The sequence below is a fragment of the Haematobia irritans genome, chromosome 5 (genome assembly GCF_050003625.1).
Source record: "Haematobia irritans isolate KBUSLIRL chromosome 5, ASM5000362v1, whole genome shotgun sequence".
Lineage (NCBI taxonomy): Eukaryota > Metazoa > Arthropoda > Insecta > Diptera > Muscidae > Haematobia > Haematobia irritans.
Window position 1 is genome coordinate 100773834 of NC_134401.1, and position 72089 is coordinate 100845922.

General features: G+C 35.1%; 1 protein-coding gene across 1 annotated transcript; it reads right to left on the bottom strand.

Moving 5' to 3' along the window:
* Positions 1-2668: 2668 nt before the first annotated feature.
* On the bottom strand, positions 2669-51996 carry LOC142239950 (uncharacterized). Its single transcript, XM_075311681.1, has 9 exons — positions 50048-51996; positions 49842-49990; positions 27532-27585; positions 27349-27488; positions 12483-12577; positions 11913-12200; positions 11725-11848; positions 3264-4972; positions 2669-3198 (listed from the first exon to the last, which is right to left on the bottom strand). Exons 1-9 carry the CDS (start codon positions 51994-51996, stop codon positions 2883-2885), a joined length of 4824 nt encoding a protein of 1607 aa, XP_075167796.1. The 3' UTR covers positions 2669-2882.
* Between the last annotated feature and the right edge of the window lie 20093 nt (positions 51997-72089).

A 72089-nucleotide genomic window follows, 5' to 3' on the forward strand; every position in this document is an offset into this window, starting at 1 on the left:
TTCGGCCTGGCCGAACTAACGGCCGTATATACTTGCTTTTCACTATTTTTGCGCTATGCTTCGGATCACCATCCTATTGAAATACGACTTCATCTTCAGGATAGGCACTGTTGTCAACAAATTTGGGAAGATGAGTCTGCAGTATGGCGAGGTAGTCTTCCTTCTTCATTATACCATCAATTTTCTGCAATGGTCCAATGTGCCACCAAGTGAAGCAGCCCCAAACCATTATGCTTCCACCACCATGCTTCACAGTTTGTTTAACATGGTGGCGTTGAATGATATCACCAGGCCAAAGATTTCATCTCTTTAAAATCTAAATCTAAAAAAAGTTTTTTTCCTTGTCCAAAATTCGATAAACTTTTCAATAAAGTCGTATTATCCTTCTACTCGTAAATAAGTGATTTCACTTAAAAATTGGTATCATAACATGAAAGACAAAATGTTTGGGCTAAGGTCAACTTGAATTTAATAATAAAGAAAAATTCTTAAAATTTAATGAAATTGTCCTTAAATTTGTTATCTTTTTGCATCTTCACTACAAAGCAAAAAATCGTACAAATATAGGACATGTTTTTCAACACTTTATTTTAAAGATGTTTTTACTTGAAATATAGCATAATTTGTACTGAAAATTAAAATTAAAATTTGCTTCCTAGAAGCAAATACATAAAACCCAAATTTAAAAGAGAGTTGTGTCTTAAAAGTATTCTTACTTGTATTCTCCGCTTCTTTGGCTCGGAATCAATATCAAAATTTTTAAAGACAAAATCTTTGGAACCTGGCATGCCTTTTTTCAGTGTAGAATTGAAGAAGGAATAAAGGAAAACTAAAATTATTTTGGATTTCTTTATTGCTGATTTTTTATTCGTTTAAAATTGAAAAAAAAAAATTAATTATGTACTTATTTCTGGGCGCCACTGTATGTTGTTCTATTTGAATCACATTTAAGATATATTTTTATACCCTCCACCATAGGATGGGGGGTATATAAACTTTGTCATTCCGTTTCTAACACATCGAAATATTGATCTAAGACCCAATAAAGTGTATATATATATATATATATATATATATATATATATATATATATATATATATATATATATATATATATATATATATATATATATATATATATATATATATATATATATATATATATATATATATATATATATATATATATATATATATATATATATATATATATATATATATATATATATATATATATATATATATATATATATATATATATATATATATATATATATATATATATATATATATATATATATATATATATATATATATATATATATATATATATATATATATATATATATATATATATATATATATATATATATATATTCTGGGTCGTGATGAAATTCTGAGTCGATCTAAGCATGTCCGTCCGTCTGTTGAAATCACGCTAACTTCCGAACGAAACAAGCTATCGACTTGAAACTTGGCACAAGTAGTTGTTATTGATGTAGGTCGGATGGTATTGCAAATGGGCCATATCGGTCCACTTTTACGTATAGCTCCCATATAAACGGACCCTCAGATTTGGCTTGCGGACCCTCTAAGAGAAGCATATTTCATCCGATACGGCTGAAATTTGGTACAAGGTGTTGGTGCATGGTCTCTAACAACCATGCAAAAATTGGTTCACATCGGTTCATAATTATATATAGCCCCCATATAAACCGATCCCAGATTTGGCTTGCGGAGCCACTAAGAGAAGCAAATTTCATCCGATCCGGTCGAAATTTGGAACATGGTGTTAGTAGTATATGGTCTCTAACAACCGTGCCAGAATTTGTCCATATCGATCCATAATTATGTATAGCCCCTATATAAACCGCTCTCCAGATTTGACCTCCGAAGCCTCTTGGAGGAGCAAAATTCATCCGATCCGGTTCAAATTTGGAACGCGGTGTTTTTATATGGCCGCTAACAACCATACCAAATATAGTTATATATATATATAGTCCATATAGTTATATATAGCCGATCCCCAATCACACAAAAATTGGTCCATATCGGTTCATAATCATGGTTGCCACTCGAGCCAAAAATATTCTACCAAAATTTTATTTATATAGAAAATTTTGTCAAAATTTTATTTTTATAGAAAATTTTGTTAAAATTTCATTCCTATAGAAAGTTTTGTCAAAACTTTATTTCTATAGAAAATTTTGTCAATAATTTATTTCTATAGAAAATTTTGTCAAAATTTTATTTCTATGGAAAATTTGTCTTAATTTAATATATACCACGTATGAACTTACTTACAATTTAGAAGACGGTGTTAGGAGGTTTTACAACCCAAGTAATTCGATTGTGGATGGCAGTTTTTAGAAGAAGTTTCTACTCAATCCATGGTGGAGGGTACATAAGATTCGGCCTGGCCGAACTTACGGCCGTGTATACTTGTTTTTTATTTTTTCGGTCGTTTTCATCATCCAACCATCGATCATTAAGGATATCTCCTCTACTAAAAGTCAGTATTATATCAAACACTTCTCGTCCCTTTTCTTCTACTTGGGAAATACTTTAAACTACTAATAAAATTAAGTATCCATCGTCTAGTGTGGTCTAAGTTTGCCCATTATCCCAGGAGTTTAAGAACAATTTCTTAAAATAATACCCAAAGGAATTTTAGTTACTCCATTTACTCCTTTCCTATCCTTTGAAAGCCCTTATTTAGCCTTAACCTAAAATATTTTGGAAGGAAGTATAATGACAAATTATTCATTTTTGAGATACATATAATATTTAGATTTTAGAATAAGTCAGTATGAATTAAATTTGTAATTATATATTTGATAAGCGAGACCATAGAAAATGGCCACAGCTTATGTCTTCACTCTTCACATATTCTTGGAGAAACGATTCATTACAACAGTTGGACTATCGGATAAATTGGAATTACGTTTTGGCAAAGGTGGCGGAGATCTGGGACTCATACCATAATTATTAGGTACACTACGCTGTTCCAAGCTATATTCATTCTCACAAGATCTGGGAGTTTCATAGTTTTCTTCTTTCCAAAGAGCACCATCCGAAAAGGGACAATCAAAGTTAAATGCCGATGACAAGCGCTCCAAATTTTGTACAGACATTTGAAATGAAGGTGGAGGAGTTTCTTCCACATGATTGTCACATGGCACAGGGGGTAAAGGTAATCTGCAAAAATAAAATAAATTTATTTCTTGTTTTCTAGGTAAATTTTCCTATAATTTAAATCATACTTAACAGAAGTCTGCTTCATGAGTGATTCCTTTTTACATTCATTCGAAGCACTCGGTTTACGTTTCTTCAGTGAAGCCTGTTTAATATATTCCGTTTCTGATATGGTGGCCACATAACAAGATGGATCCAATTTCTTCACCACAAGGACATTCTTGGAACCCTCCAAGAGATCCGGATACGTTTTAATGCCAAAATAGGCTACCAAAGCTCCCATAATAGTGGATACCAAAAATATCAAACACAACATGCCAATGGTGAATTGCTTGTAATCCTGGGAGATCCAAACATTATCTTCTCTTTTGAGGGGAACATGCAGAGGTAAACAATTAAATGGTGATATAGCATTCTGCAGGGGAGGTACCAAACAAAATGTATAGGTAGTATTCTCCACTAATGGGCCCACCATTAACTGAGGCCTGGCATAACGCATGCATTCATAGTCCACCGTACGATTATTGCAGCTAACAAAATCTGCTTCATGTTGCTCACTGAACCACATGACTACTAGATTTTCCGGATTATCCACAACAACTATGACCGTATTATTCTCAGCTATGAGTTGAAGATCAAACTCATGGGAAGGTGGTGGTAATTTGAAGTAATCCGAATCACTTTGGAGATCCAAATTACGTTCCATAGTCTCGGAAGATCTCGAAGAAGAGTCTGGCAAAGATGACGATGACGATGATTTAGACTCTCCATCCGAGTCCACGTTTACGCAACGCATTTTGAATGATTCCTCCGAGGATGGTACTTCCATGGAGTCAAGATCATCCAAATCAATTGGTGGTGCTGTATTAAAATACAGTCTAGTTGTACTCGTACTCGTGGTGGTGGTCACAGGGTAATCTTCTTTTTCCTCTATGGGTCCTTGGGCCGTCACAGTTGTGGTTGTAAGAACTTCACAACCCGCCAAGAGTTGATAGTCAACTTCATCTATAGATCTTCCATAAACGCTGTGCGGCGATGAGCAATATACGGCATCCATGAATTTATTCCGATACTTCTGATAGATCAGCGACAGTTTCTGCATTTCACAATCACACAACCAATTATTCCGACTCAAGCTTATCATTGCCCCCACATTATTACGAAGTATTGGCTCAATTATATCCGCATCCAAAGTGATTAACTTATTCTTGGATAAATTGAGAAATATTAACTTATCCACCAAATGTTGAAAGGTATTACTTTCTATATGCCGCAATTTACAATCCACCATAATTAGATATTTTAGATTTGGTGTGGAACTAAACATCCAACGATCCATTGGTCCACTTATATTGTTCGAACTCAAATCCAAATATTCCAATTTATCCATAAAACTCATACCAAATAAATTGCGATTTCCCATCACTTGCAGATGGGCATTCAACTTCAAATGTGTCAGAGTTTTCTGAACTGGTCTGAAGAATCCCGATTCCAATTTATCCACATGACTGTCTATGGTCAGATATTTCAGATTATTTAAACCCACAAGAGCATCATTTTCCAGCTTTTCTATTTTCAAACTTAGCAATGACATTAGCAAAGTATTATGGTAAATTGGAGTATCGAATGCTTTACTCTTGATAATGGATAAATTACTGGCGCTTATTACAATCTCATGTACGGAAATATTCACAGGTAGCCAAGAATTGTCGAGTGTGTTGTTGGGGAAATCCTGATCGTCCAATAGTAAAACATCGATTGAAGGACAGGAAGTGATCTAACGAGATGAAATGAAAATAAATCTTGAAAAATATCAATACGCAATCTAATCCAATAAGATTAAGAATTAAAAATTTAATTCGCATTGGGAATTGATATCATCAGTTCCGTGATTGAAGCAATTTCAATTCAAAATTAATTGGTCCAATTATTTTCGTGATGAAAGAAAAAACCTAAATATATATTTCTTTTTTGGGGTTTTTGATTTTGGTGGATAGTTGAATCAAATATGTTCAGCAACGAAACTCATTTTTGGCTCAATGGTTTTCAAGTGAAAAACATCCAGAAGCATTGCAAAATTATCCAGTGCATTCAGAATACCAATACAAAAATCCTTAAGGGAAGGACAAAACAGGGTGGATAAAGTTGACATTTTTGTGTTTTTTTTTTTTTTTTGATACATTTCGACTGCCAAAAGCACCGTGACACGACCGCGAGCCATTTGGTACTTTTTCATCACAATTACCCTATATATAGAGTTATTCTGCCCTAAATGTGAACGTTTCTCAGATATCAACTCAACTCTAAAAATTATAAATAGCGGACATTGAAGAAATAAACATATTCCAAAATGAGGATATTTTAGTTTTTATACCCTAAACCACATAGTGGTCAGGGTATAATAAGTTTGATCGGCCAAAAAATGTGCCTACCACAAATATTGATTTTAGACCCCATAAAATATATACCGATCGACTCAGAATCACCTCCTGAGTCGATCTAGCGCTTGGTGTCCGTCCGTCCGTCTGTCCATGTATTTGTTGTTCACAGGATTCCGGTCGCAATTATTAACCGATTTTGATGAAATTTGGTACAGGGAGTTTTTTGGGCATAAGGACGAACGCTATTGAATTTGGAAGAAATCGGATCAAATTTAGATATAGCTCCCATATATATGTATCGCCCGATTTCGACAAATGGGGTCACGTTGCGCGTTTTTTCACACGGATCGTCACCAAATTTGGCAAAAGGTAATTTTTTCCATCGCCTTTCAAGTCTGAAAAATCTCATCCAAATCGGTTCAGATTTAGATATAGCTCTCATATATGTGTATCGCCCGATTTTCCCAAATTTGTTCACAAAACCTTTATTTATCAACCGATCTTACTCAAAGTTGGCTAAATATAATCTTCTATAGCACTAACTGTATGTGCAAAAAATCATCGAAATCGGTTCAGATTTAGCTATAGCTCCCATATATATGTACCGCCCGATTTTTGAAAAATTCGCCCTTATAACCTTATGTTTGACCATACAGGCCTCATTTCGTAACTGATCTTACTCAAATCTTGCACAAGGTAACCTTTTGTGGTATTAATCAAACCCTCAAAATATTATGCAAATTGGTTCAGATTTAGATATAGCTTCCATATATATGCATCGCTCGATTTTCCCAAATTTGGCCATAATACTCTTATTTATTAACCAATGTTACTCAAATTTCAAATTTTGATGTACTATTGCTCTTACATATACGTACTTGTAGCTCTTACAGAAGAATATTGCTCGATTTTTACAAATTTGTATTTATTACCCACACTAATTTAACGATTTTCTCTTTTTTAATAATGGGCTCAATATTAGTGGCATACTAGCTCCGTAGGCGCAATATCAACACAGCCAGTGTTGCTAGAAGTAGGGGAAATTCCCTATATGTAGGGTTTTTCTAATATTTAGCGTCTTGTAGGGACGTAGGGCCACAATGTAGGACATTTTCACTCAACACTATTTGTAATAATTTTTACATTTTGGTGGCTCTAGAGGAGGAAATTAGAAGCCGGCAAGGCTTGTTCTTTAACAATGTGTGGTAAACTTTATTCCTGTAGAAAATTTTGTCAACATTTTATTTCTATAGAACATTTTGTCAAAATTGTATTACTATAGAAATTTTTCAAAATATTATTTCTATAAAAAATTTTCTCAAAATTTTATTTCTGTGGAATTTTTTCTCAAAATTTTATTTCTATAGAATTTATTGTCAAAATTTTATTTTGACAGCTATAGTCTATAGTCAGATTGACACAAAGCACCCATAGACATGTACCCCCTAATTTTCTTAAATATGCAACTGCGGTTTATCTCCCAGACCTATATGTTACCCCACAAATGCTTATGAGTACTAATTCTGTAATGGTGGTTTAGGGTATGATATTGTCGGCCCCGCCCGACTTTCTACTTTACTTACTTGTTATTACAGGATTTTAACATTTTTGAGAGGAATATTGTCTGTGCCTATAAACACATGGCGTCTTTAGCAATAATGCTTTTAGTCGGCCCCTGAGCCGGTTGCCGCAGTTGGGAGAATACTACAAAAAATGGTATTTTTTACTGTTTTGTAGATTGGTAGAATTCTTGAATTTGGTAGATTTTGCAAAGAGGTACTTCTTCATAAATTTTCCATTGAAATAAACTTTTCACAAAATTTTCTATAGAAATAAAATTTTAACAAAATTTTCTATAGTAATAAAATTTTGACAAAATATTTTATGGAAATAAAATTTTGACAAAATTTTCTATAGAAATAAAATTTTGACAAAATTTTCTATAGCAATAAAATTTTGACAAAATTTTCTATAGAAATAAAATTTTGACAAAATTTTCTATAGAAATAAAATTTTGACAAAATTTTCTATAGAAATAAAAATTTAACAAAATTTTCTATAGTTATAAAATTTTGACAAAATTGTCTGTAGAATTAAAATTTTGACGAAATTTTATATAGAAATAAACTGTTGACAAAATTATCTATAAGAATTAAATTTTTCCTATTGAAATAAAATTTTGATAAAATTTCCTATAGAATAAAAATTGGACAAAATTTTCTATGGAAATAAAATTTTAACAAAATTCCTTATAGAAATAAATTGTTGACAAAATTTTCCATAAAAATAAAATTTTTAAAAAATTTTCTATGGAAATATATTTATTTAAAATTTTTCTATGGAAATATAATTTTGATAAAATTTTCTATGGAAATAAAATTTTGACAAAATTTTCTATAGAAATAAAATTTTGACAAAATTTTCTATAGAAATAAAATTTTGACAAAATTTTCTATGGAAATAAAATTTTGAAAAAATTTTCTATGGAAATAAAATTTCTATAGAAATAATATTTTGAAAAAATGTCCTATTGAAACAAAATTTTGACAAAATTTTTTATACAAATAAAATTTGTAAAAAACTTTCGCAGAAATAAAATTTTTACAAAATTTTATGCAGAAATAAAATTTTGACAAAATTTGCTATAGAAATAAAATTTTGCAAAATAAGATTTTTTTTTAGAAAATCTGAAAAAAATCCAAATCAGTCTATATATAAATATACGTTTACTTTTACAATAGTTTTTAAATTTGATATTATGTAATTTTAGCACCTTTTGGCTTTGAAGAGTAAATTTTTAATACATTTTTTGTACTTTTTTAGTACTTTCTCGTCAACATCATTTATTATCCCTGGGACAAAATCTTTGGAATGCTTTTAGATTATTTTTGTGGGGTTATGTTAAAGCTCATGTCTATAAAGACAATTCCGCTTCAATTGACGCATTGGCAGCATGGTTGCCACTCGTGTCAAAAATGATCTACCAAAATTGGAAGAAAATTTTACCAAAAATGTATCAAATTTAAAAAGTCTTATTTCGAATTTTTTGATCAAATTTTTGTGGTTAACGGTTGGCTGATAAGTCCCCGGTCTGACACATAGATGGCGTTGCTAGTATTAAATGCATATTATTTTTATATAGTACCAACCTTCAAATGATTCGTGTCAAAATTTGACGTCTGTAAGTCAATTAGTTTGTGAGATAGAGCGTCTTTTGTGAAGCAACTTTTGTTATTGTGAAAAAAAATGAAAAAAAAGGAATTTCGTGTTTTGATAAAATACTGTTTTCTGAAGGGCAAAAATACGGTGGAAGCAAACACTTGGCTTGATAATGAGTTTCCGGACTCTGCCCCAGGGAAATCAACAATAATTGATTGGTATGCAAAATTCAAGCGTGGTCAAATGAGTACGGAGGACGGTGAACTCAGTGGACGCCCGAAAGAGGTGGTTACCGACGAAAACATAAAAAAAAAATCCACAAAATGATTTTGAATGACCGTAAAATGAAGTTGATCGAGAGAGCAGAGCGCTTAAAGATATCAAAGGCACGTGTTGGTCATATCATTCATCAATTTTTGGTTATGCGGAAGCTCTGTGCAAAATGGGTGCCGCGCAAGCTCACATTTGACCAAAAACAACAACGTGTTGATGATTCTGAGCGGTGTTTGCAGCTGTTAACTCGTAATACACCCGAGTTTTTCCATCGATATGTGACAATGGATGAAACATGGCTCCATCACTACACTCCTGAGTCCAATCGACAGTCGGCTGAGTGGACAGCGACCGGAGAACCGTCTCCGAAGCGTGGAAAGACTCAAAAGTCCGCTGGCAAAGTAATGACCTCTGTTTTTTGGGATGCGCATGGAATAATTTTTATCGATTATCTTGAGAAGGGAAAAACCATCGACAGTGCCTATTATATGGCGTTATTGGAGCGTTTGAAGGTCGAAATCGCGGCAAAACGGCCCCATTTGAAGAAGAAAAAAGTGTTGTTCCACCAAGACAACGCACTGTGCCACAAGTCATTGAGAACGATGGCAAAAATTCATGAATTGGGCTGCGAATTGCTTCCCCATACACCGTATTCTCCAGATCTGGCCCCAGTGACTTTTTCTTGTTCTCAGATCTCAAAAGGATGCTCGCAGGGAAAAAATTTGGATGCAATGAAGAGGTGATCGCCGAAACTGAGGCCTATTTTGAGGCAAAACCGAAGGAGTACTACCAAAATGGTATCAAAAAATTGGAAGGTCGTTATAATCGTTCTATCGCTCTTGAAGTGAACTATGTTGAATAATAAAAACGAATTTTGACAAAAAAATGTGCTTTTCTTTATTAGACCGGGGACTTATCAGCCAGCCTGTTATAAAGGGTGATTCTTTTGAGGTTAGGATTTTCATGCATTAGTATTTGACAGATCACGTGGGATTTCAGACATGGTGTCAAAGAGAAAGATGCTCAGTATGCTTTGACATTTCATCATGAATAGACTTACTAACGAGCAACGCTTGCAAATCATTGAATTTTATTACCAAAATCAGTGTTCGGTTCGAAATGTGTTTCGCGCTTTACGTCCGATTTATGGTCTACATAATCGACCAAGTGAGCAAACAATTAATGCGATTGTGACCAAGTTTCGCACTCAGTTTACTTTATTGGACATTAAACCAACCACACGAATGCGTACAGTGCGTACAGAAGAGAATATTGCGTCTGTTTCTGAGAGTGTTGCTGAAGACCGTGAAATGTCGATTCGTCGCCGTTCGCAGCAATTGGGTTTGTGTTATTCGACCACATGGAAGATTTTACGCAAAGATCTTGGCGTAAAACCGTATAAAATACAGCTCGTGCAAGAACTGAAGCCGAACGATCTGCCACAACGTCGAATTTTCAGTGAATGGGCCCTAGAAAAGTTGGCAGAAAATCCGCTTTTTTATCGACAAATTTTGTTCAGCAATGAGGCTCATTTCTGGTTGAATGGCTACGTAAATAAGCAAAATTGCCGCATTTGGAGTGAAGAGCAACCAGAAGCCGTTCAAGAACTGCCCATGCATCCCGAAAAATGCACTGTTTGGTGTGGTTTGTACGCTGGTGGAATCATTGGACCGTATTTTTTCAAAGATGCTGTTGGACGCAACGTTACGGTGAATGGCGATCGCTATCGTTCGATGCTAACAAACTTTTTGTTGCCAAAAATGGAAGAACTGAACTTGGTTGACATGTGGTTTCAACAAGATGGCGCTACATGCCACACAGCTCGCGATTCTATGGCCATTTTGAGGGAAAACTTCGGAGAACAATTCATCTCAAGAAATGGACCGGTAAGTTGGCCACCAAGATCATGCGATTTGACGCCTTTAGACTATTTTTTGTGGGGCTACGTCAAGTCTAAAGTCTACAGAAATAAGCCAGCAACTATTCCAGCTTTGGAAGACAACATTTCCGAAGAAATTCGGGCTATTCCGGCCGAAATGCTCGAAAAAGTTGCCCAAAATTGGACTTTACGAATGGACCACCTAAGACGCAGCCGCGGTCAACATTTAAATGAAATTATCTTCAAAAAGTAAATGAGAGATTGCAAATTTTATGCGTTTTTTTTAAAAAAAAAGTTATCAAGCTCTTAACAAATCACCCTTTATATGATATTTAACAGCCATGCCAAAAGTGGTCCATATCAGTCCATAATCATATATAGCCCCCATATAAAACGATCCCGCGATTTGGTTTTGGAGCCTCTTGGAGGAGCAAATTTCATCCGAGTAGTTGAAATTTGATACATTGTGCTAGTATATGGCCGTTAACAACCATGCCTAACTAGGTCCATATCGGTCTATGGTTATATGTAGCCCTCAGATAAATCGATCCCCAATCACACAAAAATTGGTCCATATCACGTTCATAATTGTATATAGCACCCATATAAGCGAGTCCCATATTTCAATTCTGGCTCTCTACCACGTATGGACTAACTCACAATTTAGAAAACGGTGCTAAGAAGTTTTAAGATACCACAACCCAAGTAATTCGATTGTGGATGACAGTCTTTCGTAGAAGTTTCCACGCAATCTATGGTGGAGGGTACATAACATTCGGCCTGGCCGAACTTACGGCCGTAAATACTTGTTTCTCTTTCAATCACTGTTTTACTTACCATCATTATAGCAAAGAGCGACGTGAAGACATGGCTATCATGAGAACAGGCAATTTTACAAAGTTTTTCTTGGCATCCCATCAAATTTCTAGAAATTCCTCCAAAAATATTTTCTATAATAAGACTGAAATAAAAATTCAATCTTTGTCTCCAGACTTTTCCAAAAATCTATTGTCATTTCATCATACCGACTGTTTTGTGGCGAATCTAACCATCCATCCATATGGAAATCATTTGATGCATTTCCCTCCAACTCACCATCTTTTGATGGAGCATAGACACCAATAACAGTTAAATCCGCATTATCATCGTCCACAGAACCTTCATGTTCAACATTATAATTTCTAGAATCATTGTTGGACTGTTTTTGATGTAAGGCCAAATAGAAGGTAACAATAAGAATGCATAGACCTATGGTCAATAGAATCCAAGCGCAGGCTTGTACATAATGCTCCTTTTGCCAAAATTGCAATGTCCTAAATGGGAAAAGAAAGAGACAAATGGTGTAAAAACTATATCTCGTAATTGAAGTTAATTCGGTTATATCCTCTGCTAGATTTTATATGAAAAATTCCCTAAATTTTCCATGAATTTCGAAATTTTCTAGGCGTAATTAAAGTTAATTCGGTTATATCCTCTGCTAGATTTTATATGAAAAATTCCCTAAATTTGCCATGAATTTCGAAATTTTTTAGACGATAGAACTAGAATTTTCCCAAATCTATCTAGGCTATCTTATCATAGTTCACTTGACATACTTGTTATTTTCCAAATTTTTATTTTCACCACTGACTTTCTTTTTATCTTTATCCGATTGTACGAACGTCATGGCCCATGGACCTATTATCCTCAACTAACTAAATTGCATATAATGTCAGAAACATAAATGCTTATTTCCGAGGATATGTCTATGGATTCATGTTCATTCCTTATCGTATTCACCAAAGCTTATCACCATTTTTAGCAGGGTTTTCATGTTGATATCTTTTGATAATGCATTATCGAATTTAATCTTATCATTGGAAGTGAAATGATTCTCTTTTAGGGTGTTAATAATAATATGAGCTTTATTGTACATCGATTATATTTTAATGAATTTGCATATGAATTGCGATTATTTTTGTCTATTCAACCGAAATTGTTTTTGTCAGTTAGTCTGTATGTTATACCATTGCCCAGGGTTACTACTTAGTTCGTTTCTACGAAAACCATCTGAATATCAGTATATTTCATCGTGAATAGGGTCCCATTTAGTTGTGCGAAAACTGGGTTTAAAAACGAAAACGTTTGAAAAGATTTCCTTCAACATTTCCGAAAAGGTTGAGGAGGGCCCAGGGCCACAAATTCGGGGTTACCGTAATGCAATAATAAGCATATATTTCAAGTCCTTAAAATCAGGGATGGCAACTTACGACGTAATACGTATGTCGCAAAAATCATAAACATAATGTAGAAAACCCACAGCGACGCACATAGAGGTGTGCACGTGACACGAAATTGTCGTGACTCACGAACATTTTCGTGATTCGTGCGTGAGTCGTGAGTCACGCTCATGACAAAAGCGTGAGTGTGCGTGAGCGTGATTAACAAACCAAAATGTCGTGCGTGAGCGTGAGTCACGAAAATAATAACGAATTACACTCACGAAAATATTCCTGCTCACCAACATAAAACGCTTAAGAGTTAAATTCAATTACAATTTTAGTGACACCTGGGATGTTAAGAGTTTAATAACACTCTCGATTTTAATAATGCTCATGTTTTCAGACACTTCGGTAAATAATTAATCATAAAATTATTCGTGAGTCACGATATTTTTCGTGAGTCACGGTATTTTTCGTGAGTCACGACTTTTCGTGCGTGAGTGTGCATGAGTACAAATTTTCTTTTCGTTAGTGTGCGTGAGCGTGAGTCCTACCAAACAATATCGTGCGTGAGTATGATTTTTCAGTCGTGAGTGTGCGTGAGTGTGAGTAAACTATTACTCACGTGCACACCTCTAGACGCACATAAGTATTGGCATCCCAAACAATTTTGTTTAAAAACCACATGTCAAATGTGATATTAAGCTATTTTAAATTAAACAAGTAAGTAAAGTCTAAATTCGGGCGGGGCCGACTATATTATACCCTTCACCCCTATGTAGGCCAAAATTTAGGTTACCATCTCAACTACTTCACATTTGCTGGAAGCTATATAAAGGAGACAATTTTTTTACTTCTACAAAATCTCTAGAATTAAAATTTAAATCGGCTAACGCTATCCAGTTAATTGGAGGAAATTTCCATTGAAAATGGGTCTAAAATGTGTAACAGTCTACCATATTTCCCCAACTCTGATCAATTGCCCAAGGAAAAATAAAATGTTAATTTTGTAATAACAAGCAACAACCACCAACTTAATTCAATATCGCTCCCTGTTAAATAGCGCTCCAAGCTACTAAACACATATATGTTTATAGGCTATTTCTAAATTAATATATGTTTGCATCCAAGCATATTATATTTACAAACATTTTATGTCCCAAACATAATATGTTCTAACATATTAACATATATGTCCCAAACATGTTATGCTAGTTTTTGAACATTATATGCTTGCACTCAAAAATATTGTGTTTAAAAATTTGTGTTCCAAACATATAATGTTTATAGCCAAACATATGAAAAACAGTCTTTTTCATCCGTGTAGTTAGAATAATAATTATGCTATCTATGCGAAATTTCACCGATTTCAACCAAATTTGGCACAATTACCGATACTACTAAACGTACTCCTTGTGCGAAATTTGAAGCAAATCACGGCAAAACCCTGGATTTTGAGGCCATATAAGATCAAATCGGATGAAAGATATATATGGGAGCTATATCTAAATCTGAAACGATTTTGACCATATTTGGCACATACAATAGTATCGTTAAAAGTACCGCTTGTGCAAAATTTGAAGTAAGTCAGGGAAAAACTCTGGCTTTTGAGACCATATAAGTCCAAATCGGGCGAAAGATATATATGTGAGCTATATCTAAATCTGAACCAATTTCAACAAAATTTGACACACTTAACGATACTATTAAACGTACCCCTTGAGCAAAATTTGAAGCAAATCACGGCAAAACTCTGGCTTTTGTGTCCATAGAAGTTCAAATCGGACGAATGATATATATGGGAGCTATATCTAAATTTCAACCGATTTCAATCAAATTAACCAAGTGTTGGTAGAATGTCAATTCTACCCTCTGTGCAAAATTTCACGAAGATCGGTAGTAAACTTTGGCCTCTGTGGTCATATGAGTCTAAATCGGACGAAAGATATATATCTAAATCTGATATTTTGCAAGATTTTCGAGATTCATAAAATATTTGGATGTACGGTATTTCAAGAAAATCGGTTGATAAACACGCTAACTATGACCAAATCGGGGATAAATATATATGACAGCTATATCTAAATCTGAACCGATTTTTTCCAAAACCAATAGCGATTGTCTCTGTCCCAAGAAACGGCCCTATGCCAAATTTGAGGACGATCGGACTTAAATTGCGAGCTGTACTTTGTGCACAAAATTACATATACAGACAGACGGACGGACAGACAGACAGACAGACAGACAGACAGACAGACGGACGGACAGACAGACAGACGGACATCGCTAAATCGACTCAGAATTTAATTCTAAGCCGATCGGTATACTAAAAGATGGGTCTATGATCACTATTTCTTGGCGTTACATACAAATGCACAAACTTATTATACCCTGTACCACAGTAGTGGTGAAGGGTATAAAAAATTTGCTAGGATGAAAAATTTGCTAGGATGTAAAATCCACGGTTACCACTCAAGCCAAAAATAATATTCCAAAATTTTGCCAAATATTTATTTCTATTGAAAATTTCAACAAAATTTTATTTCTATAGAAAATTTCGTCAAAATTTTATTTCTATAGAAAATTTTGTTAAAATTTTATTTCTATAGAAAATTTTGTCAAAATTTTATTTCTATAGAAAATTTTGTCAAAATTTTATTTCGATCGAAAATTTTGGCAAAATTTTGTTTCTATAGATAATTTGGTCAAAATTTTATTTCGATAGATAATTAGGTCAAAATTTTATTTCTATAGAAAATTTTGGAAAAATTTTATTTCTATAGATAATTAGGTCAAAATTTTATTTCTATAGATAATTTGGCCAAAATTTATTTCTATAAAAAAAATTTTGTCAAACTTTTATTTATACCCTTCACCACTACTGTGGTACAGGGTATAATAAGTTTGTGCATTTGTATGTAACGCAAAGAAATAGTGGTCATAGACCCATCTTTTAGTATAACGATCGGCTTAGAATTAGATTCTGAGTCGATTTAGCGATGTCCGTCTGTTTGTCTATCCGTCTGTGTGTATATGTAATTTTGTGCACAAAGTACAGCTCGCAATTTAAGTTCGATCGTCCTCAAATTTGGCATAGGGCCGTTTCTTGGGACAGAGACAATCGCTATTGGTTGTGGGAAAAATCGGTTCAGATTTAGATATAGCTGCCATATATATTTATCCCCGATTTGGTCATAGTTAGCGTGTTTATCAACCGATTTTCTTGAAATACCGTACATCCAAATATTTTATGAATCTCGAAAATCTTGCAAAATATCAGCCAAATTGGTTCAGATTTAGATATAGCTTCCATATATATCGTCCGTTTTAGACTCATATGACCACAGAAGCCAAAGTTTACTACCAATCTTTGTGAAATTTAGCACAGAGGGTAGAATTGACATTCTACCAATGCTTGGTAAATTTGATTGAAATCGGTTCAAATTTAGATATAGCTCCCATATATATCTTTCGTCCGATTTGAACTTATATGGCCACAAAAGCCAGAGTTTTGCCGTGATTTGCTTCAAATTTTGCACAAGGGGTACGTTTAATAGTATCGTTAAGTGTGTCAAAAATCGGTTCAGATTTAGATATAGCTCACATATATATCTTTCGCCCGATTTGGACTTATATGGCCTCAAAAGCCAGAGTTTTGCCCTGACTTACTTCAAATTTTGCACAAGCGGTACTTTTAACGATACTATTGTATGTGCCAAATATTGTCAAAATCGATTCAGATTTAGATATAGCTCCCGTATATATCTTTCGTCCGATTTGAACTTATATGTCCTCAAAATACAGGTTTTTGCCTTGATTTGCTTCAAATTTCGCACAAGGAGTACGTTTAGTACTATCGGTAATTGTGCCAAATTTTTTGAAGTCGGTTCAGATTTAGATATGGCTCTCATATATATCTTCCATCCGATTTGCACTCATATGACCAGGGGGGCCAAGTTATACTCCCATTTACGTGAAATTTCGCATAGATAGCAGAATTATCATTCTAACTATACATGTCAAATTTAGTCAAAATCGGTTCAGATTATATATAGCTCCCATATATACGTACACCGGAGTTGGGGAAATATGGTAAACTGATACACATTTTAGACCCATTTTCAATGGAAGTTTCCTTCAATTAACTGGATAGCGTTAGCCGATTTAAATTTTAATTCTAGAGATTTTGTAGAAGTAAAAAAATTGTCTCCTTTATATAGCTTCCAGCAAATGTGAAGTAGTTGAGATGGTAACCCAAATTTTGGCCTACATAGGGGTGAAGGATATAATATAGTCGGCCCCGTCCGAATGTAGACTTTACTTACTTGTTGTATAGAAAATTTTGTCAAAATTTTATTTCTATAGAAAGTTTCGTAAAAATGTTATTTCTATAGAAAATTTTGTCAACATTTTAATTCTGTCGAAAATTTTGTCAAAATGTTATTTCTATAGAAAATTTTGTCAAAATTTTATTTCTATAAAAAATTTTATTTCAATATATATCCCTATATATACATGGATCTGATGTTAGATCTCGTCATATGTGGAATTATATCTAATTCTGTCTCATCATATCTAGGTAAATCTTCTTAGATCTAAAGTGGCTAATTTTGAAATCTAATCATATCTAATTAGATTCCCCAATTTTTACACGGGTACATAAGTCCCTAAAGAAAGGGAATCAATACCAAAATCCTTAATGGAAGGTCAACATCTTTGGATCCAAGTAAATTTTTTTTGAGTGCTTATTTTTCTAATGAAATACTCCATTTCTCCTATAAAAGCTTTATCGTGTATTTATGCAATAGTTATAACAATTTTGTTCTACACCCACTTCGATGAAATTAAGTCCTAGTAGCATAATAATCCAATGACAATTTGGACAACGATATGATATTGATAAGATAATTTAATTAAAATCATATGCGCAATTGGCTATCAGTTAATTAGCATATCAAGAATGAGAAAAATTTTGTATTTTCATTTGATTGACTACGTATCAATCAATGGGAGTAAATCAGTCATTATATACTCTCGGAATCGTATGGAACTAAAACCAATTGGAATATCAGTGAAAGTCTAGTATAAAGAAAAATGTTTGTAAAACACGAATCCTTTGATATATCCAAACCAAGAAATTCGCAGAAATATGAAAACAATGAAAAGCTCTACGAAAATAGGAATTGCCCGTAAGTCACCCGTTAATTTGTCTTGAAATCGTAGGTGAATATTTCAGAACCCAGCAAAAAAAAATTGGAAGTTCTTCCTATGTCAGCGTTTTTGGATGTACATTAAAATACATCAAAAATTCTCTTCTAGAAATTAATTTAATTTCCACTTCGCAAGAAGTTCCTTTGAAGTGATGTATAATAAAAAATTTTGTTTTACGTGGTTTGGCAATAAATTTAAATTTTCTGAATCTTACTGGGTATAAAACACAGTAAGGACAAATAAAATAATGGAAACAAAGTTATTTGGAAATATCGATTTTTCGTCTAATGTGAAATATGAGCTAGTTTTATTAAAATCAAATCGGAAATATTCATTTGCAGCGGATGCTTAAAAAGATGGCTTCCACTCCCATAAAAAACTTTTTGCTTTAGATCCAATTTTGCACTACTTCCGAATCCAAAATGAAAATGTTCACCACATTTTTTCCGGGAAACCGAATACACTTTGGATAGATACGCATTTTTGTACACCGTACAAGTCTTTATTGTACCCACTCAAAAAAAAAACAAAAAACAAGTACTCATATATACGGCCGTAAGTTAGGTTAGGTTAGGTTAAAGTGGCAGCCCGATTAAGATTCAGGCTCACTTAGACTATTCAGTCCATTGTGATACCACATTAACTAAAAGTACCTATTACATATGGGCACTTCTAGTTTTAACCGCTGAATTAATTCAGCCAATTCGCTACCTCTCTTATTGCTAATATTTCAGCCTGAAAAACACTACAGTGATTAGGTAATCTTTTCGCTATTCGAAGTTCCAGATCATTAGAATATACTCCGAACCCCACTTGTCCATCCAATTTGGAGCCATCAGTGTAGAAATCTATATATTCTTTATTCCCCGGGGTCTGTGTGCACCATGCCTCACTCTTGGGGATTAGAGTCTCAAACTTTTTGTCGAAAAGTGGACTCGCCAAAGTGTAATCCACTACGTTAGGCACATCTGGCATTATTTTGAGGACCGAACTGTGACCGTAACTTTTTTCCGACCACAGCGATAGCTCGCGCAACCGCACAGCCGTTGTTGCTGCTGACTGTTTGGCTAAAATGTCTAAAGGCAATAGATGCAATATGACATTAAGGGAATTTGTTCCTGTCTTGCTGAATGCGCCTGAAATACACAAACACGCCATACGCTGAACTTTATCTAAACAAGTCGGTTTCTGAAGGGCCGGCCACCCGACTACAACACCATATAGCATTATAGGTCTAACCACTGCCGTGTATAGCCAATGCACAATGCCGTAAGTTCGGCCAGGCCGAATCTTATGTACCCTCCACCAAGGATTGCGTAGAAACTTCTACTATAGACGGTCATCCACACGTAAATTACTTGGGTTGCGGCCGATGACAAGGCATCTTAAAACTTCTTAACACCCATCTTCTAAATTGTAAGTTAGTCCATGCGGGATATATATTAGGCAAAACAAGTCCGACTAAACACGTATATATTCAGTTCTTGGCCGCTATATATAGGGAAGAAATAATTACGAATAGATATGAACTTTTGCGCGGTAATTACAAAGCCAGAATTGAAATATGGGGGTCGATTTATATGGGGGCTATATACAATTATGAACACGATTCTACCAAAAATGACAGATTTTGATGTTTTGGAAGATTTTGAAAAATATTCCTCTCCAACTAAGAAGTGTTTCATAAATATTCTATAGAAATAAAATTTAGACAAAATTTTCTACAGAAATTCAATTCTGAAAAAAATTTTCTATAGAAATAAAATGTTGACAAAATTTTCTATAGAAATATAAAATGTTGACAAAATTGTCTATGGCAATAACATTTTGTTAGATTATTTTTGGCTCGAGTGGCAATCGTAATTATGAACCGAAAAGGGCCAATTTTTCTGTGATTGGGGATCGGTTTATCTCGGGGTTATATATAACTATAGATCGATACGTTCCAATTTTGACATGGTTGTTATCGGTCATATACTAGCGCAATGTATCAAATTTTAACCGGATCGATTGAAATTTGCTCCTTCAAGAGACTCCGGAGGTCAAATCTGGAGATCGATTTATATGGGCGCTATATAAAATTATGGACCGATATGGACCAATTCTGAAATAGTTGTTAGAGACTATATACTAACACCATGTACCAAATTTAACCGGATCGGATGAATTTTGCTCCTTCAAGAGGCTCCGGAGGGCAAATCTGGGGGTCGATTTATATGGGGGCTATATATAATTGTGAACTGATATGGACCAATTTTTTTGTGTGATTGGGGATCGGTTTATCTGAGGGCTATATATAATTATAGACCGATAATTACAAGTTTGACCTAGTTGGCATAGATCCGGAAGTCAAATCTGAGGATCGGTTTATATGGGGGCTATATACCATATAATTATGGACCGAAATGGACCAATATAAGCATGGTTGTTAGAGACCACATACTAACACCACGTACAAAATTTCAACCGGATCGGATGAATTTTACTCCTCCAAGAGGCTCCGGAGGCCAAATGTGGGATATATAGGCTTTATATATAGGCTATATTTATCCCTTTCACTACCAAAAATAAGATTAAGGGACTTGTAAGTTATATGAAAAGATGATGTACAGTGGGAGAAAAGATGATTCAATATGTAAGAGGAAATTTCCCAATAAAACGTTCTCCATATAAAACGTTCTCCAGATTTGACCTCCGGAGCCTCTTGAAGGAGCAAAATTCATCCGATCCTGTTCAAATTTGGAACGTGGTGTTAGTATATGGTCGCTAACAACCATACCAAAATTGGTCCAATCACACAAAAATTGGTCCATATCGGTTCATAATCATGGTTGCCACTAGAGCCAAAAATAATCTACCAAAATTTTATTTCTATAGAAAATTTTGTCAAAATTTTATTTCTATAGTTTTGTCAACATTTTATTTCTAGAGAAAATTTTGTTAAAATTTTATTCGGATCATAATAAAATTTTCATCATTTTCAAAATTTTATTTCTATAGAAAATTTTGTCAACATTTTATTTCTATAGAAAATTTTGTTCAAATTTTATTCGGTTCATAATCATGGTTGCCACTCGAGCCACAAATAATCTACCAAGATTTTATTTCTATAGAAAATTTTGTCAAAAGTTTACTTCTATAGAAAATTTTGTTAAAATTTTATTTGTGTAGAAATTTTTGTCAAAATTTTCTTTCTATAGAATGTTTTGTCAAAATTTTTATTTCTATAGAAAATTTTGTGAAAATTTTGTTTCTATAGAAAATTTTGTTAAAATTTTATTTCTGTAGAAAATTTTGTCAAAATTATATGTCTACTTTGTCAAACTGAATTATATACGTATTGGATCGATCTTTTTTGATTTAATATATACCACGTATGGACTTACATACAATTTAGAAGATGGTGTTAGGAGGTTTTAAGATACCTTGCCATCGGCAAGCGTTACCGCAACTTAAGTAATTCGATTCTGGATGGCAGTGTTTAGAAGAAGTTTCTACGCAATCCATGATGGAGGGTACATAAGCTTCGGCCTGGCCGAACTTACGGCCGTATATACTTGTTACCAAATTGTTTTTTTATACCCTCCACCATAGGATGGGGGTATATTAACTTTGTCATTCCGTTTGTAACACATCGAAATATTGCTCTAAGACCCCATAAAGTATATATATTCTGGGTCGTGGTGAAATTCTGAGTCGATCTGAGCATGTCCGTCCGTCTGTTGAAATCACGCTAACTTCCGAACGAAACAAGCTATCGACTTGAAACTTGGCACAAGTAGTTGTTATTGATGTAGGTCGGATGGTATTGCAAATGGGCCATATCGGTCCACTTTTACGTATAGCCCCCATATAAACGGACCCCCAAATTTGGCTTGCGATTGCTCTAAGAGAAGCAAATTTCATCCGATCCGGCTGAAATTTGGTACATGGTGTTAGTATATGGAAATTTTATTTTGTGAAAATTTTATGTCTATAGAAACTTTTGGCAAAATTTTGTTTCTATAGGAAATTTTGTCAAAATTTTATTTTTATAGAAAATTTTGTCAAAATTCTATTTCTATAAAAAAATTTGTCAAAATGTTATTTCTATAGAAAAATTTGTCAAAATTTTATTCCTACAGAAAATTTTGCCAACATTTTATTTCTATAGAAAATTTTGTCAACATTTTATTTCTATATATAATTTTGTCAAAATTTTATTTTTATGAAAATTTTGTCAAAATTTTATTTCTATAGAAAATTTTGTCAAAATTTTATTTCTATAGAAAATTTTGTCAAAATTGTATTTCTACAGAAAATTTTGCCAACATTTTATTTCTATAGAAAATGTTGTCAAAATTTTATTTCTATATATAATTTTTTCAAAATTTTATTTTTATGAAAATTTTGTCAAAATTTTATTTCTATAGAAAATTTTGTCAAAATTTTATTTCTATAGAAAATTTTATTCCTATAGAACATTTTGGCAAAATTTTCATTCTTGCTCGGCAAGCCAAATCTAGGATCATTTTATATGGGGGATCTTAAAGTGGTCCGAAATGGCCCATTTATAATACCATCCGACCTACATCAATATAACTATAATACAACTATGTTAATTGTGTCAGTTTTCAAGTGGATAGCTTGTTTCGTTCGGAAGTTAGCATGATTTCAACAGACCGACATCGCTAGATCGACCCAGATTTTCACCACGGCACAGAATATATATACTTTATAGGGTCTGAGACCAATATTTCGATGTGTTTGTAACAGAATGACAAAGTTAATGTAACCCAAGCTATAAAAATTAAAAGACGATCCCGCGCAGTTCTTAAAATGTTTGTGGAACAACTTCCAATTGTTTTGCTGGGTGATACACATATTTGTTGTTTGTCAAATTATTATATATGTAGGTACGAAGAAAATTCAATTAAAACGATATTGTTTCATTGACATAACCTAAATTGGATTGTTTTGTTATTGCGACGTTTAACCATAAATCTTAATAATATCGTATACATTCTTTCAGATATTTGAGATATATTTTAACACCGGCAATAGTAGCTTTCATATTGCTATGCATTTTAATTAATGTGAACTTCACTAACGAGGCTAAAGTCTCAAGAGAAAAGACGTCTCTAGAAGCCTCCCTCAAAACTCCAGTAATAAAGCACACTATAGTTATACCAAAAGTAGAAGACGATGGCTCACAAGAAAATAGTTTGCCAGAAGAAAATTTGAGACCCAAAGGAGTAATCGATTTGAAGCCCAATAATGCACCACTGGCAACCAATCCGGATAATTTTGAGGGAATATATTCCAAAAAAGAAGAAGTGGTTTTAGATGAGAAATCTGTATATACATCAAATGAGCAAACAAATACCAATAAAATGGCGCCCAACGTAATGAGAACTGAGAAAACTAAACCGGAAAACAAATTAATAACTAAGGAAATTTCACCAAGTCCCGAATGGCCCATTAAAGACCTCAATACCATAGATGACGAAGTTGTAAAACGTAATATTGGCCAAATGGCACAAAATGAAAACAATTCTTTAAATTACCCAGAATCCAAACAACTGTCATTTAAACCTAACTATAAAATCTTTTATTTGAATGCTACTAATGAAATGCCAGGCAATTTCAAAAATCATAAATGCAAAATTTCTACAGATATGTCATCCAATGAACTAAAAAACCGAATCATTTCTTACAATAGGGGAAATAACAAATTGGCGCCCAACGTAAAAAATTATAAATTGCAAATAAATAGAATAGCAGCAAGGAAAAAGGAAATTGAAATAGACTCCAATAAATTGCAAACAACGCCAAACATGAATAACTTTACTCGTCAAAAAAAGACAATTGATTACGAACTGATTAAGGCAATAAATGCAAGCTATAATTCAAATAACATGTTGGAAAATCACATAGTACCCAAGGTCACCTCTTTAAGTCGTGGAAAGTCTGAAAACCGATCAACTAACCCCAAATATGAAATCTTTAATTCAAATTCTAGGGCGGACAACTTCAAAAAACTACAACTTAATGTAAAGAATAGAGCTACTGTCGAAGAACTCCAAATGGCACCCAACGTAAACAACTTGTCAGATCAAACAGAGCATGCTGAAGAAGAACTAATTAAATCCAGTACCAGAAACTTTAAAGCAAATCATAAATTAAAAAACCAATTGGCGGCCAGCATAAATGCCATCGAAAACATGTCATTAACAACTGAAATGGCGCCCAACACGAATAATCATAAATCAGAAGCTCTATCGAAAATTTTATATAATGATTTGGAAGAATATATTCCAGGTGAAAAGAAACTGGCACCCAAAGCCAAAAACTATAAGGTGAAAAATATAACAATTCTACCAAAGACAATGGAAATATCTTCTTGGGAATTTAAAGCGGATTTACAGAATAATATAGAATTTGATACTATTGTCAATAAATTACAAATGGCGCCAAACATGAATAACACTTTCAGTCGAGCAGATCATAGTCGACAAAAACCAAATAATCCACAAAATAGTAGATTTAAGTCAAATAATAAGCTGAAAGTAAAAAGCTTCGCAAAAATAGCGCCCAACGAAAATACCTCTGATAACATGACAAATAAATTAATCTACGAAATATTTAATTCTTACGCTACAAATAAAATGATCTCAGAATCCAAACACAATAATTTAGTAACTATATCCAAAATGTCTTCTAATGAGAGGGAAGTTGGCATTGAGGAGGAATCGAAAGAGGAATATTCTGTAATTGCGCCCATCCTGGCGCCCAATGCAAAAAGCCATGAAGTAAAAACGACATCAGAACTACAACTGTTAACGCAATCCCCAGCTTCTGAAAAATACCTACAGATGGCGCCCAAATTAGAATCCATTTTAAGTAAAACAAAGCCCCTGGTAGATGAACAATTTAAACCAAATGAAAGGAGCTCTAAAGCAAAAGATAAAAATTATCGAAATTTCTATAAACGTCCTATAAATTCTGGTTCTCTGTATTCTAGAGCTTCCAGTTCTCTTCATTCTAGAGTATCTGATGAGATGGAAGTGGTCATTAAGGAAGAAACTCAAGAGGAACATTCTATATTTGTTGATATGGCGCCCAATGCAAAAAGCCGTTCATTCAAAACGTCCTCAATGCTACAAATGGTAACACAATCCCCACCATTCGACAACGATCTACAGATCAGTGTACCAATACATACAGCTGTCAGTAGACACCAAATGGCGCCCAACATGGAAGATATTTTAAGTAAAACGGAGACCCTGGTAGATGAACAGTTTAAACCAAATAATAGGAGCTCTAAAGCAAAAGCTGAAAATAATCGAAATTTATCTAAAAGCCCTATAAATTCCGGATCGATGCATCTTAAAGCTATATTCCCCATAAATTCCGGTTCTATGCATTCTAAATCACCTAATGAGATGGAAGTGACCATTAAGGAAGAAATGCAAGAGGAACATTCTATAATTGTTGATATGACGCCCAATGGAAAAAGCCGTTCACTAAAAACGACATTAGTGCTACAAATGATAACACAATCCCCATCATTCGAAAAAGATCTACAGAGCAGTGTACCAATAAATACAGCTGTCAGTAGACACCAAATGGCGCCCAACGTAGAACACAATTTAAGTAAGACGGAGCCCCTGGTAGATGAACAGTTTAAACCAAATAAACCAACTAGCTCTAAAGCAAAAGCGGAAAATAATCTAATTTTCTCTAAACGCCCCATAAATTCCAGTTCTCTGGATTCCAAAGCATCTACTAATATAAAAGGAGACATTGAAGAAGAATCACAAATGAAACATTTTATAATTGCTGATATGGCGCCCAAAACAAAAAACCGTTCATCAGAAACGAGCACCTTGGAACAAATGGTAACGCCATTCTCATCTTTCGAAAAAGATCTACAGAGCAGTGTATCAATAAATAAAGCTGTCAATAACCACCAAATGGTGCCCAACGTGGAGAGCATTTTAATTAAAACTGAGACACTGGTAGATGAAAAATTTACATCAAATATTGGGAGCTCTAAAGAAAATGCTGAAAATACTAGAAATTTTCCTAGACGCACAATAAATTCCGGTTCTCTGCATCCTAGAGCTAAACGTCAATCATTGGGAGTTGCTTTATGTCAACAAGATACAACAGTTTGTAAAATGACCTGCTCAAATGGTAGCGTAGCTTATTTGGATAAAGAAATGGAAGAATATCTAGAAGCTGCTTGTTATGGCAGAGAATTGTCTTTGACTCTTAGCAATTGTTACTTCTCCGAGGGCACAATAATAAAGTCATTTTTCATAGGTGATTATAGCCTCAAAGAATTGCATATAATCGATTGTAATTTAGAAACTATACAAGATGGAGCATTCTCCCAAAATACAGTGAAGAAACTAAAACGTCTGAAACTCAGCGGTAATAAAATAAATACACTCAAGGCGGGAACTTTTGAAGGTCTTACCGGTTTATTGGAATTTCAATTTTATCAAAATCCTTTGGAAAATAATGGACGTTTTGTGGGTAATCAATTTCTAAAACCCATGTCAAAAACTCTACAAAATGCCACAATAACTCAACTGTCTAATAGGCAACTCACCTATAATCCTTGGGAATGGTGGCAAGGAATCGATTTCCTATTTCTCAATTACATGGATTTAAGTAATAATAATTTTATGGCTAACTTAAATGACGAGACTTTTAAAAATCTTTTGTATTTACGTGAATTAAATTTACAAAATTGTTCATTAAATCGTGTAGATGAAGAATATTTTAAATCATTGGAATATCTAGAAATTCTAAATCTTAGCCATAATTCATTGACATCGGTGGACCGTAGTTTCCTGGAATATATTCGAGAGAAAAATATACAACTACGTGTGGAAAATAATCCTTGGAATTGTGATTGCAGCAACAAGGAGATGATAGAGTATTTGCAAAGGTTCAGTGAATCCTTTAAGTTACAAGCAAATGGTTTCCTATGTTTTAATCCTGAAGAGTTGAATCAACAAAATATTTTGGATTTGGAACTGGATTGTGATAAACCTACCTCAAGTACGGAGAATACTGAAACTACTAGTGAAATAATCACTTCCTCCTCGGAAGAAGATAATACATCCTCATCTATTCCAGACCAAAGTTTCCTAGAATGTTCAGCACGTGAATCTATGCCATCATGTAATATTATTCCTATAAAATCGAATTATGGTAGTTTAACAATATCCACAGTTACCGCTACCAAGATAAGCATCGGATTCAGAAATTTCAAAAATGATTTTCACCTTGTCTATTTTAAAAGACATTTGGACTATAAAATAGTCAACTTAACCAGTAATTTAATTATAGAGCATTTAGAATATAAGAATTCCTATATGTTTTGTTCGCTGCCTCCCAATGAGATCACCATTTCACCATTTGATTGTAAAGCTCACACCTTAATTATGGACAAGGATATATGGTTATCACCCAATGATATAGCATGGTTTATCAGCATAATGCCTATAATTGCTGTGGGTTGTTTTCTTCTTGGTATGTTCGTTATTTGTCTAATACACCAGAAGACAAAATGGTTTTCCAAATCTAAGTGCATATCACATGAAATCCATAAAACTTCTACCCTTCTATCAAGGTAAAGTAAATCTCAAAAAAAAACGAATATGATCTCCCCAAATATAGGTCTGTTTACTTTTAGTACTCGATGCAAAATTTGTATGAGCTATCAAGAACATCGTTGCTCTGGTGATTTATACAGATCAGTGCAAATCGCGTCGATGTAGCCAGTTTGCATTTTAATAAAAACAAGTATATTCGGCCAGGCCGAATCTTATGTACCCTCCACCATGGATTGCGTAGAAACTTCTACGAAAGACTATCATCCACAATCGAATTACTTGGGTTGTGGTATCTTAAAACTTCTTAACATCGTTTTCTAAATTGTGAGTTAGTCCATACGTGGTATATATTAGACAAAAAAGTTATGTATAGTTAAGTCTACAAATAACTACGAATCGATATGGACGTTTTGCACGGTACGTGCCAGAATTGAAATATGGGGGTCGCTTATATGGGGGCTATATAGAATTATGAACTTTGATATGGACCAATTTGTGTGACGGGGGATCGATTTATCTGAGAGCCATATATAACTATAGACCGATATCGACCTAGTACGGCATGGTTGCTAACGACCATATACTAACACAATGTACCAAATTTCAACTCACTCGGATGAAATTTGCTCATCCAAGAGGCTCCAAAACCAAATCTCGGGATTGGTTTATATGAGGCTATGTATGATTATGGACTGATATGGACCACTTTTGGCATGGTTGTTAAATATCATATACTTCCACCACGTACCAAATTTCAAGCAGATCGGATGAATTTTGCTTCTCCAAAAGGCACCGGAGGTCAAATCTGGGGATCGGTTTATATTGGAGCTATATATATTTATGGACTGATAGGAACCAATTCCTGCATGGTTGTTGGATGCCATATACTAATATCACGTACCAAATTTCAACTGAATGGGAAGAATTTTGCTCTTCCAAGGGGCTCTGGAGATCAAATCTGGGGATCGGTTTATATGGGGCCTATATATAATTATGGACCGATATCGACCAATTTTTGCATGGGAGTTTGAGGCCATATATTAACACCACGTACCAAATTTCAACTGAATCAGATGAATTTTGGTCTTCCAAGAGGCTCCGGAGGTCAAATCTGGTGATCGGTTTATATGGGGGCTATATATAATTATGGACCGATGTGGACCAAGTTTTGCATGGTTGTTAGAGACCATATACTAACACCATGTACCAAATTTCAGTTGGATCGGATGAAATTTGCTTCTCTTAGCGACCTCGCAATCCAAATCGGGGGATCGGTTTATATGGGGGCTATATATAACTATGGACCGATGTGAACCAATTTTTGCACGGTTGTTAGAGACCATATACTAACATCATGTACCAAATTTCAGCCGGAACGGATGAAATTTGTTTCTCTTAGAGGCCTCGCCAGCCAAATCGGGGGATCGGTTTATATGGGGGCTATATATAATTATGGACCGATGTGGACCAATTTTTGCATAGTTGTTAGAGACCATATACAAACACCATGTACCAAATTTCAGCTGGATCGGATGAAATTTGTTTCTCTTAGAGGCCTCGCAAGCCAAATCGGGGGATCGGTTTATATGGGGGCTATATATAATTATATATATAATATATAATATTTTTGCATGGTTGTTAGAGACCATATACTAACACCATGTACCAAATTTCAGCCGGATCGGATGAAATTTCCCTCGTTTAGCGGCCCCGCAAGCCAAATCGGGGGATCGGTTTATATGGGGGCTATATAAAATTATGGACCGATGTTGACCAATTTTTGCAAGGTTGTTAGAGACCATATACTAACACCATGTACCAAATTTCAGCCGGATCGGATGAAATTTGTTTCTCTTAGAGGCCTCGCAAGCCAAATCGGGGGATCGGTTTATATGGGGGTTATATATAATTATGGACCGATGTGGACCAAGTTTTGCATGGTTGTTAGTGACCATATACTAACACCATGTACCAAATTTCAGACGGATCGGATGAAATTTGCTTCTCTTAGAGGCCTCGCAAGCCAAATCGGAGGATCGGTTTATATGGGGGCTATATATAATTATGGACCGATGTGGACCAATTTTTGCATGGTTGTTAGAGACCATATAATAACACCATGAACCAAATTTCAGCCGGATTGGATGAAATTTGCTTCTCTTATAGGCCTCGCAAGCCAAATTTGGGGATACACTGAAAAAACAGTGAACCCACCAAGAAGAAACATTTCGGTTAATTTTAGAAAATTTTGAATATTTTTAGAAAATTTTAACTAAACAGTATAACAAACGCTGGCATCACGCCGATGTCATAAAAATAAGTAAATATTTTTCGACAAATTCAACAAAATTCATTAGACATAATTACGTTTTTTCACTTGTTAAAGAAAATTTTGTAGTTTGAAGGAAAAAATTGGAGTTCAAAATTGCAAGAATGTCTTTAGTGACATACGAAGTTCATGATGAATGCATTTGTAGTAAAATTTACCAATTTAAAGAAATATTGAACTATTTTGTGGAAGACACGAATTTAGTTAATCTTTATCCTTCATTTGTGTATATTTTTTTCCTCGATTTTAGTTCATTTAACTAACGTACACAAAAAATTATTAGAGTACAGGAAACTTTCTCCAAAAATAATAATTCCATGAACTAAACGAAAGTTAAATTGGCTTTAGTGAAATAGAGAGTTCACTTTTTTTTGAGTGTACGTTTATATGGGGGCTATACGTAAAAGTGGACCGATTTGGCCCATTTGCAATACCATCCGATCTACATCAATAACAACTACTTGTGCCAAGTTTCAAGTCGATAGCTTGTTTCGTTCGGAAGTTAGCGTGATTTCAACAGACGTACGGACGGATGGACGGACATGCTCAGATCGACTCAGAATTTCACCACGACCCGGCATATATATACTTTATTGGGTCTTAGAGCAATATTTCTATGTGTTACAAACGGAATGACAAAGTTAATATACCCCCTATGGTGGAGGGTATAAAAAAACAAGTATATACGGCCGTAAGTTCGGCCAGGCCGAAGCTTATGTACCCTTCACCATGGATTGCGTAGAATCTTCTTCTTAACACTGCCATCCACAATCGAATTACTTGGGTTGCGGTAACACATGCCGATGGAAGAGCAAAATTCATCCGATCCGGTTCAAATTTGGAACGCGGTGTTAGTATATGGCCGCTAACAACCATACCAAAATTGGTCCATATCGGTATATAGTTATATATAGCCGATCCCCAATCACACAAAAATTGGTCCATATCGGTTCATAATCATGGTTACCACTCGAGCCAAAAATAATCTACCAAAATTTTATTTCTATAGAAAATTTTGTTAAAATTTCATTTCTATAGAAAATTTTTTCAAAACGTTATTTCTATAGAAATTTTTGTCAACATTTTATTTCTATAGAAAATTTTGTCAACATTTTATTTCTACAGAAAATTTTGTCAAAATTTTATTTGTATAGAAAATTTTCTCAAAATGTTATTTCTATAGAACACTAGCGTAACCCTGCCCGCTTCGCTGCGCCTTCCGAAGCATATTTGGAGGAATATTTTGCGTTAACTTAGTCAACTATATCCTTCGTGCTGAAAACAAATTCGAAAAGATTTGAATTCTTTTAAACAAATCGGACTACTTTATTTTTCGTTTATAGGTACAAATACGGCGGGAGAGGGTGTACCCTTTCCACCAATTTTTTTTAATAATGTTCTGTATTCAAGTAGTTGGACAATCTTCTATATTTCCTGTGAATTTTAAGTGTGGTTTGTCAAGGAAAGGTATCCTTCTCCTCAACATATCTGAAAATTAAGCACTATATTATAATAACATACAAAGAATTACTGTTTCCACCACATTAACATTTGCTAAAATGTTGGAAAATGATGCACCCTCTACGTTGGCTGCCAATTTCATGTAAATTTAAGTTCTTTACTAAAAAGAAGTCTGGCAGAAGCCTGTGCAAAAATCATAAAATTATGTACCGAGTTCCCATTTACGGACAACCCTCTACTTTCAATTTAAGAAAAAAAAACGGACAAAAGGGAGCCCTCCCCCCACCTTCGCTCCACTCCGACCTGATATCGGACTATCACGTACCCTATATTAATTTCACAACTACTCAATGGTCCCTACAAATTCTATCGAAGTAAATCGACGAAGTTTATTTCAATATTCCCTTTCCCCAACCAGATATCGAAAAATCATATACTAATTTAAAAATTATGTATAAATTTAATCACCTCCTCCCACGTTTCCTGTAAATTTCAAGTAGATCGGCGATGTTTAAATTTTGCTCTATTGTTTTAAACGGACGTCACTTTCCCCGATACAATATCGACAAACACCGTAGTGAATAGCATCCCTAACCTTCCCTGAAAATTCTTGAAACTTTCCTTCAAGTGTGGGGCAAGGAAGGTTGCCTCTTCGTTCATAACCTTCCCCCACTGCCTATGTAAATTTCAAGAAAACTTAAGAATTGTTGTTTTTTTTTTGCAGTTTTAGAGGAGGACCTCCTCCCCGACTAAATATCGAAAAGTGATGTAGCGTATCTTTTGTAAACGTCCCAGAAAATGTCAAGCAAATTATAAGCCTAAAAGGGCGGCCTCTCTTCCGTCCAAATATCACAAAATCAGGTATCAACTATTATTATCGTAACCTCTCCCCAGTCCTCTGTAAATTTCAAGTAACTCGGTAAAAGTTTAATTGTTTCTCTGTATGTACTTAAGAGAAGCGGATGTCTCCCTATGCCCTTTCATTTTTATTAAAAAATTAAGAACCTTATATAAATTTCATAACCCATTTTTTCCGTAAAATTTCAGTCGGGGGAGTTTAGTTTTGTTTGTACTTTCAAAAAAAAAAAAAATTGGGGCGGGGTGCTCCCCCTCCCCGACCAAATATCGAAAAATAATGTAGCGGATTTTTGTCTAGATGCCAACCCCAACATTCAATGAAAATTTCAAGCAAATCGCATAATTTTGTTCCAAGTTTAAAAAAGTAGGGCAAGGGGGAGGTCCCCCTCCCCGTCCACATATGAAACCATCAGGTACCCCATATTAATTCCATAACCTCACCGCATGTTCTGTGTAAATCTCAGATAATTTAGAGAATTTTAGTTTTTTCACTGTACTCTAAAAAAAGTCGAACAAAGGGGAGGTCCCCCTCCGCCACCAAATATCGAAATATAAAGTAGCGGATCTTTGTCTAGATACCAAACCCAACCTTCAATGAAAATTTCAAGCAAATAGGTCAACTTTGGTCCAATTTTCAAAAAGTCAGACAAAGGGGAGGTCCCCCTCCGCGACCAGGTGTCAAAAAATGAGGTACCCTATTTTCACCACATGAACGCCCTCTACGATCTCTGAAAATTTCAAGTAAATCGGTTCAGCCGTTTCGGAGCCAACTCTGAACATACAAACAAACAAACAAACAAACATAGATTGAATTTTATATATAAAGGGTGATTCTTTTGAAGTTAGGATTTTCATGCATTAGTATTTGACAGATCACGTGGGATTTCAGACATGGTGTCAAAGAGAAAGATGCTCAGTATGCTTTGACATTTCATCATGAATAGACTTACTAACGAGCAACGCTTGCAAATCATTGAATTTTATTACCAAAATCAGTGTTCGGTTCGAAATGTGTTTCGCGCTTTACGTCCGATTTATGGTCTACATAATCGACCAAGTGAGCAAACAATTAATGCGATTGTGACCAAGTTTCGCACTCAGTTTTCTTTATTGGACATTAAACCAACCACACGAATGCGTACAGTGCGTACAGAAGAGAATATTGCGTCTGTTTCTGAGAGTGTTGCTGAAGACCGTGAAATGTCGATTCGTCGCCGTTCGCAGCAATTGGGTTTGTGTTATTCGACCACATGGAAGATTTTACGCAAAGATCTTGGTGTAAAACCGTATAAAATACAGCTCGTGCAAGAACTGAAGCCGAACGATCTGCCACAACGTCGAATTTTCAGTGAATGGGCCCTAGAAAAGTTGGCAGAAAATCCGCTTTTTTATCGACAAATTTTGTTCAGCGATGAGGCTCATTTCTGGTTGAATGGCTACGTAAATAAGCAAAATTGCCGCATTTGGAGTGAAGAGCAACCAGAAGCCGTTCAAGAACTGCCCATGCATCCCGAAAAATGCACTGTTTGGTGTGGTTTGTACGCTGGTGGAATCATTGGACCGTATTTTTTCAAAGATGCTGTTGGACGCAACGTTACGGTGAATGGCGATCGCTATCGTTCGATGCTAACAAACTTTTTGTTGCCAAAAATGGAAGAACTGAACTTGGTTGACATGTGGTTTCAACAAGATGGCGCTACATGCCACACAGCTCGCGATTCTATGGCCATTTTGAGGGAAAACTTCGGAGAACAATTCATCTCAAGAAATGGACCGGTAAGTTGGCCACCAAGATCATGCGATTTGACGCCTTTAGACTATTTTTTGTGGGGCTAGTTCAAGTCTAAAGTCTACAGAAATAAGCCAGCAACTATTCCAGCTTTGGAAGACAACATTTCCGAAGAAATTCGGGCTATTCCGGCCGAAATGCTCGAAAAAGATGCCCAAAATTGGACTTTCCGAATGGACCACCTAAGACGCAGCCGCGGTCAACATTTAAATGAAATTATCTTCAAAAAGTAAATGTCATGGACCAATCTAACGTTTCAAATAAAGAACCGATGAGATTTTGCAAATTTTATGCGTTTTTTTTTTTTTTTAAAGTTATCAAGCTCTTAACAAATCACCCTTTATATAGATTTTGTCAACATTTTATTTCTCAAAAATTTATTTCTTCAGAAAATTTTATCAACATCTTATTTCTATAGAAATTTTTGTCAACATTTTATTTCTATAGAAATTTTTGTCAACATTTTATTTCTATAGAAATTTTTGTCAAAATTTTATTTCTATAGAAAATTTTATCAACATCTTATTTCTATAGAAATTTTTGTCAACATTTTATTTCTATAGAAATTTTTGTCAGAATTTTATTTGTATAGAAAATTTTGTCAAAATTTTATTTCTATAGAAATTTTTGTCAAAATTTTATTTCTATAGAAATTTTTGTCAACATTTTATTTCTATAGAAATTTTTGTCAAAATTTTATTTCTATAGAAAATTTTGTCAACATTTTATTTCTATAGAAAATTGTATCAACATTATATTTCTATAGATAATTTTGTCAACATTTTATTTCTATAGAAAATTTTGTCAAAATTTTATTTCTATAGAAATTTTTGTCAACATTCTATTTCTATAGAAAATTTTGTCAAAATTTTATTTCTATAGAAAATTTGTGAAGTAAATACCTCTTAGGTGGAGTTGAATATTTTGCAAAATCTACCAAATCATCGGGAATTCTACCAATCTACCAAAGAGTAAAATATCTAGTATTTTGGAAGAATTCTGCCAACTGTGGCAACCGTGGTCTCAAGTCCATTCACATCGCTGTATACCAAGAAAGTTATAGACGTCTCAAGTCCATTCACAACGCTGTAGTTTGTCTGCTCACGGTAGAGGCAAGGTAGGCACTCTTTCGTTTAAAATGAGTGATTTTTTATCTACTCGTATCTTTAATTTTGTTTCCTATCATTTGTTCTATTGATAAAATTTCAAATCTTGTAAAGGGTGATTTGTTAAGAGCTTGATAACTTTTTTTAAAAAAAAAACGCATAAAATTTGCAAAATCTCATCGGTTCTTTATTTGAAACGTTAGATTGGTCCATGACATTTACTTTTTGAAGATAATTTCATTTAAATGTTGACCGCGGCTGCGTCTTAGGTGGTCCATTCGGAAAGTCCAATTTTGGGCAACTTTTTCGAGCATTTCGGCCGGAATAGCCCGAATATCTTCGGAAATGTTGTCTTCCAAAGCTGGAATAGTTGCTGGCTTATTTCTGTAGACTTTAGACTTGACGTAGCCCCACAAAAAATAGTCTAAAGGCGTCAAATCGCATGATCTTGGTGGCCAACTTACCGGTCCATTTCTTGAGATGAATTGTTCTCCGAAGTTTTCCCTCAAAATGGCCATAGAATCGCGAGCTGTGTGGCATGTAGCGCCATCTTGTTGAAACCACATGTCAACCAAGTTCAGTTCTTCCATTTTTGGCAACAAAAAGTTTGTTAGCATCGAACGATAGCGATCGCCATTCACCGTAACGTTGCGTCCAACAGCATCTTTGAAAAAATACGGTCCAATGATTCCACCAGCGTACAAACCACACCAAACAGTGCATTTTTCGGGACGCATGGGCAGTTCTTGAACGGCTTCTGGTTGCTCTTCACTCCAAATGCGGCAATTTTGCTTATTTACGTAGCCATTCAACCAGAAATGAGCCTCATCGCTGAACAAAATTTGTCGATAAAAAAGCGGATTTTCTGCCAACTTTTCTAGGGCCCATTCACTGAAAATTCGACGTTGTGGCAGATCGTAAGTCTATTCATGATGAAATGTCAAAGCATACTGAGCATCTTTCTCTTTGACACCATGTCTGAAATCCCACGTGATCTGTCGAATACTAATGCATGAAAATCCTAACCTCAAAAGAATCACCCTTTAAAAGAAAATGCTGTACATCTACACCTTTTTCAATGAAAATTTACTGATTTGTAAGGTAATTTTCGTTCTCCAAAAATAAATTGAGTCACTTGACTGCACAATTGAGTGCGATGGACATGAGAAGTCTATGCATTTTTTGGTCTATACGTCCGTCTATATCTTTCTTGATCTATTACTTAACTTGTTGTCTGTGATTGTTTTTAAACAGCTGATGCCAGTGTTGCACAATTCGGACATACCCTGGAAAAAAGAGTACTCTGTTTTCTTTTAGTCCGTCACGACTTGGGTATTTAGTAGTACAAGAAAACAGGTCTTATGTTTCCCCTTTTCCTGGGGAATATGTAACATGTTCTTCGCAATCATGCTATTTTCTCGGAGATTATGTATCTGCTTTGGGCAAACATGCTTATGTTTAGCGTGAAAATAATATTTTAGGATAATTATATTCCACATTCACCGTGAAAAAGTAAAGAAATATGTTTGGGGTGATCATATAACTTCTCTGGGTGTATACATGTATATTAAAATTTCTCTAAAATTTCTCTAAAATTTCCTTCCAGATCTACCTATGTAAGTCCTGATACTCCAATTAATCACAATTCTTGTAATAGATCAACTACAATATATTCATCACTGCATACACCGCCATTGGAGATTGCTCCCAATATACCGAATTTGTATCAGGAAATTTCTTCTTCATATGATTATTCAAAGATAGTGGGAAGTCCTCTTATACAATGCAATCTGAAGAAACCTAATGTGGAACAAAGAAGAATAGAGTCAACGCCTTATCACAACTGTAACATCTATTCAAAAGTATATGAGTATCCCGACGCCAATAAACCATGTCAACAATATCAACCACAATTGGATGTAGCAAAATCTTATAAATGTTGTAATCTGGACGATGAGGGATATCATAGAATTGATTATTATGAAGTTTTAAATGTGTGAATATTTAAGAGAAAAAGATTTAGAGAAACAATCTAATAAAATATTTTATATAATGCATTAAATGTAGGGGCAAAAAAGTGTGTTTTTCATATGTTTCGGTGTAAACAAGTATATATTTGGGACTCAATTTGTTAAAACACATCACTTTTAACAGTAAGTATATAATTGTCATAAACTAGTGTAAAATGCACCCAGAGAAGGAATATGATCACCTCCAACATGTATCGAGAGCAAAATGTTATTTTTGGACGGCAAACATGTAACTTGTTTGTCGCAATCATGTTATTTTCTCGGAAATTATGTATCTGATTTCGATGACCATGTATATGTTTGCGGAGAAAAGAAAATTTTTGCGACAAAAATGTTGCATGTTTCCCATCCAAAAATAACATTTTGCTCTTGAAACATGTTTGGGGTGATCATATTCCTTCTCTGTGTGTGCTTGGGGCATATATGCTAGAAAATATTATATTAGGGATATGAGAGGGTTGACTTTTAAATTTCGGGATTAGAGAACAAAAACAAATATTAATCATCGAAAATCACTTTATTGTTACGTGGATGGCCAGTATAGGATATACGGGACGGGCGAATGCCACCCCTCCCCACTGGACGCTTAACAACAATTCTACTGTTCAGTCATCTCGTTGAGAGATTTGCGTCAGGCTATGACCTGTTTGAGTTAAGGAACACACGCAGAGAAGAATTATGATTGTCACAATCATATTCGAAGAGCAAAATAATATGATAGGAGCTATTTTTGCGGCGACCATGTAACATTTTAACCTGCAACCATGTTGACTCAGTGAACATGGTTCTAAGAAAAATATAACTGTCCTCATCTAAAATGTTATTATATTGATAAAAAGAATTTTGTTTGAATGAAAAGGCAATGGTCACGATTTAAAATGTTATGGTAATCATTAAAAATGTTTTTCTCCTAGTTAAAAGAACATGGTCACAACCTAAAATGTTTTGATCTTTATGAAAAAAACTTTTTTCATCGTCGAAAAAAGGACGCCACTTGAGAAAAGAAAACACAAAGTTAACATTATTTGTTTGTTTTTATTTATTTATAAACTAATTCATTGTTTATTTGTATTTATAATGCCGTTCAAGCAAACATCATATATTTTTACACACTCTTTTTATACCCTCCATCATAGGATGGGGGTATATTAACTTTGTCATTCCGTTTGTAACACATCGAAATATTGCTCTAAGACCCCATAAAGTATATATATTCTGGGTCGTGGTGAAATTCTGAGTCGATCTAAGCATGTCCGTCCGTCCGTCCGTCCGTCCGTCTGTTGAAATCACGCTAACTTCCGAACGAAACAAGCTATCGACTTGAAACTTGGCACAAGTAGTTGTTATTGATGTAGGTCGGATGGTATTGAAAATGGGCCATATCGGTCCACTTTTACGTATAGCCCCCATATAAAGGGACCCTCAGATTTGGCTTGTAGAGCCTCTAACAGAAGCATATTTCATCCGATCCGGCTGAAATTTGGTATATGGTGTTGGTATATGGTCTCTAACAACCATGCAAAAATTGGTCCATATCGGTCCACTTTTACGTATAGCCCCCATATAAACGGACCCCAAAATTTGGCTTGCGATTGCTCTAAGAGAAGCAAATTTCATCCGATCCGGCTGAAATTTGGTATATGGTGTTGGTATATGGTCTCTACCAACCATACAAAAATTGGTCCACATCGGTCCATAATTATATATAGCCCCCATATAAACCGATCCCCAGATTTGGCTTGCGGAGCCTAAAAGAGAAGCAACTTTCATCCGATCCGGCTGAAATTTGGTACATGATGTTGGTATATGGTCTCTAACAACCATGCAAAAATTGGTCCATATCGGTCCATAATTATATATAGCCCCCATATAAACCGATCCCCAGATTTGGCTTGTGGAGCCTCTAAGAGAAGCATATTTCGTCCGATCCGGCTGAAATTTGGTACATGGTGTTGGTATATGGTCTCTAACAACCGCGCAAAAATTGGTCCACATCGGTCCATAATGATATATAGCCCCCATATAAACCGATCCCCAGATTTGGCTTGCGGAGCCTAAAAGAGAAGCAAATTTCATCCGATCCGGCTGAAATTTGGTACATGATGTTGGTATATGGTCTCTAACAACCGTGCAAAAATTGGTCCATATCGGTCCATAATTATATATAGCCCCCATATAAACCGATCCCCAGATTTGGCTTGTGGAGCCTCTAAGAGAAGCATGTTTCATCCGATCCGGCTGAAATTTGGTACATGGTGTTGGTATATGGTCTCTAACAACCGTGCAAAAATTGGTCCACATCGGTCCATAATTATATATAGCCCCCATATAAACCGATCCCCAGATTTGGCTTGCGCAGCCTAAAAGAGAAGCAAATTTCATCCGATCCGGCTGAAATTTGGTACATAATGTTGGTATATGGTCTCTAACAACCATGCAAAAATTGGTCCACATCGGTTCATAATTATATATAGCCCCCGTATAAACCGATCTCCAGATTTGGCTTGCAAAGCCTCAAAGAGAAGCAAATTGCATCCGATCCGGCTGAAATTTGGTACATGGTATTGGTAAATGGTTTCTAACAACCATGCAAAAATTGGTCCACATCGGTCCATAATTATATAAAGCGCCCATATAAACCGATCCCCAGATTTGGGTTGGGGAGCCTCAAAGAGAAGCAAATTTCATCCGATCCGCCTGAAATTTGGTACATGATATTGGTATATGGTCTCTAACAACCATGCAAAAATTGGTCCACATCGGTTCATAATTATATATAGCCCCCATATAAAACGATCCCCAGATTTGGCTTGCGAAGTCTCCAAGGGAAGCAAATTTCATCCAATCCGGTTGTAATTTGGAACATGGTGTTAGTATATGATCTTTAACAACCGTGCCAGAATTGGTCCATATCGGTCCATAATTATATATAGCCCCCATATAAAACGTTCTCCAGATTTGACCTCCGGAGCCTCTTGGAGGAGTAAAATTCATCCGATCTGGTTCAAATTAGGAACGTGGTGTTAGTATATGGTCGCTAAAAACCATATCAAAATTGGTCCAATCACACAAAACTTGGTCCATGTCGGTCCATAATCATGGTTGCCACTAGAGCCAAAAATAATCTACCAAAATTTTTTTCTATACAAAATTTTGTCAACATTTTATTTCTATAGAAAATTTTATCAAAATTTTATTTCTAGAGAAAATTTTGTTAAAATATTATTCGGTTCATAATAAAATTTTCATCATTGTCAAAATTTTATTTCCATAGAAAATTTTGTTCAAATTTTATTCGGTTCATAATCATGGTTGCCACTCGAGCCAAAAATAATCTACCAAGATTTTATTTCTATAGAAATTTTGTCAAAAGTTTATTTCTATAGAAAATTTTGTTAAAATTTTATTTCTGTAGAAATTTTTGTCAAAATTTTCTTTCTATAGAAAATTTTGTCATACAATTTAGAAGATGGTGTTAGGTGGTTTTAAGATGCCTTGCCATCGGCAAGCGTTACCGCAACTTAAGTAATTCGATTGTGGATGGCAGTGTTTAGAAGAAGTTTCTACGCAATCCATGATGGAGGGTACATAAGCTTCGGCCTGGCCGAACTTACGGCCGTATATACTTGTTTTATTTCAATTTCAACAATCTGTAATTATTCCATATTTACATCGTGCCCATCAAATATACAAACGCAGACATCATGTAACTGCAAATAAAAATAAATGATACCATATAGCAAAATGCAGAACAAAACAAGTATAAACGGCCGTAAGTTCGGCCAGGCCGAATCTTATGTACCCTCCACCATGGATTGCGTCAATCGAATTACTTGGGTTGTGGTATCTTAATTCGTTTTCTAAATTGTGTGTTAGTCCATACGTGGTATACATTAGACAAAAAAAGTATGTGTAGGTAAGTCTACAAATAATTACGAATCGATATGGACTTTTGCACGGTACGTAGGGAGCCAGAATTGCAATATGGGGGTCGCTTATATGGGGGCTATATACAATTATTGATATGGACCAATTTTTGTGTGATTGGGGATCGATTAATCTGAGGGCTATATATAACTATAGACTGATATGCACCTAGTTAGGCATGGTTGTTAACGGCCATATACTAGCACAATGTACCAAATTTCAACTAACTCGGATGAAATTTGCTCCTCCAAGAGGCTCCAAAACCAAATCTCGGGATCGGTTTATATGGGGGCTATATATGATTATGGACTGATATGGACCACTTTTGGCATGGTTGTTAAATATCATATACTACCACCACGTACAAAATTTCAACCAGATCGGATGAATTTTGCTTCTTCGAAAGGCACCGGAGGTCAAATCTGGGGATCGGTTTATATGGGTGCTATATATAATTATGGACTGATATGAACCAATTCCTGCATGGTTGTTGGATACCATATACTAACATCACGTACCAAATCAACTGAATCGGATGACGTTTGCTCTTCCATGGGGCTCCGGAGGTCAAATCTGGGGATCGGTTTATAAGGGGGCTATATATAATTATGGACCGATTTCGACCAATTTTTGCATGGGAGTTTGAAGCCATATATTAACACCACGTACTAAATTTCAACTGAATCAGATGAATTTTGGTCTTCCAAGAGGCTCCGGAGGTCAAATCTGGTGATCGGTTTATATGGGGGCTATATATAATTATGGACCGATGTGGACCAATTTTTGCATGGTTGTTAGAGACCATATACTAACACCATGTACCAAATTTCAGCCGGATCGGATGAAATTTGCTTCTCTTAGAGGCCTCGCAAGCCAAATTTGGGGGTCCGTTTATATGGGGCTATACGTAAAAGTGGACCGATATGGCCCATTTGCAATACCATCCGACCTACATCAATAAAAACTACTTTTGCCAAGTTTCAAGTAGATAGCTTGTTTCGTTCGGAAGTTAGCGTGATTTCAACAGACGGACGGACGGACATGCTCAGATCGACTCAGAATTTCACCACGACCCAGAATATATATACTTTATGGGGTCTTAGAACAATATTTCGATGTGTTACAAACGGAATGACAAAGTTAATATACCCCTCATCCTATGGTGGAGGGTATAATGACAAAGTTAATATACCCCCCATCCTATGGTGGAGGGTATAAAAAACAGGTACATTTTTATACCCACCACCATAGAATGGTGACGGGGGTATAATAAGTTTGTCATTCCGTTTGTAACACATCGAAATATCGATTTCCGACTATATAAAGTATATATATTCTTGATCAGGGAGAAATTCTAAGACGATATAACGATGTCCGTCTGTCCGTCTGTCTGTCTGTCTGTCTGTCTGTTGTAATCACGCTACAGTCTTCAATAATGAAGCAATCGTGCTGAAATTTTGCACAAACTCGTCTTTTGTCTGCAGGCAGGTCAAGTTCGAAGATGGGCTATATCGGTCCAGGTTTTGATATAGTCCCCATATAAACCGACCTCCCGATTTGGGGTCTTGGGCTTATAGAAAACGTAGTTTTTATCCAATTTGCCTGAAATTGGAAATCTAGTGGTATTGTAGGACCACAAATACGTGCGCCAAAAATTGTGAGTATCGATCCATATTTTGGTATAGCCCCCATATAGACCGATCTCCCGATTTTACTTCTTGGGCTTATAGAAATCGTAGTTTTTATCCAATTTGCCTGAAATTTGAAATCTAGAGGTATTTTATGACCATAAAGAGGTGTGCCAAAACTGGTGAGAATCGGTCCATATTTTGGTATAGCCCCCATATAGACCGATCTCCCGATTTTACTTCTTGGGCTTATAGAAACCGCAGTTTTTATCCAATTTATCTGAATTTGGAAATCAAAAGGTACTTTAAAACCGTAAAGAGGTGTGCCAAAAATGGTGAGGATCGGTCTATGTTTTGTTTTGGTGCCCATATAAACCGACCTCCCGATTTGGGGTCTTGGGCTTATAGAAACCGTAGTTTATATCCAATTTGCCTGAAATTGGAAATCTAGATGTATTTTAGGACCATAAATAGGTGTGCCGAAAATGATGAGTACCGGTCCATATTTTGGTATAGCCCCCATATAGACCAATTTCCCGATTTTACTTCTTGGGCTTCTAGAATCCAAAATTTTTATCCAATTTGCCTGAAATTGGAAATCTAGAGGTATTTTCGGGCCATAAAGAGGTGTGCCGAAAACGGTGAGTATCGGTCCATATTTTAGTATAGCCCCCATAAGAACGATTTCCACATTTAACTCCTTGGGTTTCTAGAAACCGTAGTTTTTATCTGATTTGCCTGAAATTCTAAATATTCTGGTATTTGAGGCTCACAAAAACGTGTATCGGATTAAGTTTTTATCGGTCCATTTGGTAATGCCTCCATATAGACCGACTTCACTTCTTGAGGGTGTAGAAGGCCAACTCATCATGAAAATTGCTTGAAACTCAATGCAAAATTTCCAAATTTTACTTCTCGGGTGCAAATCTACAGATTTAAGATTTCAAATCAATACGTTATTTTATAATTTTCTTGCACACTTACAAGAGATGTTAATAATTCCTCTAAAACTCAAACAAAAATGGTTCTTATAAATCCAGAATCTGATATAGTCCTCATAGGTGAAATCTTTAAATTTATATTCCGGAAGTGTCCTCAAGCCCTCCTGAAATTTCAAAGGAAACCCTAATATTTGGTTCATGGTGGTGGGTATTTAAGATTCGGCCCGGCCGAACTTACTGCTGTATATACTTGTTTCAATTACACTTTCCTTTTTTGTCTTCACATAAAACCACGTGTCACTTCTGAATAAAAAAATTAACACAAAACACAGTAAATCCGTATTCTACGTCCATTCCAAGAAACAATCCACACACGACTGAGGCTATATGAAAATCGTGTGTACCTGCTCAATGTTTTTATAAAATTATTTTCGCTGCAAGAAAGTTAAAAAATTAAATGGTCACGAAAAAAATGTAAATAGTCTTTATGGCCATGTAATGGTTTTAGACATGTCTATACTTAACCTATAAAAATACTTTTTTCCCTATAAACAAGTGAAAATATTGAATGGTCAGGTACATGATTTTCCCGACCATTTAATGGTCTCAAATTCTATCATTTAAATGATAGAACATGTTTGCGGTATTTGAGAACCATTGAAATGCTTATTGCCACCATACATTTTTCTCCGCTCGAAAACTATTTTTACAAAGACAAAATACATGGTTTTCGCGACAATTACATGCTCTAGATAAGCATTAAATGGATGCGGCAACCATGTCCAAACTTGGTTTTTCTGTGCGTGCAGAGAGTCCCAGGATTTTACTGTAGGTTGACTGTCTGAGTATATATTAAAGGGTGATACGATCAAAATTTGGTCAAGGGAAAACGCGTGTAAATCGGTGAAATCGTTTATTAAAAAAATCAAATTAAATTTCTTTTTCAAGTTCAATTAGTATAAAATTCAGGAAAAATATTCAGTTAGGCTTTCGCTTTTCCAAATCCGAATTGCCGGGCCTCACGCTTGACACCTGCCATCAGATTTTGTACAGCCACCTTGTCCACCTTCTTCGCCGCAGAAAGCCAGTTTGCCTTGAACTGCTGCTCGTCCTTAGCAGTTTTTTTTGTCTTCTTTAGGTTCCGCTTGACAATAGCCCAGTATTTGTCAATTGGGCGGAGCTCTGGCGTGTTGGGAGGGTTCTTGTCCTTGGGAACCACCTGCACGTTGTTGGCGGCGTACCACTCCATGGCCTTTTTACCGTAATGGCAAGATGCCAAATCCGGCCAAAACAGTACGGAACAACCGTGTTTCTTCAGGAAAGGCAGCAGACGTTTATTCAAACACTCTTTCACGTAAATTTCTTGGTTGACAGTCCCGGAAGCTATGAAAATGCTGCTTTTCAAGCCACAGGTACAGATGGCTTGCCAAACCAGATATTTCTTTGCGAACTTTGACAGTTTTATGTGCTTGAAAATATCTGCTACCTTTCCCCTTCCTTTTGCCGTATAAAACTCCTGTCTCGGAAGCTGCTTGTAGTCGGCTTTGACGTAGGTTTCGTCGTCCATTACCACGCAGTCAAACTTCGTCAGCATCGTCGTGTACAGCCTCCGGGATCGCGCTTTGGCCGTCGTATTTTGTTTATCATCGCGATTTGGAGTCACTACCTTCTTGTAAGTCGATAGTGCGGCTCGTTTTTTCGCTCGATGCACGGTTGTAGACGATATACCCAGCTTATTTGCGGCATCTCGGAGAGAGAGGTTAGGGTTTCGCTTGAAACTACCGGCAACTCTCTTTGTCGTCTCAGCGGCTTCCGGTTTTCGATTTCCTCCCGATCCAGACTTCCTGGCTGTCGACAAACGTTCCCCAAACACTTTAATTACATTTGTAACGGTTGATTTGGACACTTTTAGTGATTTTGCCAGCTTTGCGTGCGAGTAGCTCGCGATGCGCAAGCAAAATTTTGATACGATGCTCTTCTTGCTTGGACGGCATTTTGGCTCTAGCAGTCAGAGGATAATTCCCATCCACATAGAATTCACAACAACCATGCAGGAATTGGTTCATATCAGTCCATAATTATATATAGCACCCATATAAACCAATCCCCAGATTTGACCTCCGGTGCCTTGTGGAGATGCAAAATTCACCCGATCTGGTTGAAATTTGGTACGTGGTGGCAGTATATGATATTTAACAACCATGGCAAAAGTGGTCCATATCAGTCCATAATCATATATAGCCCCCATATAAACCGATCCCGAGATTTGGTTTTGGAGCCTCTTGGAGGAGCAAATTTCATGCGAGTCAGTTGAAATTTGGTACATTGTGCTAGTATATGGCCGTTAACAACCATGCCTAACTAGGTCCATATCGGTCTATAGTTATATGTAGCCCTCAGATAAATCGATCCCCACACGCAAAGAAAAAAAACGTTTGGAAAACGTGTACCGAAAACGTTTTTCTTTTGTTAGAGTTTTTTGAATTGCTTCCAAAATTTTAAACTTTTATCACCAAAAAAATTCGTTTGTTACAAAATTTTTATTTTTTCAATAAAAAAACTTATTTTTGAAACAACAACACAGTCCATTTCGTTTATATCAAACACTGTTCTTTTCTCACTTTAGGTCTTTAATAAGACACATTTTACAGTTCAAAATTTAATATACTACAATGGAATGTTGAACATTTTTTCGGAATCTTCCGAACATATCTGGAATATATGTAAAAAAAAAAAAACAAAAAAAACTTTGGTCGAAGCAGGGATCGAACCCACGACCCTTGGCATGCAAGTCGGACGTAGCAACCACTGCACCACGGTGACAAAGTAAATGTTTGTTTCTGTTAAATAAACTTTGTTTACTCGGTTCGTGGGCGCCGCAGCTATGCTATATAAATATAACTTATATGGATATTTATCTATTGATGACCATAACAGGTACATAGCTCAGTGGTTAGTGTGTTGGCTTACAAAGTGCATGGTCCGCGGTTCGATTCTCCGTCCAGGCGAAAGGTAAAAAAATTTTAAAAATTTATAAAATCGTATAATTTCTTCTACGTTGTTGGTATTACAGGAAAAGGTGTTAAGAACTAAAAAACATGTTGGATGTGAGAAAGATGTGAGGGAAAATGCAATTAGCAAGAAAACAATGTTTTTTTTTTTTTTTTTTTTTGAGTTTGTCCTTATGAAATTATTTTTACATCCTGGAAAAGAATTAACGTTTATCACAAAAAGTATATACTTTTCTCCCAAATACACTTTCTTACAGCGAAAAGCAAATGAGAAACGAACTTTGTTTGTCTAAAATTTCGTTTGGGAGGAAAGAATTATTTTTTTGCGTGCAATCACACAAAAATTGGTCCATATCAAGTTCATAATTCTATATAGCCCCCATATAAGCGACCCTCATATTTCAATTCTGGCTCTCTACGTACCGTGCAAAAGTCCATGTTGATTCGTAATTATTTGTAGACTTACCTATATGTTACATAACTTTTTTGTCTAATATATACCAAGTATGAACTAACTCACAATTTAGAAAACGATGTTAAGAAGTTTTAAGATACCACAACCCAATTAATTCGATTGTGGATGACAGTCTTTCGTAGAAGTTTCTACGCAATCCATGGTGGAGGGTACATAAGATTCGGCCTGGCCGAACTTACGGCCGTATATACTTGTTATACCCACCACCATAAAATGGTGACGGGGGTATAATAAGTTTGTCATTCCGTTTGTAACACATCGAAATATCGATTTCCGACTATATAAAGTATATATATTCTTGATCAGGGAGAAATTCTAAGACGATATAAGCATGTCCGTCTGTCCGTCTGTCTGTCTGTCTGTCTGTCTGTCTGTCTGTCTGTCTGTCTGTTGTAATCACGCTACAGCCTTCAATAACGGCGCTATCGTCCCCAAATTGGGCACAGATTAGTTTTTTGTTTGCAGGCAGGTCAAGTTCGAAGATGGGCTATATCGGTCCAAGTTTTGATATAGTCCCCATATAAACCGACCTCCCGAATTGGTGTCTTGGGCCTACAAAAACCGTATTTTTTATCAGATTTGCCTGAAATTGTAAATCCAGAGGTATTTTGGGACCATAAAGAGGTGTGTCGAAAATGGTCCGTATCGGCCCATGTTTTGATATAGCCCCCATATAGACCGATCTCCCGATTCTGCTTCTTAGGCGTCTAGAAACAGTATTTTCTATCCGATTTGTCTGAAATTCAAAATCTAGAGGTATTTTAGGACCATAAGGAAGTGTGTCGAAAATGGTCCGTATCGGTCCATGTTTTGATATAGCCCCCATATAGACCGATCTTCCGATTTTGCTTCTTGGGTGTCTAGAAACTATATTTACCATCCGATTTGCCTCAAATTGGAAATCTAAAGGTATTGTAGGACTATAAAGAGGTGTGTCGAAAATGATCCGTATCGGTCCATGTTTTGGTATAGCCCCCATATAGACCGATCTCCCGATTTTGCTTCTTGCGCGTCTAGAAACAGTATTTTCTATCCGATTTGTATGAAATTGAAAATCTAGAGGTAGTTTGGGACCATAAAGAGGTGAGTCGAAAATGGTCCGTATCGGTCCATGTTTTGATATAGCCTCTACTTAAACCAACCTCACGATTTGGAGTCTTGGGCCTATAAAAACCGTAGTTTTTATCCAATTTGCCTGAAATTGGAAATATAGAGGTATTTGAGGACCATAAAAAAGTGTGCCGAAAATGGTGCCCATCGGTCCATGGTTTGGTATAGTCCCCATATAGACCGATATCCCGATTTTGCTTCTAGGGCTTCTAGAAACTATATTTACAATACGATTTGCCTGAAATTGGAAATCTAGAGGTATTTGAGGACCATAAAAAGGTGTGCCGAAAATGGTGCCCATCGGTCCATGTTTTGATATAGGACCCATAGAGACTGATCTCCCGATTTTGCTTCTTGGGCTTCTAGAAACTATATTTTCTATCCGATTTTCCTGAAATTGGAAATCTAGAGGTATTTGAGGACCATAAAAAGGTGTGCCGAAAATGGTGCCCATCGGTCCATGTTTTGGTATAGCCCCCATATACACCGATCTCCCGGCTTTATTTCTTGGGCTTCTAGAATCCGTAGTTTTTATCCGATTTGCTGGAAATTAGTAATCTATAATGAAATTTTAGACAAACGAAATTTCCTTTTCTTATAAAGTATTTTCGTTTATTCAACTCTAAAATTCTCTAAAATAGCAGGCGCACTGATCATGAAAATTGCTTCAAACTGAAAGTAAAATTTCCAGATTTTACTCATCGTATTTATTTAAATAATGGCGGAAAAAATCTACAGATTTAAGATTTCAAATCAAGGCGTAATTTAATCATATCCTCGATATGTTTATAATTTCTCTAAAATTCAAACAAAATTGGTAGAATCTTTAAAGTTTTTCTTCGGGAGCTGACTGCCTTGGGAGAAGATTTGTCATCAAACCCCCTACAATTCTATATAGTATCAAGTAACCCACTACGACAAAGAGTTTTCAAAGTAAACTATCATATTTATTTCATGGTGGTGGGTATTTAAAATTCGGCCCGGCCGAATTTACTGCTGTATATACTTGTTTTTATTTATTTTTATTTTGTGTCTCTATAATAGCATAGAACAAATGATATTTATTGACTACTTCAGAGAACTTCTATGAAGTGAAAATTTTGCGGATTATTAATAATCACTCAAAAGACCAAATTTGTAGTAATATCGAAAAGATAAAACTTCATCAAAACACTGTAAAAATATCAATAAACGAAGAGTAATAAAACCGAAAAATTTAATGATCCAAAAAAATATATAAAGACATTAAAATATGGTATAATTAATAATTCATTTCCTCATAAAGATCCATGCTATATGGTCTATCCGAAGTTTGAGGCCGTATATAATCTCTCGAGTCTACAGATCTCAGTTCATTATTTCTTTGTGGTCTTTTGTTCGTAAGAGGTATTTCAGAAACACGATTATTATGGGATCTGGAAAGAAATCAAATAAACTCATGAATATTCACAAAATATCAGCTAATTACGTACCCCGATATCCTATGAGGATTAGACAATTTCTGAACATTTTCCTTAGCTGCTCGACGTCTTCGCCAACGTAACACTATAAATACTCCAATTATACCCATAAATATACAAAGACATATGGCCAAGACGACCAAAGCAATTATCCATTTTTGATCGTCGTCAGATACCCAGGGTTCCGGTACGGTTGGATAAACATAATAACTCTTACAGTCGAATGGTGAAACTTCCTTATTGCCTTTAGCTATCAGACAAAACAGATAGACCAAACCTTCTTGAAGATCTCCTACATGTAGGTTATAACCAGAACGAGAACGTTGATGAATAGCTTGCCAAGAACTCTGGATCAATTCAATGGCTTGAGAGTAATTATTGAAATAGACAAGATTGAAGTTAATGGCTTCGGATGGGACATCGATCCAAACACTTGTGGTTGTATGTCGTGATATAGTAAATTGGACATTTGATGTGATGAGAGCAATGACTAATGGTTTCTGGTTACTGGAATCTATACAGCAAATATTTGTATATATTGGAAGAGAAGGGGTTGATGTTGAAGTTGATGTAGTAGTTGCAGTTGCGGTTGTAGTTGCGGTTGTAGTTGTTGATGTGAATATTGTATTGGTTGTTTCTACGGTTGGCGCTGATGTTGATGACTCTGTTGTTTCTGTAGTTGAATGTGATATTGATGACGATGTTGCTGTAGTTGTTGACGTTTCTTCATCTGTTATGCCTTCAGTTTCTGTACTTGAATTTGATGTCGATAAAGATGTGGTTGTAGTTGTTGACGTTTCTTCTGTTTCTGTAGTTGAGCGGGATGTTGATGAAGATGTTGCTGTAGTTGTTGACGTTTCTTCATCTGTTGTTTCTTCAGTTCCTGTAGTTGAATATATTGAAGTGTTGATTGTAGTTTCAATCTCTGGATATGTAGTATTCCCAGAACTCTCGGTTGTTGTTAGATATGACGGTGTAGTAACAGTTATCCCTGTTGTTTCTACTTCGTCTGTCTGGGTAGTTCTTGATGTTTCAATTACTATAGTTGTAGAAAATGTTGTCGATTCCCCATCACTGCAATCTAGTTCCATATCAAAGAGATTTTCACCTCTTAGGTCAAGAGGTGTAAAACATTGCGATTCCATCTTATCGAATACTATGCTAAATAAATTCTCTTTTAACTCCTTCAACGATGGCCAATTGGAACAGTTGCAATCCCATATATTATTACCAATTGCCAGACTTTGTAAACCTCCAAACTTCATCAATAACTCTGAATCCAAAGTTGTCAAATAATTCTTACTCAAATCTAAATAGTGTAAAGTCGGAATCATTGCGTCGAATATATTCACAGGTAGATGGGTTAAATTACAGTTGGACAAATTTAAAGTTTGCACTCGTCCCAAAGTGGCAAAGGTCTCATTGGTGAATACATTTCTGAAGTTATTGTCTCGTAAATCAACAATTTTTAAGTTGGTAAAATTATTTCCATGAAACCAAATATTGAGGTCAATTGATTGCGGCGTCTGGGATTGTTGCAAGATTTGTAAAGTCTGCAGATTATTAGTAAAAGGCTTAAAGCAGTCTTTCTCATAAAATGTTGACCCATAAATACTATTCGTCATATTAAAAATTTCCAAGGATTTCAAACCCTCAAATGTTGACTTTTCTATCACAGATAATTGGCTATTCAACATTTGTAATATTTTTAGGTTCGTCACAGAAATTTGCTGAAATGCTCCTTCTTGTATCTCACCAAGATTGCAATCATCGATTACTAAAGTTTCCAAACGAAAGTTCCCTTGAAGAAATGTCGATTTCATTCTTCCACCTGGAAAGTTACAATCTTTGAGAATCAATTCCAAATCTCTGCCACACAAGGCATAAAGGGGTTCCAAATCTTTGTAAAGATTATTCGTATTTCCACCTTGGCATTGAAGAGAACAGTTGTCCTCACTCATATAACATGATATGCTGCTTAGAGACTTCACAAGGCTGAAAAGGTAATAGACAGTGATCATTATAAGTGATGTGACAAAAAGGACCTGGACACAATGTTCACGTAGCAGGGATTTAACTTAAATTTCGTTAGAACTCAATCAATTTATGTGAGATATCCTGGCTGGTATTTCTTACTGCCGATTTTTCATCCTCCGATCAATGGTTATAATCACAAGACATTGGGAAACCGTCCTTTTTCTACCACCGATGATGAACTTCTCTCTCATGAAAAGATTATAGACTAAATTTAGCTGTGAGTCCAAACAGAGTGTATGTGTGAAACCAATTACAGAAACTAAGAATACACAGAAATGACAACGGCAGTTACGAGAGTCGGCACACCTTAACTGCAAACATTTTTGGTTCTGTGGTAAGATTGCGTAGAACCCATGGTCATCTGTTTACAGGGTTGGTATGTTAACAAAGATCACTTCCTTAGTTAAAAAGTAGAAATTATTATGGAATGTGAAGAATATTCAGTTTGTCGAATGTCCTGAATCATACAAGAACAAACATGGTTGATACAAAAATTGTTTACACATGCTAAAGATTAAGGTTGGCTGATAAGTCCCCGGTCTGACACATAGATGGCGTCGCTAGTATTAAATGCATATTATTTTTATATAGTACAAACCTTCAAATGATTCGTATCAAACTTTGACGTTTGTAAGTCAATTAGTTTGTGAGATAGAGCGTCTTTTGTGAAGCAACTTTTGTTATTGTGAAAAAATGAAAAAAGGAATTTCGTGTTTTGATAAAATACTGTTTTCTGAAGGGGAAAAATACGGTGGAAGCAAAAACTTGGCTTGATAATGAGTTTCCGGACTCTGCCCCAGGGAAATCAACAATAATTGATTGGTATGCAAAATTCAAGCGTGGTGAAATGAGCATGGAGGACGGTGAACGCAGTGGACACCCAAAAGAGGTGGTTACCGACGAAAACATCAAAAAATCCACAAAATGATTGTGAATGACTGTAAAATGAAGTTGATCGAGATAGCAGAGGCCTTAAAGATATCAAAGGAACGTGTTGGTCGTATCATTCATCAATATTTGGATATGCGGAAGCTCTGTGCAAAATGGGTGCCGCGCAAGCTCACATTTGACCAAAAACAACAACGTGTTGATGATTCTGAGCGGTGTTTGCAGTTGTTAACTCGTAATAACCCGAGTTTTTCCGTCGATATGTGACAATGGATGAAATATGGCTCCATCACCTTACTCCGGAGTCCAATCGACAGTCGGCTTAGTGGACAGCGCCCGGTGAACCGTCTCCGAAGCGTGGAAAGACTCAAAAGTCCGCTGGCAAAGTAATGGCCTCTGTTTTTTGGGATGCGCATGGAATAATTTTTATCGATTATCTTGAGAAAGGAAAAACCATCAACAGTGACTATTATATGGCGTTATTGGAGCGTTTGAAGGTCGAAATCGCGGCAAAACGGCCCCATATGAAGAAGAAAAAAGTGTTTTTCCACAAAGACAACGCACCGTGCCACAAGTCATTGAGAACGATGGCAACAATTCATGAATTGGGCTTCGAATTGCTTCCCCACCCACCGTATTCTCCAGATCTGGCCCCAGCGACTTTTTCTTGTTCTCAGACCTCAAAAGGATGCTCGCAGGGAAAAAATTTGGCTGCAATGAAGAGGTGATCGCCGAAACTGAGGCCTATTTTGAGGCAAAACCGAAGGAGTACTACCAAAATTGTATCAAAAAATTAGAAGGTCGTTATAATCTTTGTATCGCTCTTGAAGGGAACTATGTTGAATAATAAAAACGAATTTTGACAAAAAAATGTGTTTTTCTTTGCTAGACCGCGGACTTATCAGCCAACCGTTCTATGGGCGTATAATCACATTGAGACCTTCGAGCCCAATGGATCTAAACATTCCCTATTGATTTTTTTTAGATCTACAGATTTACCGTTCTCTCGCTGTGCCCCTCAGCTCACCGAACAGAGTACTTCAGTTCGACACTTCCCCTGGTGAGTTCTTCAGATCTTCCACCACTGAGTTCGACAAATTTTTCCCGCTGAGTTTTTCGGATCTACAGCTTCCTCGCTGAGTTCTTCGGATCTAGAGTTTTCACTCTGAATTTTCCGTATCTACAATTTCAGCACTAAGTTCTTCGGAACTAAACTTCCCCTACTGAGTTCTTCAGATCTACTTTATCCCGACTAAAATCATCGTATCTATAGTTTCGCCACTGTAAACCTAGTTCTTAAATAGTTTATCGTATCTACAGTTTCCACACTGAATTCTTCGAATCTACAGTCTACAAATTTTTTCCCGCTAAGTTTTTCGGATCTACAGCTTCCTCGCTGAGTTCTTCGGATCTAGAGTTTTCACTCTGAGTTTTCCGTATCTACAATTTCAACACAAAGTTCTTCGGAACTAAACTTCCCCTACTGAGTTCTTCAGATCTACTTTATCCCCACTAAAATCATCGTATCTATAGTTTCGCCAATGTAAACCTAGTTCTTAAATAGTTTTTCGTATCTACAGTTTCCACATTGAATTCTTCGAATCTACAGTCTCCACACTAAGTTCTTCGGATTTACAATTCCAATACTGAGTTATTCAGATCTGTACTTTTCACACCACTGAGTTTTTGGAATCTACTGTGATCTGTACTTTTCACACCACTGAGTTTTTGGAATCTACTGTATCTTCACCAATTCATAAGATCTGTAGTTTCACTACTGATATCTTTGGGTTTCGAAGTCATACAATCGCTGTTATTGATTACGTTTTGCCATAGAAAGCAGACTCGAAAAGGAGACAGATAGAGCCCAATGTTGTTTCCGGATATATACATCCCCTACTGAATGTTTTGGATCTACAGATCTACAATTCTCTAACTATGCCCCTCAACTCAACTGATCCCTGAGTTTTCAGATCTGCAGTTGCCACACTGAGTTCTTCTGTTCAACACTTCCATTAATTAGTTCTTTAGGTCTTCCACCACTACGTTCAAGATTTACAGCTTCCCGCTGAATTTTTCGGATGTACAGTTCCTCGTTTTTACATTTCCCCCAATTCGCCTTTCAGATATACAATTATCCCACCGAGTTCATCGGATCTACAGTAACCCCAGTAAATAATCGGATCTATAGGTTCAACACCCATATCTTTGGTTTTACAGTTCTTAATTGGGGTAGCTAGCAACTTACTTGGCATGAGAAGTCGTAAGGTAAACAAGAACCTACCAGAAATTATTACCGAATCCAAAACAATTACCACACTACTACTGATACAGAAGGTGAAGTCAGCATTCTTACACAACGTAACATATCAGTGAGGAATTAGTAACAAACAACTCTAGCCATACTGGTATGTCCCTGTTCCATTTTAGATGAATATTGTACTGCTCACCCATCTCATTGAGAGATTTGCGGCAGTCTATGGTTAAGGAACACAGAGTTCAGAGACAATATTACAGTCATTTGCTAGCATTTGTTGCATCATTACTTCTCAGCCAACTTACCACCTCTTCCATTGCCAAATTTCAGCCTCTACAGTGAATAGGTAATCCTTTCACGATTTTAAGTTTCAGGTCGTCCAAATATATTCCAAACCCCATTTGACCATCAAATTTGAAGCCATTGGTATAGAAATCTATATAACTTTTATTTCCCCGGATCTGGTGGTGGCACAAGGTATATGAGCGTTATATTATACGAGTGTTGCCCTTTATATTTCGAGTTTAAAGAAAAAATATTAATCAACGAAAATATCTTCATTGTTTTTCAAAATATTCCCCATTAAGATTTATGCAATTTGGCTTACCTTCGAACCAATTGTCGCAGAACGTTTGTCATGCTAATTGAGGTACCTCCAATACATGCATTCTGAACGCCTCAACGAAAAACGTTGACGTCTCAATTAATTTAATTACGTTAATTTTTAACGTACGGGAATAAAAACTCAGCCATTCGATGCCAAGTCAGGGCTATACGGCGGATGTCCTATCAAATCGATGTTTCGGGTACTCAAAAATGCTTTTGTCTTAGCCGATATGTTATGTTAGAGCTGGCATTGCCGTGGAAAAGAGTGGTCCGTCTTCGGCGGTTTGTTTTCCTAGTTTCTTGGAAAACATCTTGGAACACACATGATTGCGTACCAATCAGTATTGACTATTCTGCGTTGTTCTAATCGTGTAATTGCGACATTTTCATATTCCGAAAAACAGGCGATCACTTGCTTGGAAGTGGGGGGTATATCAAAACCGAACGATATGCCGCATATTCGGCTTACTTATGTGTGGACCCAAAATACCTCTTGATTTTGAATTTAGGCAAATCGGATAAAAATTGGGATGTCTACACACTACACAAGAGGTCAAATCTGGAGATCGGTCTATATGAGCTAAAGACCAAAACATGAACCCATACACACCATCATTGGCAGACTTATTTGTGGACCTAAAATACATATAACTCCAATTTCAGGCAAATCGGAAAAATGCCGTTTCTAGAAGCCCAAGAAGTCAAATCGGGAGATCGGGCTATATGGGGGCTATACCGAAACATGGACCTATAAACTCCTTTTTATAATTTCAGGCTAATCGGATAAAACTTCGGTTATCTAGACGCTCAAGAAGTCAAATCGGGAGATCGTGCTATATGCACCGAAAGAATTTTCTTCGTAAAAAGAACGATAAATTTCGTTAAAGTACGAAATTTGTCATTGTTTTACAACCAAAGAAACTTTTTTACGAAGAAAAGTTCTTACAAATTTTTCGTAGTTTATTAGAAACACCTTCGTACTTTTTATGAAAAACTTTCATAGTTTTTATGAAACAATTTCGTTCTTTTTATGAAATTGTTTCGTACTTTTACGAAAAATTTGCATACTTTTTATGAAATTGTTACGTAATTTTTATGAAACATCTTCGTACTTTTTATGAAAAACTTTCGTACTTTTTGTGAAAAATATTCGAACTTAAAAAAAAAAGTTTATAATCCAAAGTGCATTTGGTTGTAGTAACAAGTTTGAGAAGTGGCATCATTACTTTACATCTTAAGTTTTTGAATAACTTTTAGTTTGGTTGCTTCACTTTTATTCATAGCATGATGTCACCCAAATGAGAAGTAGCATAGACATACATTAGAAAATTTAATAAAGGGATACATTCAAGCACATTATCAAAGGGAATTTTATGTCTTCATTATTGCAAAGAAAATGTTTCGTACTTTTTATGAAGAAATTTTAATGCAGAATGTTTCGTAAAATATTCGTAACAACTTCCTCACAAAAGTCATGAAATTTGAAGAAAGTTTCGTTAAGAGTACGAACTTTTTACGAAGAAAAGTTAATGTAGACTATTTCGAAGACGTTTCGTATATTCGTAAAATGTTCTTCGTAAAATTTACGAAAATGAATGAAAATTACGTTATTACTTATGCGTACACAGAAATAAATTTTACGACAATTTTTCCAATTAAAATCTTAACTGAGTTTTAAAAAATATTCAATTAAACAATTAATAGATTCAACAAGTTTTTTAATTGAAACAAAGATCAATCACACAAATTAATAGTATCAATTAATTTTTTAATTGGATCAATTAATTTTTTAATTGACTGTCAATTAATTTTTTAATTGATACTATCTGTGATTGAAGACGTTTCAATTAAAAAATTAATTGGATCAATTAATTTAGTGGTTAAATCAGAAATACCCAAATATAGAAGACCCAAAATATTTCCAGATTTTTGAATTTCAGACAAATTGCGGTATCTAGAAGACTTTGTCAGACCATGGACCGATACACACCATATTCGGCATACTTATTTATGAACCCAACACGGTGCACTTATTTATGAAGCCTAAATAGATTTTGAATTTCAGGCAGATCAGATGAAAGTTAGGATGTCTAGACGCTGAAGAAGTCAAATCGGGAGATGGGGCTATATGGAGTCTAAACTAAACCTTCGACCGATACAAACCATATTCGGCACACCTATTTATGGACCCAAAATACCTCTAGGTTTTGAATTTCAGGTAAATCGGATAAAAAATTGTGGTGGCTAGAAGCCCAAAAAGTCAAATCAGGAGATCGGGCTATATGGAGGCTATTCCAAAACATTGACCGATATACAACATTTTCGGCACACCTATTAGTGATCCTAAAATACCTCTCGATTTCCAATTTCAGGCAAATCGAATAAAAACTACGATCTCTAGAAGCTCAAAAAGTAAAATCGGGATATCGGTCTATATGGGGGCTATTGACCGATACACACCATTTTCGGCACACCTATTAGTGATCCTAAAATACCTCTAGATTTCCAATTTAAGAGAAATCGATTAAAATCTACGATTTCTAGAAGCCCAAGAAGTAAACTCGGGAGATCGGTCTATATGGGGGCTATACCAAAACATGGGCCGATACACACCATTTTCGGCACATTTATTTGTGGTCCTAAAATGCCAAGAAGTAAACTCGGGAGATCGGTCTATATGGGGGCTATACCAAAACATGGGCCGATACACACCATTTTCGGCACATTTATTTGTGGTCCTAAAATGCCTCTAGATTTCCAACTTCAGGCAAATAGAATAAAAACTACGGTCTCTAGAAGCCCAAGACCCCAAAGCGGTGGATCGGTTTATACGGGAGCTACATCAAAACTTGGACCGATATAGCCCATCTTCGAGCTTGGCCTGCGTGCACACAAAATACGAATCTGTACCAAATTTCAGAACTGTACCGTGATTACAACAGACAGACGACCAGACGGACATAGGTTAGGTTAGGTGGCAGCCCAATGTATCAGGCTCACTTAGACTATTCAGTCCATTGTGATACCACTTTGGTGAACTTGCCTCTTATCACTGAGTGCTGCCCGATTCCATGTTAAGCTCAATGACAAGGGACCTCCTTTTTATAGCTGAGTCCGAACGGCGTTCCACATTGCAGTGAAACCACTTAGAGAAGCTTTGAAACCCTCAGAAATGTCACCAGCATTACTCGTACTGAGGTGGGATAATCCACCGCTGAAAAACTTTTTGGAGTTCGGTCGAAGCAGGAATCGAACCCACGACCTTGTGCATGCAATGCGGGCATGTTAACCATTGCACCACGGTGGCTCCCAGACGGGCATGCTTATATCGTCTCACAATTTCTCCCGAAATCGCATGAAATGTTCGGGAAATTCCAGTTTTTGGCCAGATGAATATTTTAACATTCTGAGTACGTATGATCTCAAAAATGTCAAGCTTTACGATAGAGCTGTCACACAGAAAAAAAAGTGTCTTGTAAATTTAAGGACCATTTTGACTTCCACATAGTTCAACAAATTTACTGTAATATAGTTCATTTTTCGTAACCACAACGAAAATTAACTTAGCTAAAGCAAAACTTATAAAAATTCAGTAAATGTTTTTTAGTTCACTAACTACGAAATGGGAAGGATTTTTCCTTAAATAAATTTCCAACACAGTAGTTAATGCATCGTTGATTCTATTATAAAAATACATGGGCAATATAAAAATCTTACTACGAAATGTGGACAATTTACTAAGACAAAATTTTGTATGGAAAAAAATTTTTTTAGTAAAAATTAACTTAACGACATTACCGATTCGTACGATGACTACCTACAGATTATTTCCCTTTTTATTATATGTTGGAGTGTTTTTACTCACATTGAAAATTTTAGTTAAAATAGAATAAAAATTAGTTAATATAATCCTTGACAGGTGTATATAATTTTTATAGATTCCTCATAGATTTGGTATATATTTTACCTTAACTTATAGATAGAATTCCTACTAAACAATAAACGTGCTACTGGAAAATGTGAGTGCATCATGCGAGGGAGTTTTTAGAGACATTTTGTGTATATCTCGTATGATTGTTTGTGTTTGTTATTGCGTCATTTATGCTGTTGTTGGTTGTTTTGATTCTAGAGACAATGGAATGTTCCTTGTGTGTTGTTGGTATCTTTTGTTGTGAGAGTTGTTTTTTTGCAATAGCAAGATCGGAAAGGGATCGTGTGTGTGTGTGGAGTTGTTTTTCTTTACGGCAGGTATGTATCCCTTATGACTATTTGTGTCTTTGAGTTTTATTGTTGCATTCAGTTATGTTGATGCATTTATGAAGTGCACACGTGGATTTAATTTTGCAAAATTGTACGTGCGGTATTGGTGTTTATTAATGAAAATACATTTATTTCGAAACATTTTAGAAACTGAGAAGTGAATGATGTGATGTTAGAGGAATCAAAAACGTTTTTATTGATGAAAAACAAATAACAGATTAAGGAACTGTATATTTCTGTTAATATGTTAGTTTAAAATTAGTGCGGATTTTAAATTGATTTACATAAAAAATATACAACATGAGTGGTAATAGGATGATTTATATTTATTCTACATCTGGATCACAGGTTGAGAAGCAACCATTTTTTTTGAATCTATATTTTTTATGTTACAGCAATTCCTACAGGTGAGTACTAAGTTCGAGTTTAGCCGCTAAAATTAAAAATAAATCACTAAGCAAAGTATAAAATTATACGTGTTCGATACAAATTTAAATATAACTTGATGGAGAATAGCCCAAATCAAGTTTTTTATAAAGATTATTTTTTATAATGGATTATTAAAGAAAACTTATAATGGAAATTGCAATTTTAGCCGCTAAACTCGAACTTAATATCCACCTTAAATACTAAATGCTATACTGACAAGTGGAAATTATGTCTAATTTTATAATATTTTTTATTTCAAATATATTCTGAGAATAATTTCAATAACGTCCCATTTGTCCATGGATATGATTCCAATAATGTACCTACTGGATGGATTTTTCAATGTGGTAAGTTTTTCTATAAACGGTATTTTGTCCGTTTTTAATAAAACCAAAATTTCAATTTATTAAAAATTATTTTTTTCACTTGCAGGTAGACAGGTCTCGTAATGGTAATTTTTTGAATATCCTTACTGTTTAATACTAATTAAGCTGATATCCTTATTGACTCTAGGAAATACTCTTGAAAACCGTAAGTTAGAGATCAATATGAACGATAGAATTAATTAATTAATAATATTTTTCTTATATTTTGTATAACTTTGCAATTTCAGATGCTTATAAGCCAAATCCGCCCAACAAAAGTTAGCCAAAATCGATGAAATTGGACAATTCAATTGAATATAGCAACTTATGCCACATATATCTTTCATATGGATAGAAAACATGGAAATTTAAATTAATTAGTTTAGTCATAATAACATAGAATATTACTCTTTTGAAGAAGCAATTACTAACTACCGACAAGTAAATCCGTCCAACGTACTAATAAAAATATTTCCTTTATTTTATATCATAAGCCATAGTTTTGTGTAATATAATAATAATTCTTTGAAATAAAATACTGGTGGTTATAGAAAATTGACTTGTTTTGTACGAAAAATTTCTTAGTTGTATACAGGCTTTTTGTACTTTTGATTCCTCAATTTCTCTACTTTTTTGAAAATTATACCGACAAACAGTTTATTTCAAACCAATTTCTTAATACAGGTTTCCCAAAAAATTGTTAATTTTTCCGGATAGCAGGAATATTTTGAATGAGTTTAACTATATTCTTCCCACAGCATAGTAATAATGAACTAAAATACGATGTAATACATGAACTAATTTATAAGAAAATCATGAACTTATCTAGATGAAAAAAATCTTTGGCGCCAAATCATGGTCATTCTTACTATGGGTTAGTTCATTTTTCATAAAAAATAGTAAACTTTTTTTTCGGTGCAGTCAGTGCGGCAGGCAACCCAATATCGATATATAAAAGGCATTCCTCGTAATATAAAATATATTCTGTATTTAATATATGTATGTATAAATGTTAGCATATATGTCTCCCTACACGCAAAGAAAAAAAACGTTTGGAAAACGTGTACCGAAAACGTTTTTATACCCTCCACCATAGGATGGGGGTATATTAACTTTGTCATTCCGTTTGTAACACATCGAAATATTGCTCTAAGACCCCATAAAGTATATATATTCTGGGTCGTGGTGAAATTCTGAGTCGATCTAAGCATGTCCGTCCGTCCGTCCGTCTGTCCGTCCGTCCGTCCGTCTGTCCGTCTGTCCGTCCGTCTGTGGAAATCACGCTAACTTCCGAACGAAACAAGCTATCGACTTGAAACTTGGCACAAGTAGTTGTTATTGATGTAGGTCGGATGGTATTGAAAATGGGCCATATCGGACCACGTTTACGTATAGCCCCCATATAAACCGATCCCCAAATTTGGCTTGGGGAGCCTCCCGGAGCAGCAAAATTCATCCGATCCGGTTGAAATTTGGTACGTGGTCTTAGTATACGGTCTCTAACAACCATGCAAAAATTGGTCCATATCGGTCCATAATTATATATAGCCCCCATATAAACCGATCCCCAGATTTGACCTCCGGAGACTTTTGGAGGGGCAAAATTCATCCGATCCGGTTGAAATTTGGTACCTGATGTTAGTATACGGCCTCTAACAACCATGCAAAAATTGGTCCATATCGGTCCATAATTATATATAGCTCCCATATAAACCGATCCCCAGATTTGACCACCGGAGCCTCTTGGAGGAGCAAAATTCATCCGATCCGGTTGAAATTTAGTACGTGGTCTTAGTATACGGTTTTTAACAACCATGCAAAAATTGGTCCATATCGGTCCATAATTATATATAGCCCCCATATAAACCGATCCCCAGATTTGACCTCCGGAGCCTCTTGGAGGGGCAAAAATTCATCCGATCCGGTTGAAATTTGGTACCTGATGTTAGTTTACGGCCTCTAATAACCATGCAAAAATTGGTCCATATCGGTCCATAATTATATATAGCCCCCATATAAACCGATCCCCAGATTTGACCTCCGGAGCCTCTTGGAAGGGCAAAATTCATCCGATCCAGTTGAAATTTGGTACATGGTGTTAGTATATGGTCTCTAACAACCATGCAAAAATTGGTCCATATCGGTCCATAATTATATATAGTTCCCATATAAACCGTCCCCAGATTTGACGTCCGGAACCTCTTGGGGGAGCAAAAGTCATCCGATACGGTTGAAATTTGGTACATTTTGTCAATATATGGCCTCTAACAGCCATGTAAAAATTGGTCCATATCGGTCTTTAGTTATATATAGCCGATGACTTATTACACAAAATTTGGTCCATATCGCCAAAAAGAATCTACCAAAACTTTATTTCCATAGAAAATTTTGTCAAATTTTATTACTATAGAAAGTTTTGTCAAAATTTCATTTCTATAGAAAGTTTTGTCAAAAGTTTATGTCTATACAAATGTTTGTCAAAATTTTATTTCCATAGAAAATTTTGTCAAAATTTTATTTCTATAGAAAATTTTGTAATCTACCAAAACTTTATTTCCATAGAAAATTTTGTCAAATTTTATTACTATAGAAAGTTTTGTCAAAAGTTTATTTCTATAGAAATGTTTGTCAAAATTTTATTTCTATAGAAAATTTTGTAAAAAATGTATTTCTGTAGAAAATGTTGTCAACATTTTATTTCTATACAAAATTTTGTCAAAATTTCATTTCTATACAAAATTTTGTCAACATTTTATTTCTATAGAAATTTTTGTCAAAATTGTATTGCTATAGAAAATTTTGTCAACATTTTACTTCCATAGAAAATTTTGTCAACATTTTATTTCTATAGAAAATTTTGTCAAGTTTTTATTTCTATAGAAAATTTTGTCAAATTTTTATTTCTATAGAAAATTTTGTCAAAATTTTATTTCTATAGAAAATTTTGTCAAGGTTTCATTTCTATAAAAAAATTTTGTCAAAATTTTATTTCTATAGAAAATTTTGTCAAACTAAAATTTTGTTTAATATATACCCCGTATGGGCTAACTTACAATTTAGAAGACAGTGTTAAAAAGTTTTACGATACCTTGCCATCGGCAAGTGTTATCGCAACCCAAGTAATTCGATTGTGGATGACAGCCTTTAGTACAAGTTCCTACGCAATCCATGGTGGAGGGTACATAAGATTCGGCCTGGCCGAACTTACGGCCGTATATACTTGTTCTTTTGTTAGAGTTTTTTGAATTGCTTCGAAAAGTATATACTTTTATCACCAAAAAAATTCGTTTGTTACAAAATGTTTATTTTTGAACCAACAACACAGTCCATTTCGTTTATATCAAACACTGTTCTTTTCTGACTTTAGGTTTTTAATAAGACATATTTTACAGTTCAAAATTTAATATACTACAATGTAATGTTTCGGAACATTTTTTCGGAATCTTCCGAACATATCTGGAATATATGTAAAAAAAAAACTTTGGTCGAAGCAGGGATCGAACCCACGACCCCTGGCATGCAAGTCGGACGTATCAACCACTGCTCCACGGTGCCAAACTAAATGTTTGTTTCTGTTAAATAAACTTTGTTTATTCGGTTCGTGGGCGCCGCAAGCTATGCTATATAAATATAACTTATATGGATATTTATCTATTGATAACCATAACAGGTACATACCTCAGTGGTTAGTGTGTTGGCTTACAAAGTGCATGTCCGCGGTTCGATTCTCCGTCCAGGCGAAAGGTAAAAAAATTTTAAAAATTTATAAAATCGTATTACAGGAAAAGGTGTTAAGAACTAAAAAACCTCGTCGATGTGAGGGGAAATTCAATTAGCAAGATTTTTTTTTTTGAGTTTGTCTGTATGAAATTGTTTTTACATCCTGGAAAAGAATAAACGTTTATCACAAAAAGTATATACTTTTCTTCCAAATACACTTCCTTACAGCGAAAAGCAAATGAGAAACGAACTTTGTCTAAAATTTCGTTTGGGAGGAGAGAATTATTTTTTTGCGTGTATTTATGTATAAATGTTAGCACTTATATGTCTCCCTATATAATTTATACTCATGTGTGAATATTAAATATTTCCATTTGTATTAAGTAATTGAAGCTTAAATATATACATATTTTTGGCACCGGAAAATATTCAAAAAAAAATATCTTTTCATTAGCCGTACACCAAAGAAAATCTTACCTTTGCTTCTTTTCCCTAATAACTGACGAATTATTGTTCACCACCAGCCATGTTGTATTATAGGCATTTCCCGTAAAATCAACATTGACCAAAATCAAGAGTAAAATAAATGCAATTAACAAAGGAATCACTATGAATTTACACCATCTGGAATCAAAAAAACAAAAAATGATAACAAATGATTCATCCATTCTTCATTTCCAACTTTTGTGGGAATTTCATACCGAAAATCTTTTGGTTGATATAGTTTTTCCTTTGGCTTCGATTTTATCTCATCTTGATTAAGATTGAAAGTTTTTCTCGTCATCATATTTCGTTTATTTTTATAATGAAATTCAAAAATTCTTAATTTTTTGCTTGATCCGTCAGTTAGTGAATTTGTATTGCAACTAATTGGAAATGGACTCCTCATACATCATCATCAATATTATTTATTACCTGGCCGTAAGATTAGGTTATCTTTATTATTTGGAAGCAATTATGATTTATAGCTGATTTTAATTGATAAATTGGATAGAATTTACGCTTATCGAAAATGGGGGTAATGTTTGCACACAGATCATCTCTCCCCTATTCTGTACCATGAATTAATGACATATGTACATAAATATATTTGTTTATATTTATTTGGAAACAAAAACTAGTGACCAAATGCATATTTTGGTAATAAGGTGATCTACATACACTGAAAGAAGAGTTTTGTTTTCTGAGCTAGTGAAGCCAGTATTTTTCATGCCCTTGTTCCCAAATTAGAATACTTTCATTTTACGGTCATTCAAAATCATTTTGTGGATTTTTTTGATGTTTTCATCGGTAACCACCTCTTTCGGGCGTCCACTGCGTTCACCGTCCTCCGTGCTCATTTCACCACGCTTGAATTTTGCATACCAATCAATTATTGTTTATTTCCCTGGGGCTGAGTCCGGAAACTCATTATCAAGCCAAGTTTTTGCTTCCACTGTATTTTTTCCCCTTCAGAAAACAGTATTTTATCAAAACACGAAATTCCTTTTTTTTCATTTTTTTTTTCACAATAACAAAAGCTGCTTCACAAAAGACGCTCTATCTCACAAACTAATTGACTTACAGACCTCAAATTTTGACACGAATCATTTGAATGTTGGTACTATATAAAAATAATATGCATTTAATACTAGCGACGCCATCTATGTGTCATACCGGGGACTTATCAGCCAACCTGTTATCTTAGTAACTAAAGAAATATTTCGACAAATTAGATTCCATTAGGGTTTTTAATCGAACAACGAAAAACGAAGTAATGGATTTCAGAACATTCAAATTGTATTTATATGGGTGAAATTTCACGGTGGTATAAAAAGTAGGTTTTACTAGAATATGGGCTGAATTGATCAATTGTATTGTCCATTTTTAACATATTAAAATATCGATTTTTGACCATATATGTTCTCTTTTATAAAGGTACAATTTTAAGGCAATATAGCAGTAGAACCTAACGTTCTAAATTTTTTGGCAGGCATGTCGAGTTCGAAGATAGGCCATACTGCCCTATTTTAAGAAGTTTTTCTCAGTCTAAAATTTTCATTAGATTTGTCAGAAATTTTGAATTTAGAGTTATTTGAGATCCATAAATAAATGCGGAAATTTCCCATCGGCCCAGATTTTGTATATGGTGAAATCTCCATATACACCCGATGTCCTTGGAAGCTGTAATTTTAAATTAAACCTCTGACAACGTGCCATCTGATCTGGTCTTTTGGGAGAATGTTTATTTCATCAAAGCCACTCGAAATTCTTTACATTAAATTAATGGCCTCGAATGTCCCTAACTGATAGACCATTTATAAATCGATGTTTCACCATTTTATTTCTATAGAAACAATATTCGTAACTGTCCAGCTATTCCTGTCATCTGTTTTATGGTAGTGGTTATTTAAAATTCCGCCCGTCCTAATTTTTGGCAGTTTATGTTTGTTTCCTATATCCGACACATTACATTTTTATACCCTCCACCATAGGATGGGGGTATATTAACTTTGTCATTCCGTTTGTAACACATCGAAATATTGCTCTAAGACCCCATAAAGTATATATATTCTGTGTCGTGGTGAAATTCTGAGTCGATCTAAGCATGTCCGTCCGTCCGTCCGTGCGTCTGTTGAAATCACGCTAACTTCCGAACGAAACAAGCTATCGACTTCAAACTTGGCACAAGTAGTTGTTATTGATGTAGGTCGGGTGGTATTGCAAATGGGTCATATCGGTCCACTTTTACGTATAGCCCCCATATAAACGGACCCCCAGATTTGAGTAGCATATTTCATCCGATCTGGCTGCAATTTGGTAGATGGTGTAAGTATATGGTCTCTAACAACTATGCAAAAATTGGTCCATATCGGTTCATAATAATATATAGCCCCATATAAACCGATCCCCAGATTTGACCTCCGGAGCCTCTTAGAGGAGCAAAATTCATCCGATCTGGCTGAAATTTGGTACATGGTGTAAGTATATGGTCTCTAACAAAATTGGTCCATATCGCTCCATAATAATATATAGCCCCCATATAAACCGATCCCCAGATTTGACTTCCGGAGACTCTTAGAGGAGCAAAATTCATCCGATCCGGTTGAAATTTGGAACGTGGTGTTAGTATGTGGTCTCTAACAAACACGCAAGAATTGGTCCATATTGGTCCATAATTATATATAGCCCTCATATAAATCGATCCCCAGATTTGATCTCCGGAGCCTCTTGGAGGAGCAAAATTTATCCGATCCCGTTGAAATTTGCAACGTGGTTATATATAGCCGATCCCCAATCACACAAAAATTGGTCCATATCGGTTCATAATCATGGTAGCCACTCGAGCCAAAAATAATCTACCAAAATTTTATTTCTTTAGAAAATTTTGTCAAAATTTGATTTCTATAGGAAATTTTGTCAAAATTTTATTCCTATAGAAAATTTTGGCAAAATTTTATTTCTATAGAAAATGTTTTCAACATTTTAATTCTATAGAGAATGTTGTCAAAATTTAATTCTTTTGAAAATTTTGTCAAAATTTTATTTCAATAGAAAATTTTGTCAAAATGTTTTTTGAATTGTTGTTGTTTTTTATTTCAGCTTAAAACCATACATTGACTAAACTACAAGAGTAGCTTAACCAACAGAGGAAAAGAATGTTTGTCAAATTTATTTGGGCAAAGCCCTATAGACTGCAAGATGGTTGGATGGACGCACGTTTCGGAATTACCACATTCCTCATCAGCATCCTCTACTTGCAGCAAAACTATCAACCAATTATCAGAATAAATTCAGGCAGTTTATTAAACCCAACAAAAACCACACTTGAACCCTCCGAAAAAAGGTTTTACATTGATATAGAAAATTTTGTCAAAATTTTAGTACTATAGAAAATTTTGTCAAAATTTTACTTCTATAGAAACATTTGTTAAAAATCTTATTTCTATACAAATTTTGTCAAAATTTTATTTCTATAGAAAATTTTGTCAAAATCTTATTTCTATAGAAAATTTTGTCAAAATTTTATTTCTATAGAAAATTTTGTTAAAATCTTATTTCTATAGAAAATTTTGTCCAAATTTTACTTCTATAGAAAATGTTGTCAAGTAATTCAATTGTGGATGACATTCTTCAGTAGAAGTTTCTACGCAATCCATGGTGGAGGGTACATAAGCTTCGGACTGGCCGAACTTACGGCCGTATATACTTGTTTAACATCTAAACTTTCTGTCTAATTAACCCGACATTTTTGTGTATTTTTCTTTTTTATATAGATTTATTTTTTTTAATGCCTATATAGATTAATTCTAGGATTACTTCTTAAACTTCTGAAAGCCAATAATTATTTTTTGAACTTTCTTGTTTTTATAAATACATATTCTGGAGATTGTTGTTATCTACCCATATTTTGATGTGGTCTCTATATAGTCTTGTGTCGTATTTTAATTAATTGGCCTGACATTAAAATGTAGATTTCTTTACATCCCTAAAATGCTGAGATTTGCCGTCGGGTCGTATCAAAATTTAAAATTAGGGTTCTTTAGGACATATAAACACATATGGCAAATAGAATACTTATATCGGTCTATTTTTGGAACACTACACCTTAAAATTACAATTGGAATACTGTTAAAATGAGATTTAGGTACACCACCTGGAGTCGACTCCGGAGTCGGAGTCGAGGCTAATAAGAAATGCTGGAGCTGGAGTCGAGCAAAATTGACTTGACTCCACAGCCCTGCTTCTGAGTGCCCAAATTTATCCCTGATTGTTCAATAAATAATTTCAATTTTAGAAAAATGTCTTAGAAAAGCTGAGTAAAATTATAAATTAGTCTTAAGCATCCAAAATAAAGTCCTGGGTCAGTTTCTAGTCCAGATGCTCCATTGGCACCCTTTTGTATACCGTGGAATGAAAGTTATCTTTAATAATGTGGCAAGTGAGTAAAGTAGAAAGTCGGTCGGGGCCGACTATATCATACCCTAAACCACCCCCAGTGAATTAGTAAACATAGATTTGGGAGATGAACCGCATTTTCTTATTTATGAAAATTAAGGATTGTATGTTTATTGCAATTTTATCACAATCTGAACAGAAACGCTTGATATTAGGAGGTATACTTGATTTTTACAGTGGCAGCCCGATATATCAGGCTCATTAGACTATTCAGTCCATTGTAATACCACATTGGTGAACTTCTCTCTTATCACTGAGTGCTGCCCGATTCCATGTTATGCTCAATGACAAGGGACCTCCTTTTTATAGCCAAGTCCGAAAGGCCGAGTCCAGATTGCAGTGAAACCACTTAGAGAAGCTTTGAAACCCTCAGAAATGTCACCAGCATTACTGAGGTGGGATAATTCACCGCTGAAAAACTTTTTGGTGTTCGGTCGAAGCAGGAATCGAACCCACGACCTTGTGTATGCAAGGCGGGCATGCTAACCATTGCACCACGGTGGCTCTTAAAAAACCTCTAGATTTCAAATGTCAGCAAATTGGATAAAAACTACACAGAAAAAATTTCACGAAAAATTTTCCAATTAAAATTTTAATTGAGTTTGAAAAAATATTCAATTAAAAATTTAATTGATTCAACAAATTTTTTAATTGAAACAAAAATCAATTACAAAAATTAATAGTATCAATTAATTTTTTAATTGGATCAATTAATTTTTTAATTGTCCTTCAATTAATTTTTTAATTGATACTATCATTTCTTTGATTGAAGACAATTCAATTAAAAAATTAATTGGATCAATTAATTTCGTGATTGAATCAGAAAAAAATTTTTTTGTGTGTACGGTTTCGAGGGGCCCAAGAAGTGAACTCGTGATATCAATCGGTCTATATGGGGGATATACCAAAACAATGACCGATACACCCCATTTTCGGCACGCCTATTTGTGTTTATAAAATACCTGTAGATTTCAAATTTCAGGCAAATCGGATAGAAAAATCAGTTCCTAGAAAACCAAGAAGTAAAATCGGGAGATAGGTCTATATGGGGGCTATACCAAAACATGATCCGATACTCTGCATTTTCGGCATACATATGTGTTGTCCTAAAATACCTCTAGATTTCCAATTTCAGACAAATCAAATAACAACTACGGTTTCTAGAAGCCAAAGACCCCAAGTCGTGGTATCGGTTTATATGAGAGCTATATCAAAACCTGGAGCGATATAGCCCATCTTCGAATTTGTTCTGCGTGCAGATTCTGTGCCGATTCTGTGCCAAATTTCAGGACGATAGCTCTATTATTGAAGACTGTAGCGTGATTACAACAGACAGACATACGGACATGCTTATATCGTCTTACAATTTTTCCCTGATCAAAAATATATATACTTTATATAGTCGGAAATCGATATTTCGATGTTTAACAAATGGAATGACCCTCATCACCATTCTATGATGGTGTGTATAAAATCGTCCCAGCAAAAAAGTAGTTTGGATCCCCAATTTGTGATCCGGAAGTAGTGCAAACTTGGATCATCTCCAATGAATTTTACATGGGCTTGTCATAGGACGGAAGTACTCGATTTTTGGATCCTTTGCATTGCTTTAGAAGTTGTGCCTTGGAAGTTCATTGGGATGAAGAAAATTAAAAAGCTAAAAAACAAAACAATTTTTTCCAATTTCAATTTTTATTTTGATCAGCATTTTTTGTTACACTTTTATTTTCTTATTATCTTATTATACCCTTCACCACTACTGTGGTACAGGGTATAATAAGTTTGTGCATTTGTATGTAACGCCAAGAAGGAGTAATCATAGACCAACCTTTTAGTATACGGATCGGCTTAGAATTAAATTCTGAGTCGATTTAGCGATGTCCGTCTGTCTGTCTGTTCGTCTGTCTGTCCGTCTGTCTGTCTGTCTGTCTGTTGATGTATTTTTGTGTGCAAAGTACAGCTCGCAGTTTTAGTCCGATTGTCCTAAAATTTGGTATAGGGTCCTGTTTCGGCTCAAAGACGATCCCTATTGATTTTGGAAAAAATCGGTTCAGATTTAGATATAGCTGCCATATAAATTTTTCACCGATCTGGTCATAATTGGCGTGTATATCAACCGATCTTCCTCAAATTCCGTACATCCGAATATTTTATGAGTCTCGAAAAACTTGCAAAATATCAGCAAAATCGGTTCAGATTTAGATATAGCTCCCATATATAGCTTTCGCCCGATTTACACTCATTTGCCCACAGAGGCCAATTTTTTGCTCCGATTTAGTTGAAATTTTGCATAGGGAGTATAATTAGCATTGTAACTATGCGTGCCAAATTTGGTTGAAATCGGTTCAGATTTAGATCCCATATATATGTTGGTCAAAATACCAACATTTTCCTTGTAGAATCGCCACTGCTTAGTCGAAAAGTTGTAAAAATGACTCTAATTTTCCTAAACTTCTAATACATATATATCGAGCGATAAATCATAAATAAACTTTTTCGAAGTTTCCTTAAAATTGCTTCAGATTTAAACGTTTCCCATATTTTTTACTAACAT

Coding starts and splice junctions, on each gene's coding strand:
- LOC142239950 (XM_075311681.1), bottom strand. CDS start 51,996: ATGAGTGAGGACAACTGTTCTCTTCAATGCCAAGGTGGAAATACGAAT. Junction 12,578..27,348: donor CAGTATTCTCCGTACTTGAG/GTAGGTTTATCA, acceptor CAATTTAGTTAG/TTGAGGATAATAGGTCCATG. Junction 4,973..11,724: donor CGCTCTTTGCTATAATGATG/GTAAGTAAAACA, acceptor TCATCTCGTTAG/ATCACTTCCTGTCCTTCAAT.